The 72,089-nt window shown below is 40.6% G+C and overlaps 1 long non-coding RNA gene across 1 annotated transcript; it reads left to right on the forward strand.

The window, feature by feature from the left end:
• Positions 1 to 10,778: 10,778 nt before the first annotated feature.
• Positions 10,779 to 30,511, forward strand: LOC128476842 (uncharacterized). Its single transcript, XR_008347841.1, has 3 exons — positions 10,779 to 10,857; positions 15,969 to 16,085; positions 30,407 to 30,511. It is a non-coding gene; the product is annotated as an uncharacterized LOC128476842 (long non-coding RNA).
• The last annotated feature ends 41,578 nt before the right edge of the window (positions 30,512 to 72,089 follow it).

The raw sequence follows: 72,089 nt of genomic DNA on the forward strand, positions 1-72,089 counted from the left end.
ATATATATATATATATATATATTTATATATATCTCTCTCTATATATATATATATATGCACAATGTCTATCCCTTGCATGCTTAAACTCCTTCACTCTATTAACCTCTACCACTTCTGTTGCAAGGCTATTCCATGCATCCACAACCTTTGTAAAGTAATATTTCCTGATTTGCCCCTCTAATTTAAATCTATGTCCTTTGGTTTTGGTAGTTTCTCTTCTTTTAAATATACTCTCCTCCTTTATCTGGCTGATTCCCTTCATGTATTTCCATGTTTTTAATCACATACCACCCAAACCCCTTTCCTTTCATACAGTCCCAACCTCAACATCAACTATTTTATGCATTCCCCTTGGGTTTTTATGCCCCAGGGGCATTATCTTGCACTTATCCACATAAAACACCAGTTGCCACGGCTCCTGAGTGTTTTTATAGTTTACCTAAATCATTTGGCATTTGGCTTAGCCCTCCAGGAACATTAATATAGCAAAAATACACATATAATTAACTTTATATGCCTGTGTGTTTGATTCCATACACGTGTTAGCAAAGGTGTGCGGCTGAAACACCTAAACTCAATAATTAGGAGGGGTGTCCCAATACCTAGAAGGTAGAAGGTAAGCAGGCATTGCAAGAGTGAGAATCTGACTATACACGCCTAGAACCCTGGAGCTCAGACCCTGAGTGTTCCAGGTATCGGCGGGATAGGCAGTGGTATTAAGCTATGGGGTTTGCATATAACGACCAATACTAGTACAAAGGGTGATATCCATAATCGTTAGTATTAAAAACCATAAGTGTACCTACAGCATTAATATGTTCAGTGGAGCAAGCATGTAGGATCTGAAGACAATTTAGTTTCAAAGATGTATTTTTTTCTGAAACAACTTCAAAGGAACAGTGTGTCTTACAGCACTTTCTTTCTTTGCTTGGCGTTTAAAAAGAGGGTGTGGGTAACTGGGTGATATATTATTTGGGCAAGAGTGAGATCAAGGTTCTTTTTATGAGCTAAGAAATCCTAGTACAATAAAGTATGAAGAAAATGGAACTAATCCTCAAAAGAACCAAAGTAAGCAGATGTCTTGTCAAGTTTGTACATAACCATAGTTTATGAACCTCCTAAGAGACTGTAAGCTCACAAGACCAGGGATCTCTTTTCCTTCTTTACCAGATTCCTGAAATACATACGTCGCCTACATAGCCGTGGTGACTACTCTCACGAGAGTCACTAACAATGCATAGAGTCCGTCTCTAGCAAAGGTTTGCTCTTTAAAGACAAAATCTTTTAGTTTTGTTTTTTAAAATCCTCATGAAATGTTGACAACGCTTTATAGAATGTTACTTACATAAAAATATATGGTTTTTAGTAATTAGCTAAAAGCTTCCAATGTTAAGCTTAAGTGTCAAGTTAACCCTTTAAGGCTGAAGACTCGTGGGGTTATGTTTGAGTGTGGGAGTAGGGCACTTTTGGATTTCTGGGGAGACTCCTTACCTGCTTGCCCAGTCCCTTGTCTGGGGAGCACAGGGTGAACGGAAAACCCCGTCTGGTCTGTTGGAACCAGACTCCCATGCACTAGCCGGCCATGGGGGGTCTGCAAGCCAGGAAACACTCGATGCGCCTGACCGGGACCTAGCCACAAATTCATGGAACTGTGCGGCAGCTAGGGACCGCGACGATGCCTGCCGACAATTGGAACAGCGTCGTTACGGATGCTCTTTTGAGGGTACATTAAGCTTGTGGTGGGCAATACTTGGTGATGGTTACAGAGAGGGAGCTCGTTTGGGAACCGTGGTTTAATTACCAATTTCTAGGACTGGGGTCTACCCAGCAGCGGCTGTGGTACTCTGCCCGGCAACCGCATGGACTATTCCCTGGCGTGGTCCTCGCTTTGATATCAAGTTGGTTGCATTTTTGTTCCCGACCCTTGGCGTTCCTGACCTTCCTTTTGCTCAGCGATTCGAATTTGTTTCCGTCCTGTGTATGACCCGGTCCGCCTGACTACACGCTCTGGAATTTAACCCCTGTTTATCTGACTAGCCATCTAGTGTATGACCTTTGGCCCGCCTGACGTCCCGCTCTGGTTGTGATTCTGAGCTTGACTACATTTGTTTTTTTGGGGGGTTTCACTAATTTAGCGAATCGTGCCCCAGACACGATTTTCCCATTCTCTGTGGTATTCGCGCCGTTTCAGAAACTTCACCTGGCATACTCAAGAACTATCATTTAAACATATTTATCTACTTATTCTGGAGCCTCCTCACTGTTAGGATCATCGGTACCCTGGTGGACGTTACTTGGGGTTTTTCCACTTGTACTGTTTTGCTGGGAGAAGAACTTTTGCGGCGAGTTCTCCGGCAAACGGTAGACGAGACAAGAACAATAGTACGGGTGCCGGCATTGTAAATACCCGTCTGGATCTGTGTCACACAGAAAGTTGGTGACAAAGGTGTTCCTTTTGCTATTGTCATTGAACACATTCAGCTAACGACTGTGTTTGCTTTAGTTTTAATAGATGTGTTAAATGAGTTAGATGTGTTTTTACAATAAATAACTAAAACATTTGATGTCTATTTCACAGTAACACCAAATTTCAATGACATAAAATCAAATTGGTAGTCCAAAAATAAGTTTCATTAGCACAGCATTGTAGACTTTTTGGAATAATACCATTTTAACTAAAGGTGATAGTAATTTGAAAGAATTACTCATAGACAGCAACAATTATGAGAACAAACCTTTTTATTTAATAGTAAACATTGTATGGATAGTTTAAAGATGGAGCTGCCTCTGGACTCACGAAGAGTCATTCTTCAGCACGGAGGAAAGAAAAAAACTTGTTTTATTGAAGGAAATCTCTGGGAAGCCATGGCTCGAAGAACTGCCCCTCCCTCTGGGCACTAAGAGGCTAACTCTGACTAGTACTAAAATGTAGAGCATTTTTTTCTTAAAATGTCATAGCAACAAGAAATACATAGACATGTCGACAGTCTTCAAATCTGTTGATGGAAACCTGACGCTCTGCGGATCTCTTTGCCGGGGAGCCGACACTCCGCAGATCATTTTGCCAGGTAGCCAGCTGTCTTGAGATGGTCCTTCAAAAGTGTTTGCGCTCTGTGTGTGTGGAGAGCCAGCGTAACATATGAGACTTCTACTATGATGACACAATGATAGCTGGCAGGAGAGGTTCCATTGGTCACAAAGCACGTTGAAGCATATAACTAAATACTACAGCTTTATTTAAAAAAAAAAACAAAATTTGCAAATGTAAATCACAAAGATGCTAATCCATTAATTTTATTGAAAAGATTACATTTTACATTTCCTTTTAAGTGACATTTTAATGTGATATTTGAAACTATGAGGATTTACCTTTTTACTTTTAATTTGAGGCCCCCTGGTGTTGGAGATGTGAGAGGAGACCAAGTGAAATGTGGGAAGGGAGAGCTAAACAGATATGCTTGGTGGTTTGGAGATGTCTTTCCATGCATATATGTTTCTTTTTAGTAAACCCCATGGAATAACTTTATGAAGTGTACTAAACAGCATTCAATGGAGGGTGGACCCTAAAGGTCAGAAAGGAGTTGTTTTGCTTTTTTTCAAGAGTTATAGAGCATCCCATTCCTTTAGTTTGCTCCTTGTTGGTGTCCCTTCCTGAGCATAATCGCTTGACACAATGCAGTCTATTGAAGGTCAGATTGCACACTGTTCCTGCAACATTTCTACAGGTGGAGCGCTATGATACAATTGTAACAGAATATAACAAAATAGTATTATCACAAAAGTAAAACATGATACTTAAGTAAACTGTTAGATGGTCCTGAAGAGCTTCATTTGAGAATACAATTTATCTTCCTCTTCTTTTTCCTCAAATATCAGGGTATTATAAAATAGAAAAAAACAAACATCGTACACACTGTGTGATACGATTTTAAATACACAATCTCCCCCTCTGTAGTTCCACTCACAGATTAAAATACTGCTCAGTATATCGGCTTGTCTTTTTTTCTTTTCTTTTTTCAGATCCCAACCTCCAACATATAGTAGATGGCGCTGGTTCATACCGTAGAAAGCACAAGGGAAATACGATATAGTGTAACACGTTTTTAATCATATAAAATTGAAAAAGATTAAAAAAGGCCTACTCTTAGCTGTGGTGACTACTCTCACGAGAGTCACCACAGCTAAAATATGACTTTTTCTCACTTTTGCTAAAAATAATGAAAAAAAACCTGCTAAATAGATTATACTGTTTGTCTTGAGTTTTGTTTAGAAATACCCAATGTTTTTTTTTGTTGTTGTTGCCTTTTTGTGCACATTATTTCCCCCCCATGGTATGAGGGCATAAATTGAATTGACATAAATTGACAAAACATTTTGGAGGGCTTAATGGCATTATTGGGATTTTAAAAAGTGAATGGCAGCGGTGGGAATCGAACCCACGCTCTCATTGAGACTGGAGCCCGCCTCCTCCAGTGCCTTCTACCAGTAGGCCACGCTGCCTTACATCAACTGTCACTTGTGGTTGTCATTTAGTACCTTCCTGTGTCTTGTGAACGATGAGTGCAGACGTGTATATATATATATATATGTATAGACAGAGAGAGAGATATATATATATATATATATATTTATATATCTCTCTCTATATATATATATATATATATGCACAATGTCTATCCCTCGCATGCTTAAACTCCTTCACTCTATTAACCTCTACCACTTCTGTTGCAAGGCTATTCCATGCATCCACAACCTTTGTAAAGTAATATTTCCTGATTTGCCCCTCTAATTTAAATCTATGTCCTTTGGTTTTGGTAGTTTCTCTTCTTTTAAATATACTCTCCTCCTTTATCTGGCTGATTCCCTTTATGTATTTCCATGTTTTTAATCACATACCACCCAAACCCCTTTCCTTTCATACAGTCCCAACCTCAACATCAACTATTTTATGCATTCCCCTTGGGTTTTTATGCCCCAGGGGCATTATCTTGCACTTATCCACATAAAACACCAGTTGCCACGGCTCCTGAGTGTTTTTATAGTTTACCTAAATCATTTGGCATTTGGCTTAGCCCTCCAGGAACATTAATATAGCAAAAATACACATATAATTAACTTTATATGCCTGTGTGTTTGATTCCATACACGTGTTAGCAAAGGTGTGCGGCTGAAACACCTAAACTCAATAATTAGGAGGGGTGTCCCAATACCTAGAAGGTAGAAGGTAAGCAGGCATTGCAAGAGTGAGAATCTGACTATACACGCCTAGAACCCTGGAGCTCAGACCCTGAGTGTTCCAGGTATCGGCGGGATAGGCAGTGGTATTAAGCTATGGGGTTTGCATATAACGACCAATACTAGTACAAAGGGTGATATCCATAATCGTTAGTATTAAAAACCATAAGTGTACCTACAGCATTAATATGTTCAGTGGAGCAAGCATGTAGGATCTGAAGACAATTTAGTTTCAAAGATGTATTTTTTTCTGAAACAACTTCAAAGGAACAGTGTGTCTTACAGCACTTTCTTTCTTTGCTTGGCGTTTAAAAAGAGGGTGTGGGTAACTGGGTGATATATTATTTGGGCAAGAGTGAGATCAAGGTTCTTTTTATGAGCTAAGAAATCCTAGTACAATAAAGTATGAAGAAAATGGAACTAATCCTCAAAAGAACCAAAGTAAGCAGATGTCTTGTCAAGTTTGTACATAACCATAGTTTATGAACCTCCTAAGAGACTGTAAGCTCACAAGACCAGGGATCTCTTTTCCTTCTTTACCAGATTCCTGAAATACATACGTCGCCTACATAGCCGTGGTGACTACTCTCACGAGAGTCACTAACAATGCATAGAGTCCGTCTCTAGCAAAGGTTTGCTCTTTAAAGACAAAATCTTGTTTTTAATTTGTTTTGTTTTTTAAAATCCTCATGAAATGTTGACAACGCTTTATAGAATGTTACTTACATAAAAATATATGGTTTTTAGTAATTAGCTAAAAGCTTCCAATGTTAAGCTTAAGTGTCAAGTTAACCCTTTAAGGCTGAAGACTCGTGGGGTTATGTTTGAGTGTGGGAGTAGGGCACTTTTGGATTTCTGGGGAGACTCCTTACCTCCTTGCCCAGTCCCTTGTCTGGGGAGCACAGGGTGAACGGAAAACCCCGTCTGGTCTGTTGGAACCAGACTCCCATGCACTAGCCGGCCATGGGGGGTCTGCAAGCCAGGAAACACTCGATGCGCCTGACCGGGACCTAGCCACAAATTCATGGAACTGTGCGGCAGCTAGGGACCGCGACGATGCCTGCCGACAATTGGAACAGCGTCGTTACGGATGCTCTTTTGAGGGTACATTAAGCTTGTGGTGGGCAATACTTGGTGATGGTTACAGAGAGGGAGCTCGTTTGGGAACCGTGGTTTAATTACCAATTTCTAGGACTGGGGTCTACCCAGCAGCGGCTGTGGTACTCTGCCCGGCAACCGCATGGACTATTCCCTGGCGTGGTCCTCGCTTTGATATCAAGTTGGTTGCATTTTTGTTCCCGACCCTTGGCGTTCCTGACCTTCCTTTTGCTCAGCGATTCGAATTTGTTTCCGTCCTGTGTATGACCCGGTCCGCCTGACTACGCGCTCTGGAATTTAACCCCTGTTTATCTGACTAGCCATCTAGTGTATGACCTTTGGCCCGCCTGACGTCCCGCTCTGGTTGTGATTCTGAGCTTGACTACATTTGTTTTTTTGGGGGGTTTCACTAATTTAGCGAATCGTGCCCCAGACACGATTTTCCCATTCTCTGTGGTATTCGCGCCGTTTCAGAAACTTCACCTGGCATACTCAAGAACTATCATTTAAACATATTTATCTACTTATTCTGGAGCCTCCTCACTGTTAGGATCATCGGTACCCTGGTGGACGTTACTTGGGGTTTTTCCACTTGTACTGTTTTGCTGGGAGAAGAACTTTTGCGGCGAGTTCTCCGGCAAACGGTAGACGAGACAAGAACAATAGTACGGGTGCCGGCATTGTAAATACCCGTCTGGATCTGTGTCACACAGAAAGTTGGTGACAAAGGTGTTCCTTTTGCTATTGTCATTGAACACATTCAGCTAACGACTGTGTTTGCTTTAGTTTTAATAGATGTGTTAAATGAGTTAGATGTGTTTTTACAATAAATAACTAAAACATTTGATGTCTATTTCACAGTAACACCAAATTTCAATGACATAAAATCAAATTGGTAGTCCAAAAATAAGTTTCATTAGCACAGCATTGTAGACTTTTTGGAATAATACCATTTTAACTAAAGGTGATAGTAATTTGAAAGAATTACTCATAGACAGCAACAATTATGAGAACAAACCTTTTTATTTAATAGTAAACATTGTATGGATAGTTTAAAGATGGAGCTGCCTCTGGACTCACGAAGAGTCATTCTTCAGCACGGAGGAAAGAAAAAACCTTGTTTTATTGAAGGAAATCTCTGGGAAGCCATGGCTCGAAGAACTGCCCCTCCCTCTGGGCACTAAGAGGCTAACTCTGACTAGTACTAAAATGTAGAGCATTTTTTTCTTAAAATGTCATAGCAACAAGAAATACATAGACATGTTGACAGTCTTCAAATCTGTTGATGGAAACCTGACGCTCTGCGGATCTCTTTGCCGGGGAGCCGACACTCCGCAGATCATTTTGCCAGGTAGCCAGCTGTCTTGAGATGGTCCTTCAAAAGTGTTTGCGCTCTGTGTGTGTGGAGAGCCAGCGTAACATATGAGACTTCTACTATGATGACACAATGATAGCTGGCAGGAGAGGTTCCATTGGTCACAAAGCACGTTGAAGCATATAACTAAATACTACAGCTTTATTTAAAAAAAAACAAAATTTGCAAATGTAAATCACAAAGATGCTAATCCATTAATTTTATTGAAAAGATTACATTTTACATTTCCTTTTAAGTGACATTTTAATGTGATATTTGAAACTATGAGGATTTACCTTTTTACTTTTAATTTGAGGCCCCCTGGTGTTGGAGATGTGAGAGGAGACCAAGTGAAATGTGGGAAGGGAGAGCTAAACAGATATGCTTGGTGGTTTGGAGATGTCTTTCCATGCATATATGTTTCTTTTTAGTAAACCCCATGGAATAACTTTATGAAGTGTACTAAACAGCATTCAGTGGAGGGTGGACCCTAAAGGTCAGAAAGGAGTTGTTTTGCTTTTTTTCAAGAGTTATAGAGCATCCCATTCCTTTAGTTTGCTCCTTGTTGGTGTCCCTTCCTGAGCATAATCGCTTGACACAATGCAGTCTATTGAAGGTCAGATTGCACACTGTTCCTGCAACATTTCTACAGGTGGAGCGCTATGATACAACTGTAACAGAATATAACAAAATAGTATTATCACAAAAGTAAAACATGATACTTAAGTAAACTGTTAGATGGTCCTGAAGAGCTTCATTTGAGAATACAATTTATCTTCCTCTTCTTTTTCCTCAAATATCAGGGTATTATAAAATACAAAAAAACAAACATCGTACACACTGTGTGATACGATTTTAAATACACAATCTCCCCCTCTGTAGTTCCACTCACAGATTAAAATACTGCTCAGTATATCGGCTTGTCTTTTTTTCTTTTCTTTTTTCAGATCCCAACCTCCAACATATAGTAGATGGCGCTGGTTCATAACGTAGAAAGCACAAGGGAAATACGATATAGTGTAACACGTTTTTAATCATATAAAATTGAAAAAGATTAAAAATGGCCTACTCTTAGCTGTGGTGACTACTCTCACGAGAGTCACCACAGCTAAAATATGACTTTTTCTCACTTTTGCTAAAAATAATGAAAAAAACCTGCTAAATAGATTATACTGTTTGTCTTGAGTTTTGTTTAGAAATACCCAATGTTTTTTTTTGTTGTTGTTGCCTTTTTGTGCACATTATTTCCCCCCCATGGTATGAGGGCATAAATTGAATTGACATAAATTGACAAAATATTTTGGAGGGCTTAATGGCATTATTGGGATTTTAAAAAGTGAATGGCAGCGGTGGGAATCGAACCCACGCTCTCATTGAGACTGGAGCCCGCCTCCTCCAGTGCCTTCTACCAGTAGGCCACGCTGCCTTACATCAATTGTCACTTGTGGTTGTCATTTAGTACCTTCCTGTGTCTTGTGAACGATGAGTGCAGACGTGTATATATATATATATATATATATAGATATATATATATATATATTTATATATATCTCTCTCTATATATATATATATATGCACAATGTCTATCCCTCGCATGCTTAAACTCCTTCACTCTATTAACCTCTACCACTTCTGTTGCAAGGCTATTCCATGCATCCACAACCTTTGTAAAGTAATATTTCCTGATTTGCCCCTCTAATTTAAATCTATGTCCTTTGGTTTTGGTAGTTTCTCTTCTTTTAAATATACTCTCCTCCTTTATCTGGCTGATTCCCTTTATGTATTTCCATGTTTTTAATCACATACCACCCAAACCCCTTTCCTTTCATACAGTCCCAACCTCAACATCAACTATTTTATGCATTCCCCTTGGGTTTTTATGCCCCAGGGGCATTATCTTGCACTTATCCACATAAAACACCAGTTGCCACGGCTCCTGAGTGTTTTTATAGTTTACCTAAATCATTTGGCATTTGGCTTAGCCCTCCAGGAACATTAATATAGCAAAAATACACATATAATTAACTTTATATGCCTGTGTGTTTGATTCCATACACGTGTTAGCAAAGGTGTGCGGCTGAAACACCTAAACTCAATAATTAGGAGGGGTGTCCCAATACCTAGAAGGTAGAAGGTAAGCAGGCATTGCAAGAGTGAGAATCTGACTATACACGCCTAGAACCCTGGAGCTCAGACCCTGAGTGTTCCAGGTATCGGCGGGATAGGCAGTGGTATTAAGCTATGGGGTTTGCATATAACGACCAATACTAGTACAAAGGGTGATATCCATAATCGTTAGTATTAAAAACCATAAGTGTACCTACAGCATTAATATGTTCAGTGGAGCAAGCATGTAGGATCTGAAGACAATTTAGTTTCAAAGATGTATTTTTTTCTGAAACAACTTCAAAGGAACAGTGTGTCTTACAGCACTTTCTTTCTTTGCTTGGCGTTTAAAAAGAGGGTGTGGGTAACTGGGTGATATATTATTTGGGCAAGAGTGAGATCAAGGTTCTTTTTATGAGCTAAGAAATCCTAGTACAATAAAGTATGAAGAAAATGGAACTAATCCTCAAAAGAACCAAAGTAAGCAGATGTCTTGTCAAGTTTGTACATAACCATAGTTTATGAACCTCCTAAGAGACTGTAAGCTCACAAGACCAGGGATCTCTTTTCCTTCTTTACCAGATTCCTGAAATACATACGTCGCCTACATAGCCGTGGTGACTACTCTCACGAGAGTCACTAACAATGCATAGAGTCTGTCTCTAGCAAAGGTTTGCTCTTTAAAGACAAAATCTTTTTGTTTTGTTTTTTAAAATCCTCATGAAATGTTGACAACGCTTTATAGAATGTTACTTACATAAAAATATATGGTTTTTAGTAATTAGCTAAAAGCTTCCAATGTTAAGCTTACCTCTGCTGCCCACTTCTGTAATGTCCTTTGTCTCTGTTGTGGTTGGTCAAACTGGTGACCAACAGTGCAGGCACCGGCAGTGCATATACCTGTTTGGATTAACACAGAAAGTGGGTGACAAAGACGGTTTCCTTAGCTTTTGCAGAACTAATCCAGGAGTCCTGGTCAACGGAGCTGATACCAAGGAGAAATATAAGAAGAAGAGAAGAAGTGGAGCTGGCTGAAAGAAGACGCGTAGGGGCCAGCGGACAAGGTAGAGCAACTTTTTTATTATTTAGAAAGAAATATTCATTAACAATGATTATGAGAATAGTCAAAGCTTTTTTTTCTTTATCATTTTAAATATTGGCTGAATGGGTGAGCTGGTGGCCACGATGGGGTCCTGCTTGGTGCATAATGTCCCTCTTGTGTAGCAGATTTAGTCGTTTACAAGATAGAAATTATCAGGAAAGACTAAAGTATCTTAATATATATATATAGCTTGGAGTAAAGAAGATGATCGGAGATGCAATAGAAGCATTTAAATACTTAAAAGGGAATTAACAAAGTAGAAGAGGCAAGCTTATTTAAAAGGAAGAACAATGTTAGAACAACAGGCCATAGTCTAAACCTAGAGGGTCTGAGGCTTAGGTGCAATTTAAGTGTCAAGTTAACCCTTTAAGGCTGAAGACTCGTGGGGTTATGTTTGAGTGTGGGAGTAGGGCACTTTTGGATTTCTGGGGAGACTCCTTACCTGCTTGCCCAGTCCCTTGTCTGGGGAGCACAGGGTGAACGGAAAACCCCGTCTGGTCTGTTGGAACCAGACTCCCATGCACTAGCCGGCCATGGGGGGTCTGCAAGCCAGGAAACACTCGATGCGCCTGACCGGGACCTAGCCACAAATTCATGGAACTGTGCGGCAGCTAGGGACCGCGACGATGCCTGCCGACAATTGGAACAGCGTCGTTACGGATGCTCTTTTGAGGGTACATTAAGCTTGTGGTGGGCAATACTTGGTGATGGTTACAGAGAGGGAGCTCGTTTGGGAACCGTGGTTTAATTACCAATTTCTAGGACTGGGGTCTACCCAGCAGCGGCTGTGGTACTCTGCCCGGCAACCGCATGGACTATTCCCTGGCGTGGTCCTCGCTTTGATATCAAGTTGGTTGCATTTTTGTTCCCGACCCTTGGCGTTCCTGACCTTCCTTTTGCTCAGCGATTCGAATTTGTTTCCGTCCTGTGTATGACCCGGTCCGCCTGACTACACGCTCTGGAATTTAACCCCTGTTTATCTGACTAGCCATCTAGTGTATGACCTTTGGCCCGCCTGACGTCCCGCTCTGGTTGTGATTCTGAGCTTGACTACATTTGTTTTTTTGGGGGGTTTCACTAATTTAGCGAATCGTGCCCCAGACACGATTTTCCCATTCTCTGTGGTATTCGCGCCGTTTCAGAAACTTCACCTGGCATACTCAAGAACTATCATTTAAACATATTTATCTACTTATTCTGGAGCCTCCTCACTGTTAGGATCATCGGTACCCTGGTGGACGTTACTTGGGGTTTTTCCACTTGTACTGTTTTGCTGGGAGAAGAACTTTTGCGGCGAGTTCTCCGGCAAACGGTAGACGAGACAAGAACAATAGTACGGGTGCCGGCATTGTAAATACCCGTCTGGATCTGTGTCACACAGAAAGTTGGTGACAAAGGTGTTCCTTTTGCTATTGTCATTGAACACATTCAGCTAACGACTGTGTTTGCTTTAGTTTTAATAGATGTGTTAAATGAGTTAGATGTGTTTTTACAATAAATAACTAAAACATTTGATGTCTATTTCACAGTAACACCAAATTTCAATGACATAAAATCAAATTGGTAGTCCAAAAATAAGTTTCATTAGCACAGCATTGTAGACTTTTTGGAATAATACCATTTTAACTAAAGGTGATAGTAATTTGAAAGAATTACTCATAGACAGCAACAATTATGAGAACAAACCTTTTTATTTAATAGTAAACATTGTATGGATAGTTTAAAGATGGAGCTGCCTCTGGACTCACGAAGAGTCATTCTTCAGCACGGAGGAAAGAAAAAACCTTGTTTTATTGAAGGAAATCTCTGGGAAGCCATGGCTCGAAGAACTGCCCCTCCCTCTGGGCACTAAGAGGCTAACTCTGACTAGTACTAAAATGTAGAGCATTTTTTTCTTAAAATGTCATAGCAACAAGAAATACATAGACATGTTGACAGTCTTCAAATCTGTTGATGGAAACCTGACGCTCTGCGGATCTCTTTGCCGGGGAGCCGACACTCCGCAGATCATTTTGCCAGGTAGCCAGCTGTCTTGAGATGGTCCTTCAAAAGTGTTTGCGCTCTGTGTGTGTGGAGAGCCAGCGTAACATATGAGACTTCTACTATGATGACACAATGATAGCTGGCAGGAGAGGTTCCATTGGTCACAAAGCACGTTGAAGCATATAACTAAATACTACAGCTTTATTTTAAAAAAAAACAAAATTTGCAAATGTAAATCACAAAGATGCTAATCCATTAATTTTATTGAAAAGATTACATTTCCTTTTAAGTGACATTTTAATGTGATATTTGAAACTATGAGGATTTACCTTTTTACTTTTAATTTGAGGCCCCCTGGTGTTGGAGATGTGAGAGGAGACCAAGTGAAATGTGGGAAGGGAGAGCTAAACAGATATGCTTGGTGGTTTGGAGATGTCTTTCCATGCATATATGTTTCTTTTTAGTAAACCCCATGGAATAACTTTATGAAGTGTACTAAACAGCATTCAATGGAGGGTGGACCCTAAAGGTCAGAAAGGAGTTGTTTTGCTTTTTTTCAAGAGTTATAGAGCATCCCATTCCTTTAGTTTGCTCCTTGTTGGTGTCCCTTCCTGAGCATAATCGCTTGACACAATGCAGTCTATTGAAGGTCAGATTGCACACTGTTCCTGCAACATTTCTACAGGTGGAGCGCTATGATACAATTGTAACAGAATATAACAAAATAGTATTATCACAAAAGTAAAACATGATACTTAAGTAAACTGTTAGATGGTCCTGAAGAGCTTCATTTGAGAATACAATTTATCTTCCTCTTCTTTTTCCTCAAATATCAGGGTATTATAAAATAGAAAAAAACAAACATCGTACACACTGTGTGATACGATTTTAAATACACAATCTCCCCCTCTGTAGTTCCACTCACAGATTAAAATACTGCTCAGTATATCGGCTTGTCTTTTTTTCTTTTCTTTTTTCAGATCCCAACCTCCAACATATAGTAGATGGCGCTGGTTCATACCGTAGAAAGCACAAGGGAAATACGATATAGTGTAACACGTTTTTAATCATATAAAATTGAAAAAGATTAAAAAATGGCCTACTCTTAGCTGTGGTGACTACTCTCACGAGAGTCACCACAGCTAAAATATGACTTTTTCTCACTTTTGCTAAAAATAATGAAAAAAAACCTGCTAAATAGATTATACTGTTTGTCTTGAGTTTTGTTTAGAAATACCCAATGTTTTTTTTTGTTGTTGTTGCCTTTTTGTGCACATTATTTCCCCCCCATGGTATGAGGGCATAAATTGAATTGACATAAATTGACAAAATATTTTGGAGGGCTTAATGGCATTATTGGGATTTTAAAAAGTGAATGGCAGCGGTGGGAATCGAACCCACGCTCTCATTGAGACTGGAGCCCGCCTCCTCCAGTGCCTTCTACCAGTAGGCCACGCTGCCTTACATCAACTGTCACTTGTGGTTGTCATTTAGTACCTTCCTGTGTCTTGTGAACGATGAGTGCAGACGTGTATATATATATATATATATATAGAGATATATATATATATATATATTTATATATATCTCTCTCTCTATATATATATATATGCACAATGTCTATCCCTCGCATGCTTAAACTCCTTCACTCTATTAACCTCTACCACTTCTGTTGCAAGGCTATTCCATGCATCCACAACCTTTGTAAAGTAATATTTCCTGATTTGCCCCTCTAATTTAAATCTATGTCCTTTGGTTTTGGTAGTTTCTCTTCTTTTAAATATACTCTCCTCCTTTATCTGGCTGATTCCCTTTATGTATTTCCATGTTTTTAATCACATGCCACCCAAACCCCTTTCCTTTCATACAGTCCCAACCTCAACATCAACTATTTTATGCATTCCCCTTGGGTTTTTATGCCCCAGGGGCATTATCTTGCACTTATCCACATAAAACACCAGTTGCCACGGCTCCTGAGTGTTTTTATAGTTTACCTAAATCATTTGGCATTTGGCTTAGCCCTCCAGGAACATTAATATAGCAAAAATACACATATAATTAACTTTATATGCCTGTGTGTTTGATTCCATACACGTGTTAGCAAAGGTGTGCGGCTGAAACACCTAAACTCAATAATTAGGAGGGGTGTCCCAATACCTAGAAGGTAGAAGGTAAGCAGGCATTGCAAGAGTGAGAATCTGACTATACACGCCTAGAACCCTGGAGCTCAGACCCTGAGTGTTCCAGGTATCGGTGGGATACGCAGTGGTATTAAGCTATGGGGTTTGCATATAACGACCAATACTAGTACAAAGGGTGATATCCATAATCGTTAGTATTAAAAACCATAAGTGTACCTACAGCATTAATATGTTCAGTGGAGCAAGCATGTAGGATCTGAAGACAATTTAGTTTCAAAGATGTATTTTTTTCTGAAACAACTTCAAAGGAACAGTGTGTCTTACAGCACTTTCTTTCTTTGCTTGGCGTTTAAAAAGAGGGTGTGGGTAACTGGGTGATATATTATTTGGGCAAGAGTGAGATCAAGGTTCTTTTTATGAGCTAAGAAATCCTAGTACAATAAAGTATGACGAAAATGGAACTAATCCTCAAAAGAACCAAAGTAAGCAGATGTCTTGTCAAGTTTGTACATAACCATAGTTTATGAACCTCCTAAGAGACTGTAAGCTCACAAGACCAGGGATCTCTTTTCCTTCTTTACCAGATTCCTGAAATACATACGTCGCCTACATAGCCGTGGTGACTACTCTCACGAGAGTCACTAACAATGCATAGAGTCCGTCTCTAGCAAAGGTTTGCTCTTTAAAGACAAAATCTTTTTGTTTTGTTTTTTAAAATCCTCATGAAATGTTGACAACGCTTTATAGAATGTTACTTACATAAAAATATATGGTTTTTAGTAATTAGCTAAAAGCTTCCAATGTTAAGCTTACCTCTGCTGCCCACTTCTGTAATGTCCTTTGTCTCTGTTGTGGTTGGTCAAACTGGTGACCAACAGTGCAGGCACCGGCAGTGCATATACCTGTTTGGATTAACACAGAAAGTGGGTGACAAAGACGGTTTCCTTAGCTTTTGCAGAACTAATCCAGGAGTCCTGGTCAACGGAGCGGATACCAAGGAGAAATATAAGAAGAAGAGAAGAAGTGGAGCTGGCTGAAAGAAGACGCGTAGGGGCCAGCGGACAAGGTAGAGCAACTTTTTTATTATTTAGAAAGAAATATTCATTAACAATGATTATGAGAATAGTCAAAGCTTTTTTTTCTTTATCATTTTAAATATTGGCTGAATGGGTGAGGTGGTGGCCACGATGGGGTCCTGCTTGGTGCATAATGTCCCTCTTGTGTAGCAGATTTAGTCGTTTACAAGATAGAAATTATCAGGAAAGACTAAAGTATCTTAATATATATATATAGCTTGGAGTAAAGAAGATGATCGGAGATGCAATAGAAGCATTTAAATACTTAAAAGGGAATTAACAAAGTAGAAGAGGCAAGCTTATTTAAAAGGAAGAACAATGTTAGAACAACAGGCCATAGTCTAAACCTAGAGGGTCTGAGGCTTAGGTGCAATTTAAGTGTCAAGTTAACCCTTTAAGGCTGAAGACTCGTGGGGTTATGTTTGAGTGTGGGAGTAGGGCACTTTTGGATTTCTGGGGAGACTCCTTACCTGCTTGCCCAGTCCCTTGTCTGGGGAGCACAGGGTGAACGGAAAACCCCGTCTGGTCTGTTGGAACCAGACTCCCATGCACTAGCCGGCCATGGGGGGTCTGCAAGCCAGGAAACACTCGATGCGCCTGACCGGGACCTAGCCACAAATTCATGGAACTGTGCGGCAGCTAGGGACCGCGACGATGCCTGCCGACAATTGGAACAGCGTCGTTACGGATGCTCTTTTGAGGGTACATTAAGCTTGTGGTGGGCAATACTTGGTGATGGTTACAGAGAGGGAGCTCGTTTGGGAACCGTGGTTTAATTACCAATTTCTAGGACTGGGGTCTACCCAGCAGCGGCTGTGGTACTCTGCCCGGCAACCGCATGGACTATTCCCTGGCGTGGTCCTCGCTTTGATATCAAGTTGGTTGCATTTTTGTTCCCGACCCTTGGCGTTCCTGACCTTCCTTTTGCTCAGCGATTCGAATTTGTTTCCGTCCTGTGTATGACCCGGTCCGCCTGACTACACGCTCTGGAATTTAACCCCTGTTTATCTGACTAGCCATCTAGTGTATGACCTTTGGCCCGCCTGACGTCCCGCTCTGGTTGTGATTCTGAGCTTGACTACATTTGTTTTTTTGGGGGGTTTCACTAATTTAGCGAATCGTGCCCCAGACACGATTTTCCCATTCTCTGTGGTATTCGCGCCGTTTCAGAAACTTCACCTGGCATACTCAAGAACTATCATTTAAACATATTTATCTACTTATTCTGGAGCCTCCTCACTGTTAGGATCATCGGTACCCTGGTGGACGTTACTTGGGGTTTTTCCACTTGTACTGTTTTGCTGGGAGAAGAACTTTTGCGGCGAGTTCTCCGGCAAACGGTAGACGAGACAAGAACAATAGTACGGGTGCCGGCATTGTAAATACCCGTCTGGATCTGTGTCACACAGAAAGTTGGTGACAAAGGTGTTCCTTTTGCTATTGTCATTGAACACATGCAGCTAACGACTGTGTTTGCTTTAGTTTTAATAGATGTGTTAAATGAGTTAGATGTGTTTTTACAATAAATAACTAAAACATTTGATGTCTATTTCACAGTAACACCAAATTTCAATGACATAAAATCAAATTGGTAGTCCAAAAATAAGTTTCATTAGCACAGCATTGTAGACTTTTTGGAATAATACCATTTTAACTAAAGGTGATAGTAATTTGAAAGAATTACTCATAGACAGCAACAATTATGAGAACAAACCTTTTTATTTAATAGTAAACATTGTATGGATAGTTTAAAGATGGAGCTGCCTCTGGACTCACGAAGAGTCATTCTTCAGCACGGAGGAAAGAAAAAACCTTGTTTTATTGAAGGAAATCTCTGGGAAGCCATGGCTCGAAGAACTGCCCCTCCCTCTGGGCACTAAGAGGCTAACTCTGACTAGTACTAAAATGTAGAGCATTTTTTTCTTAAAATGTCATAGCAACAAGAAATACATAGACATGTTGACAGTCTTCAAATCTGTTGATGGAAACCTGACGCTCTGCGGATCTCTTTGCCGGGGAGCCGACACTCCGCAGATCATTTTGCCAGGTAGCCAGCTGTCTTGAGATGGTCCTTCAAAAGTGTTTGCGCTCTGTGTGTGTGGAGAGCCAGCGTAACATATGAGACTTCTACTATGATGACACAATGATAGCTGGCAGGAGAGGTTCCATTGGTCACAAAGCACGTTGAAGCATATAACTAAATACTACAGCTTTATTTAAAAAAAAACAAAATTTGCAAATGTAAATCACAAAGATGCTAATCCATTAATTTTATTGAAAAGATTACATTTTACATTTCCTTTTAAGTGACATTTTAATGTGATATTTGAAACTATGAGGATTTACCTTTTTACTTTTAATTTGAGGCCCCCTGGTGTTGGAGATGTGAGAGGAGACCAAGTGAAATGTGGGAAGGGAGAGCTAAACAGATATGCTTGGTGGTTTGGAGATGTCTTTCCATGCATATATGTTTCTTTTTAGTAAACCCCATGGAATAACTTTATGAAGTGTACTAAACAGCATTCAATGGAGGGTGGACCCTAGAGGTCAGAAATGAGTTGTTTTGCTTTTTTTCAAGAGTTATAGAGCATCCCATTCCTTTAGTTTGCTCCTTGTTGGTGTCCCTTCCTGAGCATAATCGCTTGACACAATGCAGTCTATTGAAGGTCAGATTGCACACTGTTCCTGCAACATTTCTACAGGTGGAGCGCTATGATACAATTGTAACAGAATATAACAAAATAGTATTATCACAAAAGTAAAACATGATACTTAAGTAAACTGTTAGATGGTCCTGAAGAGCTTCATTTGAGAATACAATTTATCTTCCTCTTCTTTTTCCTCAAATATCAGGGTATTATAAAATAGAAAAAAACAAACATCGTACACACTGTGTGATACGATTTTAAATACACAATCTCCCCCTCTGTAGTTCCACTCACAGATTAAAATACTGCTCAGTATATCGGCTTGTCTTTTTTTCTTTTCTTTTTTCAGATCCCAACCTCCAACATATAGTAGATGGCGCTGGTTCATACCGTAGAAAGCACAAGGGAAATACGATATAGTGTAACACGTTTTTAATCATATAAAATTGAAAAAGATTAAAAAACTGGCCTACTCTTAGCTGTGGTGACTACTCTCACGAGAGTCACCACAGCTAAAATATGACTTTTTCTCACTTTTGCTAAAAATAATGAAAAAAAACCTGCTAAATAGATTATACTGTTTGTCTTGAGTTTTGTTTAGAAATACCCAATGTTTTTTTTTGTTGTTGTTGCCTTTTTGTGCACATTATTTCCCCCCCATGGTATGAGGGCATCAATTGAATTGACATAAATTGACAAAATATTTTGGAGGGCTTAATGGCATTATTGGGATTTTAAAAAGTGAATGGCAGCGGTGGGAATCGAACCCACGCTCTCATTGAGACTGGAGCCCGCCTCCTCCAGTGCCTTCTACCAGTAGGCCACGCTGCCTTACATCAACTGTCACTTGTGGTTGTCATTTAGTACCTTCCTGTGTCTTGTGAACGATGAGTGCAGACGTGTATATATATATATATATATATATATATATATATACAGAGATATATATATATATATAGAGATATATATCTCTCTCTATATATATATATATATATGCACAATGTCTATCCCTCGCATGCTTAAACTCCTTCACTCTATTAACCTCTACCACTTCTGTTGCAAGGCTATTCCATGCATCCACAACCTTTGTAAAGTAATATTTCCTGATTTGCCCCTCTAATTTAAATCTATGTCCTTTGGTTTTGGTAGTTTCTCTTCTTTTAAATATACTCTCCTCCTTTATCTGGCTGATTCCCTTTATGTATTTCCATGTTTTTAATCACATACCACCCAAACCCCTTTCCTTTCATACAGTCCCAACCTCAACATCAACTATTTTATGCATTCCCCTTGGGTTTTTATGCCCCAGGGGCATTATCTTGCACTTATCCACATAAAACACCAGTTGCCACGGCTCCTGAGTGTTTTTATAGTTTACCTAAATCATTTGGCATTTGGCTTAGCCCTCCAGGAACATTAATATAGCAAAAATACACATATAATTAACTTTATATGCCTGTGTGTTTGATTCCATACACGTGTTAGCAAAGGTGTGCGGCTGAAACACCTAAACTCAATAATTAGGAGGGGTGTCCCAATACCTAGAAGGTAGAAGGTAAGCAGGCATTGCAAGAGTGAGAATCTGACTATACACGCCTAGAACCCTGGAGCTCAGACCCTGAGTGTTCCAGGTATCGGCGGGATAGGCAGTGGTATTAAGCTATGGGGTTTGCATATAACGACCAATACTAGTACAAAGGGTGATATCCATAATCGTTAGTATTAAAAACCATAAGTGTACCTACAGCATTAATATGTTCAGTGGAGCAAGCATGTAGGATCTGAAGACAATTTAGTTTCAAAGATGTATTTTTTTCTGAAACAACTTCAAAGGAACAGTGTGTCTTACAGCACTTTCTTTCTTTGCTTGGCGTTTAAAAAGAGGGTGTGGGTAACTGGGTGATATATTATTTGGGCAAGAGTGAGATCAAGGTTCTTTTTATGAGCTAAGAAATCCTAGTACAATAAAGTATGAAGAAAATGGAACTAATCCTCAAAAGAACCAAAGTAAGCAGATGTCTTGTCAAGTTTGTACATAACCATAGTTTATGAACCTCCTAAGAGACTGTAAGCTCACAAGACCAGGGATCTCTTTTCCTTCTTTACCAGATTCCTGAAATACATACGTCGCCTACATAGCCGTGGTGACTACTCTCACGAGAGTCACTAACAATGCATAGAGTCCGTCTCTAGCAAAGGTTTGCTCTTTAAAGACAAAATCTTTTTGTTTTGTTTTTTAAAATCCTCATGAAATGTTGACAACGCTTTATAGAATGTTACTTACATAAAAATATATGGTTTTTAGTAATTAGCTAAAAGCTTCCAATGTTAAGCTTAAGTGTCAAGTTAACCCTTTAAGGCTGAAGACTCGTGGGGTTATGTTTGAGTGTGGGAGTAGGGCACTTTTGGATTTCTGGGGAGACTCCTTACCTGCTTGCCCAGTCCCTTGTCTGGGGAGCACAGGGTGAACGGAAAACCCCGTCTGGTCTGTTGGAACCAGACTCCCATGCACTAGCCGGCCATGGGGGGTCTGCAAGCCAGGAAACACTCGATGCGCCTGACCGGGACCTAGCCACAAATTCATGGAACTGTGCGTCAGCTAGGGACCGCGACGATGCCTGCCGACAATTGGAACAGCGTCGTTACGGATGCTCTTTTGAGGGTACATTAAGCTTGTGGTGGGCAATACTTGGTGATGGTTACAGAGAGGGAGCTCGTTTGGGAACCGTGGTTTAATTACCAATTTCTAGGACTGGGGTCTACCCAGCAGCGGCTGTGGTACTCTGCCCGGCAACCGCATGGACTATTCCCTGGCGTGGTCCTCGCTTTGATATTAAGTTGGTTGCATTTTTGTTCCCGACCCTTGGCGTTCCTGACCTTCCTTTTGCTCAGCGATTCGAATTTGTTTCCGTCCTGTGTATGACCCGGTCCGCCTGACTACGCGCTCTGGAATTTAACCCCTGTTTATCTGACTAGCCATCTAGTGTATGACCTTTGGCCCGCCTGACGTCCCGCTCTGGTTGTGATTCTGAGCTTGACTACATTTGTTTTTTTGGGGGGTTTCACTAATTTAGCGAATCGTGCCCCAGACACGATTTTCCCATTCTCTGTGGTATTCGCGCCGTTTCAGAAACTTCACCTGGCATACTCAAGAACTATCATTTAAACATATTTATCTACTTGTTCTGGAGCCTCCTCACTGTTAGGATCATCGGTACCCTGGTGGACGTTACTTGGGGTTTTTCCACTTGTACTGTTTTGCTGGGAGAAGAACTTTTGCGGCGAGTTCTCCGGCAAACGGTAGACGAGACAAGAACAATAGTACGGGTGCCGGCATTGTAAATACCCGTCTGGATCTGTGTCACACAGAAAGTTGGTGACAAAGGTGTTCCTTTTGCTATTGTCATTGAACACATTCAGCTAACGACTGTGTTTGCTTTAGTTTTAATAGATGTGTTAAATGAGTTAGATGTGTTTTTACAATAAATAACTAAAACATTTGATGTCTATTTCACAGTAACACCAAATTTCAATGACATAAAATCAAATTGGTAGTCCAAAAATAAGTTTCATTAGCACAGCATTGTAGACTTTTTGGAATAATACCATTTTAACTAAAGGTGATAGTAATTTGAAAGAATTACTCATAGACAGCAACAATTATGAGAACAAACCTTTTTATTTAATAGTAAACATTGTATGGATAGTTTAAAGATGGAGCTGCCTCTGGACTCACAAAGAGTCATTCTTCAGCACGGAGGAAAGAAAAAACCTTGTTTTATTGAAGGAAATCTCTGGGAAGCCATGGCTCGAAGAACTGCCCCTCCCTCTGGGCACTAAGAGGCTAACTCTGACTAGTACTAAAATGTAGAGCATTTTTTTCTTAAAATGTCATAGCAACAAGAAATACATAGACATGTTGACAGTCTTCAAATCTGTTGATGGAAACCTGACGCTCTGCGGATCTCTTTGCCGGGGAGCCGACACTCCGCAGATCATTTTGCCAGGTAGCCAGCTGTCTTGAGATGGTCCTTCAAAAGTGTTTGCGCTCTGTGTGTGTGGAGAGCCAGCGTAACATATGAGACTTCTACTATGATGACACAATGATAGCTGGCAGGAGAGGTTCCATTGGTCACAAAGCACGTTGAAGCATATAACTAAATACTACAGCTTTATTTAAAAAAAAACAAAATTTGCAAATGTAAATCACAAAGATGCTAATCCATTAATTTTATTGAAAAGATTACATTTTACATTTCCTTTTAAGTGACATTTTAATGTGATATTTGAAACTATGAGGATTTACCTTTTTACTTTTAATTTGAGGCCCCCTGGTGTTGGAGATGTGAGAGGAGACCAAGTGAAATGTGGGAAGGGAGAGCTAAACAGATATGCTTGGTGGTTTGGAGATGTCTTTCCATGCATATATGTTTCTTTTTAGTAAACCCCATGGAATAACTTTATGAAGTGTACTAAACAGCATTCAATGGAGGGTGGACCCTAAAGGTCAGAAAGGAGTTGTTTTGTTTTTTTTCAAGAGTTATAGAGCATCCCATTCCTTTAGTTTGCTCCTTGTTGGTGTCCCTTCCTGAGCATAATCGCTTGACACAATGCAGTCTATTGAAGGTCAGATTGCACACTGTTCCTGCAACATTTCTACAGGTGGAGCGCTATGATACAATTGTAACAGAATATAACAAAATAGTATTATCACAAAAGTAAAACATGATACTTAAGTAAACTGTTAGATGGTCCTGAAGAGCTTCATTTGAGAATACAATTTATCTTCCTCTTCTTTTTCCTCAAATATCAGGGTATTATAAAATAGAAAAAAACAAACATCGTACACACTGTGTGATACGATTTTAAATACACAATCTCCCCCTCTGTAGTTCCACTCACAGATTAAAATACTGCTCAGTATATCGGCTTGTCTTTTTTTCTTTTCTTTTTTCAGATCCCAACCTCCAACATATAGTAGATGGCGCTGGTTCATACCGTAGAAAGCACAAGGGAAATACGATATAGTGTAACACGTTTTTAATCATATAAAATTGAAAAAGATTAAAAAATGGCCTACTCTTAGCTGTGGTGACTACTCTCACGAGAGTCACCACAGCTAAAATATGACTTTTTCTCACTTTTGCTAAAAATAATGAAAAAAAACCTGCTAAATAGATTATACTGTTTGTCTTGAGTTTTGTTTAGAAATACCCAATGTTTTTTTTTGTTGTTGTTGCCTTTTTGTGCACATTATTTCCCCCCCATGGTATGAGGGCATAAATTGAATTGACATAAATTGACAAAATATTTTGGAGGGCTTAATGGCATTATTGGGATTTTAAAAAGTGAATGGCAGCGGTGGGAATCGAACCCACGCTCTCATTGAGACTGGAGCCCGCCTCCTCCAGTGCCTTCTACCAGTAGGCCACGCTGCCTTACATCAACTGTCACTTGTGGTTGTCATTTAGTACCTTCCTGTGTCTTGTGAACGATGAGTGCAGACGTGTATATATATATATATATATATATATATATATATATTTATATATATCTCTCTCTATATATATATATATATATGCACAATGTCTATCCCTCGCATGCTTAAACTCCTTCACTCAATTAACCTCTACCACTTCTGTTGCAAGGCTATTCCATGCATCCACAACCTTTGTAAAGTAATATTTCCTGATTTGCCCCTCTAATTTAAATCTATGTCCTTTGGTTTTGGTAGTTTCTCTTCTTTTAAATATACTCTCCTCCTTTATCTGGCTGATTCCCTTTATGTATTTCCATGTTTTTAATCACATACCACCCAAACCCCTTTCCTTTCATACAGTCCCAACCTCAACATCAACTATTTTATGCATTCCCCTTGGGTTTTTATGCCCCAGGGGCATTATCTTGCACTTATCCACATAAAACACCAGTTGCCACGGCTCCTGAGTGTTTTTATAGTTTACCTAAATCATTTGGCATTTGGCTGTGCCCTCCAGGAACATTAATATAGCAAAAATACACATATAATTAACTTTATATGCCTGTGTGTTTGATTCCATACACGTGTTAGCAAAGGTGTGCGGCTGAAACACCTAAACTCAATAATTAGGAGGGGTGTCCCAATACCTAGAAGGTAGAAGGTAAGCAGGCATTGCAAGAGTGAGAATCTGACTATACACGCCTAGAACCCTGGAGCTCAGACCCTGAGTGTTCCAGGTATCGGCGGGATAGGCAGTGGTATTAAGCTATGGGGTTTGCATATAACGACCAATACTAGTACAAAGGGTGATATCCATAATCGTTAGTATTAAAAACCATAAGTGTACCTACAGCATTAATATGTTCAGTGGAGCAAACATGTAGGATCTGAAGACAATTTAGTTTCAAAGATGTATTTTTTTCTGAAACAACTTCAAAGGAACAGTGTGTCTTACAGCACTTTCTTTCTTTGCTTGGCGTTTAAAAAGAGGGTGTGGGTAACTGGGTGATATATTATTTGGGCAAGAGTGAGATCAAGGTTCTTTTTATGAGCTAAGAAATCCTAGTACAATAAAGTATGAAGAAAATGGAACTAATCCTCAAAAGAACCAAAGTAAGCAGATGTCTTGTCAAGTTTGTACATAACCATAGTTTATGAACCTCCTAAGAGACTGTAAGCTCACAAGACCAGGGATCTCTTTTCCTTCTTTACCAGATTCCTGAAATACATACGTCGCCTACATAGCCGTGGTGACTACTCTCACGAGAGTCACTAACAATGCATAGAGTCCGTCTCTAGCAAAGGTTTGCTCTTTAAAGACAAAATCTTTTTGTTTTGTTTTTTAAAATCCTCATGAAATGTTGACAACGCTTTATAGAATGTTACTTACATAAAAATATATGGTTTTTAGTAATTAGCTAAAAGCTTCCAATGTTAAGCTTAAGTGTCAAGTTAACCCTTTAAGGCTGAAGACTCGTGGGGTTATGTTTGAGTGTGGGAGTAGGGCACTTTTGGATTTCTGGGGAGACTCCTTACCTCCTTGCCCAGTCCCTTGTCTGGGGAGCACAGGGTGAACGGAAAACCCCGTCTGGTCTGTTGGAACCAGACTCCCATGCACTAGCCGGCCATGGGGGGTCTGCAAGCCAGGAAACACTCGATGCGCCTGACCGGGACCTAGCCACAAATTCATGGAACTGTGCGGCAGCTAGGGACCGCGACGATGCCTGCCGACAATTGGAACAGCGTTGTTACGGATGCTCTTTTGAGGGTACATTAAGCTTGTGGTGGGCAATACTTGGTGATGGTTACAGAGAGGGAGCTCGTTTGGGAACCGTGGTTTAATTACCAATTTCTAGGACTGGGGTCTACCCAGCAGCGGCTGTGGTACTCTGCCCGGCAACCGCATGGACTATTCCCTGGCGTGGTCCTCGCTTTGATATCAAATTGGTTGCATTTTTGTTCCCGACCCTTGGCGTTCCTGACCTTCCTTTTGCTCAGCGATTCGAATTTGTTTCCGTCCTGTGTATGACCCGGTCCGCCTGACTACACGCTCTGGAATTTAACCCCTGTTTATCTGACTAGCCATCTAGTGTATGACCTTTGGCCCGCCTGACGTCCCGCTCTGCTTGTGATTCTGAGCTTGACTACATTTGTTTTTTGGGGGGTTTCACTAATTTAGCGAATCGTGCCCCAGACACGATTTTCCCATTCTCTGTGGTATTCGCGCCGTTTCAGAAACTTCACCTGGCATACTCAAGAACTATCATTTAAACATATTTATCTACTTATTCTGGAGCCTCCTCACTGTTAGGATCATCGGTACCCTGGTGGACGTTACTTGGGGTTTTTCCACTTGTACTGTTTTGCTGGGAGAAGAACTTTTGCGGCGAGTTCTCCGGCAAACGGTAGACGAGACAAGAACAATAGTACGGGTGCCGGCATTGTAAATACCCGTCTGGATCTGTGTCACACAGAAAGTTGGTGACAAAGGTGTTCCTTTTGCTATTGTCATTGAACACATTCAGCTAACGACTGTGTTTGCTTTAGTTTTAATAGATGTGTTAAATGAGTTAGGTGTGTTTTTACAATAAATAACTAAAACATTTGATGTCTATTTCACAGTAACACCAAATTTCAATGACATAAAATCAAATTGGTAGTCCAAAAATAAGTTTCATTAGCACAGCATTGTAGACTTTTTGGAATAATACCATTTTAACTAAAGGTGATAGTAATTTGAAAGAATTACTCATAGACAGCAACAATTATGAGAACAAACCTTTTTATTTAATAGTAAACATTGTATGGATAGTTTAAAGATGGAGCTGCCTCTGGACTCACGAAGAGTCATTCTTCAGCACGGAGGAAAGAAAAAACCTTGTTTTATTGAAGGAAATCTCTGGGAAGCCATGGCTCGAAGAACTGCCCCTCCCTCTGGGCACTAAGAGGCTAACTCTGACTAGTACTAAAATGTAGAGCATTTTTTTCTTAAAATGTCATAGCAACAAGAAATACATAGACATGTTGACAGTCTTCAAATCTGTTGATGGAAACCTGACGCTCTGCGGATCTCTTTGCCGGGGAGCCGACACTCCGCAGATCATTTTGCCAGGTAGCCAGCTGTCTTGAGATGGTCCTTCAAAAGTGTTTGCGCTCTGTGTGTGTGGAGAGCCAGCGTAACATATGAGACTTCTACTATGATGACACAATGATAGCTGGCAGGAGAGGTTCCATTGGTCACAAAGCACGTTGAAGCATATAACTAAATACTACAGCTTTATTTAAAAAAAAACAAAATTTGCAAATGTAAATCACAAAGATGCTAATCCATTAATTTTATTGAAAAGATTACATTTTACATTTCCTTTTAAGTGACATTTTAATGTGATATTTGAAACTATGAGGATTTACCTTTTTACTTTTAATTTGAGGCCCCCTGGCGTTGGAGATGTGAGAGGAGACCAAGTGAAATGTGGGAAGGGAGAGCTAAACAGATATGCTTGGTGGTTTGGAGATGTCTTTCCATGCATATATGTTTCTTTTTAGTAAACCCCATGGAATAACTTTATGAAGTGTACTAAACAGCATTCAATGGAGGGTGGACCCTAAAGGTCAGAAAGGAGTTGTTTTGCTTTTTTTCAAGAGTTATAGAGCATCCCATTCCTTTAGTTTGCTCCTTGTTGGTGTCCCTTCCTGAGCATAATCGCTTGACACAATGCAGTCTATTGAAGGTCAGATTGCACACTGTTCCTGCAACATTTCTACAGGTGGAGCGCTATGATACAATTGTAACAGAATATAACAAAATAGTATTATCACAAAAGTAAAACATGATACTTAAGTAAACTGTTAGATGGTCCTGAAGAGCTTCATTTGAGAATACAATTTATCTTCCTCTTCTTTTTCCTCAAATATCAGGGTATTATAAAATAGAAAAAAACAAACATCGTACACACTGTGTGATACGATTTTAAATACACAATCTCCCCCTCTGTAGTTCCACTCACAGATTAAAATACTGCTCAGTATATCGGCTTGTCTTTTTTTCTTTTCTTTTTTCAGATCCCAACCTCCAACATATAGTAGATGGCGCTGGTTCATACCGTAGAAAGCACAAGGGAAATACGATATAGTGTAACACGTTTTTAATCATATAAAATTGAAAAAGATTAAAAAATGGCCTACTCTTAGCTGTGGTGACTACTCTCACGAGAGCCACCACAGCTAAAATATGACTTTTTCTCACTTTTGCTAAAAATAATGAAAAAAAACCTGCTAAATAGATTATACTGTTTGTCTTGAGTTTTGTTTAGAAATACCCAATGGTTTTTTTTGTTGTTGTTGCCTTTTTGTGCACATTATTTCCCCCCCATGGTATGAGGGCATAAATTGAATTGACATAAATTGACAAAATATTTTGGAGGGCTTAATGGCATTATTGGGATTTTAAAAAGTGAATGGCAGCGGTGGGAATCGAACCCACGCTCTCATTGAGACTGGAGCCCGCCTCCTCCAGTGCCTTCTACCAGTAGGCCACGCTGCCTTACATCAACTGTCACTTGTGGTTGTCATTTAGTACCTTCCTGTGTCTTGTGAACGATGAGTGCAGACGTGTATATATATATATAGAGATATATATATATATATATATATATTTATAGATATCTCTATCTATATAGATATATATATATATATATATATATATGCACAATGTCTATCCCTCGCATGCTTAAACTCCTTCACTCTATTAACCTCTACCACTTCTGTTGCAAGGCTATTCCATGCATCCACAACCTTTGTAAAGTAATATTTCCTGATTTGCCCCTCTAACTTAAATCTATGTCCTTTGGTTTTGGTAGTTTCTCTTCTTTTAAATATACTCTCCTCCTTTATCTGGCTGATTCCCTTTATGTATTTCCGTGTTTTTAATCACATACCGCCCAAACCCCTTTCCTTTCATACAGTCCCAACCTCAACATCAACTATTTTATGCATTCCCCTTGGGTTTTTATGCCCCAGGGGCATTATCTTGAACTTATCCACATAAAACACCAGTTGCCACGGCTCCTGAGTGTTTTTATAGTTTACCTAAATCATTTGGCATTTGGCTTAGCCCTCCAGGAACATTAATATAGCAAAAATACACATATAATTAACTTTATATGCCTGTGTGTTTGATTCCATGCACGTGTTAGCAAAGGTGTGCGGCTGAAACACCTAAACTCAATAATTAGGAGGGGTGTCCCAATACCTAGAAGGTAGAAGGTAAGCAGGCATTGCAAGAGTGAGAATCTGACTATACACGCCTAGAACCCTGGAGCTCAGACCCTGAGTGTTCCAGGTATCGGCGGGATAGGTAGTGGTATTAAGCTATGGGGTTTGCATATAACGACCAATACTAGTACAAAGGGTGATATCCATAATCGTTAGTATTAAAAACCATAAGTGTACCTACAGCATTAATATGTTCAGTGGAGCAAGCATGTAGGATCTGAAGACAATCTAGTTTCAAAGATGTATTTTGTTCTGAAACAACTTCAAAGGAACAGTGTGTCTTACAGCACTTTCTTTCTTCGCTTGGCGTTTAAAAAGAGGGTGTGGGTAACTGGGTGATATATTATTTGGGCAAGAGTGAGATCAAGGTTCTTTTTATGAGCTAAGAAATCCTAGTACAATAAAGTATGAAGAAAATGGAACTAATCCTCAAAAGAACCAAAGTAAGCAGATGTCTTGTCAAGTTTGTACATAACCATAGTTTATGAACCTCCTAAGAGACTGTAAGCTCACAAGACCAGGGATCTCTTTTCCTTCTTTACCAGATTCCTGAAATACATACGTCGCCTACATAGCCGTGGTGACTACTCTCACGAGAGTCACTAACAATGCATAGAGTCCGTCTCTAGCAAAGGTTTGCTCTTTAAAGACAAAATCTTTTTGTTTTGTTTTTTAAAATCCTCATGAAATGTTGACAACGCTTTATAGAATGTTACTTACATAAAAATATATGGTTTTTAGTAATTAGCTAAAAGCTTCCAATGTTAAGCTTACCTCTGCTGCCCACTTCTGTAATGTCCTTTGTCTCTGTTGTGGTTGGTCAAACTAGTGACCAACAGTGCAGGCACCGGCAGTGCATATACCTGTTTGGATTAACACAGAAAGTGGGTGACAAAGACGGTTTCCTTAGCTTTTGCAGAACTAATCCAGGAGTCCTGGTCAACGGAGCGGATACCAAGGAGAAATATAAGAAGAAGAGAAGAAGTGGAGCTGGCTGAAAGAAGACGCGTAGGGGCCAGCGGACAAGGTAGAGCAACTTTTTTATTATTTAGAAAGAAATATTCATTAACAATGATTATGAGAATAGTCAAAGCTTTTTTTTCTTTATCATTTTAAATATTGGCTGAATGGGTGAGGTGGTGGCCACGATGGGGTCCTGCTTGGTGCATAATGTCCCTCTTGTGTAGCAGATCTAGTCTTTTACAAGATAGAAATTATCAGGAAAGACTAAAGTATCTTAATATATATATATATATATATATATATAGCTTGGAGTAAAGAAGATGATCGGAGATGCAATAGAAGCATTTAAATACTTAAAAGGGAATTAACAAAGTAGAAGAGGCAAGCTTATTTAAAAGGAAGAACAATGTTAGAACAACAGGCCCTAGTCTAAACCTAGAGGGTCTGAGGCTTAGGTGCAATTTAAGTGTCAAGTTAACCCTTTAAGGCTGAAGACTCGTGGGGTTATGTTTGAGTGTGGGAGTAGGGCACTTTTGGATTTCTGGGGAGACTCCTTACCTGCTTGCCCAGTCCCTTGTCTGGGAAGCACAGGGTGAACGGAAAACCCCGTCTGGTCTGTTGGAACCAGACTCCCATGCACTAGCCGGCCATGGGGGGTCTGCAAGCCAGGAAACACTCGATGCGCCTGACCGGGACCTAGCCACAAATTCATGGAACTGTGCGGCAGCTAGGGACCGCGGCGATGCCTGCCAACAATTGGAACAGCGTCGTTACGGATGCTCTTTTGAGGGTACATTAAGCTTGTGGTGGGCAATACTTGATGATGGTTACAGAGAGGGAGCTCGTTTGGGAACCGTGGTTTAATTACCAATTTCTAGGACTGGGGTCTACCCAGCAGCGGCTGTGGTACTCTGCCCGGCTACCACATGGACTATTCCCTGGCGTGGTCCTCGCTTTGATATCAAGTTGGTTGGATTTTTTGTCCCGACCAGGGCCGGACTGGGACTGAAAAGCAGCCCTGGAAAAATTTGGAGACCAGCCCCATATAGTTTATCTCACGGTGAAGCTCTTATACCCACACGCACCCCTTATACATACCCGAGTCACACTATGTGCCATTCTTTTTATCTCATTATTTGTATTAAAATGCCAGAAAGCAAAAAGCGTTAAAAGGCCCTAATAAATGAAATACATTACACATAGTGGGATCAAAACATTTACTACTGCGAACATTTTTAGATGAAAGAGTTCCATTTTATTCAGTGGAACAAAACACTGATCACATTATTCTTCACGATATTCTGGTAAGAAACTTTTATTTCTTTATTAATTCATGTAGACTATTTTTTTCCATATTTAATAAAAGCTATGATTGAGACATGTTTGGTTTTTATTTCCTTTCATTTGACAACCTACCCCCGAGTTATGCACCTCTGCCCCCAGGCTTTCCACTCTGCCCCCTGATATGCCTTCTAACCCCCTATATGCCACTCTGCCTCCAGAAATGCCTTATACCCCCTATATGCCACTCTGTCCCATGATATGCCTTCTAACCCCCTATATGCCACTCTGCCATATAGGGGGTTAAAAGGCATATCATGGGACAGAGTGGCATATAGGGGGTATAAGGCATTCCTGGAGGCAGAGTGGCATGAAGGGGGTTAAAAGGCATATCATGGGGCACTCTGCCTCCAGAAAAGCCTTATGCCCCCTATATGCCACTCTGCCTCCCTGATATGCTTTATACCCTCCTATATGCCACTCTGCCCCATAATATGCCTTTTAATCCCCTATTTGCCACTCTGCCTCTAGAAATGCCTTTTACTCCCTATGTCACTCTGCCTCCAGAAATGCCTTATACCCCCCATATGCCACTCTGCCTCCCTGACATGCCCCAACTCTCCTATATGCCCCTCTGCCCCGTGATATGCCTTTTAACCCCCTTTTTGCCACTCCACCTCCAGATATGCCTTTTGACCCCCTATATGTCACTCTGCATCCAGAAATGCCTTATACCCCTATATGCCACTCTGTCCCATGATATGCCTTCTAACCCCCTATATGCCACTCTGCCATATAGGGGGTTAAAAGGCATATCATGGGACAGAGTGGCATATGGGGGTATAAGGCATTTCTGGAGGCAGAGTGGCATAAAGGGGGTTTAAAAGGCATATCATGGGGCACTCTGCCTACAGAAAAGCCTTATGCCCCCTATATGCCACTCTGCCTCCCCAATATGCTTTATACCCTCCTATATGCCCCTCTGCCCCATGACATCCCTTTTAACTCCCGTTATGCCACTCTGCCTCCAGATATGCTGTTGACCCCCTATATGTCACTCTGCATCCAGAAATGCATTTATACCCCTATATGCCACTCTGGCATATAGGGGGTTAAAAGGCATATCATGGGACAGAGTGGCATATAGGGGGTATAAGGCATTTCTGGAGGCAGAGTGGCATGAAGGGGGTTAAAAGGCATATCATGGGGCACTCTGCCTCCAGAAAAGCCTTATGCCCCCTATATGCCACTCTGCCTCCCCGATATGCTTTATACCCTCCTATATGCTCCTCTGCCCCATGATATACCTTTTAACCCCCTTTATGCCACTCTGCCTCCAGATATGCCTTTTGACCCCCTATATGTCACTCTGCATCCAGAAATGCCTTATACCCCTATATGCAACTCTGGCATATAGGGGGTTAAAAGGCATATCATGGGACAGAGTGGCATATAGGGGGATATAAGGCATTTCTGGAGGCAGAGTGGCATATAGGGGGACACACTTACATACACACACATGCCGATTTTTTTTGTTTTTAACAAATACAAAAAACATTATACAGTACAAAAAATACATTATTTTACTCACCTTCTACTTCTCTTGACTTCCTGGTAGCTGCACACTGTTCTCCTCTATGCTGACAGGATGCCACTGATCTGACATCCGGTGCTGCAGCAGTGCGAGGGGGCGGAGCTTCCACCTCACGCGGCTCCCATCACTATGCAGCCATCAGACTGCCGAGAATGTAATCTGAACGGCCGATGCGTGCTGATGCCGCCGGCCGGAGCTACTTTAACACATTTTTTATTTTTATTTATATGGTAAGCTGGATCGGCTTGCCATATAAAGAAAAAAAAAAAGTATTAAAGCAGAGGCGGCCGGCGGCATCAGCACGCATCGGCCGTTCAGATTACATTCCCAGCAATCTGATGGCCGCATAGTGATGGGAGCAGCGTGAGGGGTGAAAGGTCAGTGCGAGGGGGCGGAGCTTTCACCCCTCACACTGCTCCCATCACTAGACGGCCATCGCACACGGCTGCTGGGTGCTGATGCCGGCCGGGTGGCCGGCCGCATTAGCACCCAGCGGCTGCTTTGATTAGTTTTCGGGCAGCCTGGGGGGCAGCTCAGCGGCTGTCTTCATGGCCGCCCAGCCCACGGACCTTCCGGCCCACCGGGAAATTTCCCGGTATCCCGGTGGGCCAGTCCGGCCCTGGTCCCGACCCTTGGCGTTCCTGACCTTCCTTTTGCTCAGTGATTCGAATTTGTTTCCGTCCTGTGTATGACCCGGTCCGCCTGACTACGCGCTCTGGAATTTAACCCCTGTTCATCTGACTAGCCATCTAGTGTATGACCTTTGGCCCGCCTGACGTCCCGCTCTGGTTGTGATTCTGAGCTTGACTACATTTGTTTTTTTTGGGGTTTCACTAATTTAGCGAATCGTGCCCCAGACACGATTTTCCCATTCTCTGTGGTATTCGCGCCGTTTCAGAAACTTCACCTGGCATACTCAAGAACTATCATTTTAACACATTTATCTACTTATTCTGGAGCCTCCTCACTGTTAGGATCATCGGTACCCTGGTGGACGTTACTTGGGGTTTTTCCACTTGTACTGTTTTGCTGGGAGAAGAACTTTTGCGGCGAGTTCTCCGGCAAAGGGTAGACGAGACAAGAACAATAGTACGGGTGCCGGCATTGTAAATACCCGTCTGGATCTGTGTCACACAGAAAGTTGGTGACAAAGGTGTTCCTTTTGCTATTGTCATTGAATACATTCAGCTAACGACTGTGTGCTTTAGTTTTAATAGATGTGTTAAATGAGTTAGATGTGTTTTTACAATAAATAACTAAAACATTTGATGTCTATTTCACAGTAACACCAAATTTCAATGACATAAAATCAAATTGGTAGTCCAAAAATAAGTTTCATTAGCACAGCATTGTAGACTTTTTGGAATAATACCATTTTAACTAAAGGTGATAGTAATTTGAAAGAATTACTCATAGACAGCAACAATTATGAGAAAAAACCTTTTTATTTAATAGTAAACATTGTATGGATAGTTTAAAGATGGAGCTGCCTCTGGACTCACGAAGAGTCATTCTTCAGCACGGAGGAAAGAAAAAATCTTGTTTTATTGAAGGAAATCTCTGGGAAGCCATGGCTCGAAGAACTGCCCCTCCCTCTGGGCACTAAGAGGCTAACTCTGACTAGTACTAAAATGTAAAGCATTTTTTTCTTAAAATGTCATAGCAACAAGAAATACATAGACATGTTGACAGTCTTTGCCTTATACCCCCCTATATGCCACTCTGTCCCATGATATGCCTTTTAACCCCCTATATGCCAGAGTTGCATATAGGGGTATAAGGCATTTCTGGATGCAGAGTGACATATAGGGGGTCAAAAGGCATATCTGGAGGCAGAGTGGCATATAGGGGGACTCACTTACATACACACACATGCCGATTTTTTTTGTTTTTAACAAATACAAAAAACATTATACAGTACAAAAAATACATTATTTTACTCACCTTCTACTTCTCTTGACTTCCTGGTAGCTGCACACTGTTCTCCTCTATGCTGACAGGATGCCACTGACATGACATCCGGTGCTGCAGCAGTCTGAGTGCGAGGGGGCGGAGCTTCCACCTCACGCTGCTCCTATCACTATGCAGCCATCAGACTGCTGGGAATGTAATCTAAACGGCCGATGCATGCTGATAAAGTGGCATAAAGGGGGTTAAAAGGTGTATCATGGGGCAAAGGAGCATATAGGAGGGTATAAAGCATATCGGGGAGGCAGAGCGGCATATAAGGGGCATAAGGCTTTTCTGGAGGCAGAGTGCCCCATGATATGCCTTTTAACCCCCTTCATGCCACTCTGCCTCCAGAAATGCTTTAGACCCACTAAATGCCACTCTGTCCCATGATATGCCTTTTAACCCCCTATATGGCAGAGTGGCATATAGGGGGTTAGAAGGCATATCATGGGACAGAGTGGCATATAGAAGGGTTGAGGCATATCAGGGAGGCAGAGTGGCATATAGGGGGGGTATAAGGCTTTTCTGGAGGCAGAGTGCCCCATGATATGCCTTTTAACCCCCTTTATGCCACTCTGCCTCCAGAAATGCCTTATACCCCACTATATGCCACTCTGTCCCATGATATGCCTTTTTACCCCCTATATGGCAGAGTGGCATATAGGGGGTTAGAAGGCATATCATGGGACAGAGTGGCATATAGGGGTATAAGGCATTTCTGGATGCAGAGTGACATATAGGGGGTCAATGGCATATCTGGAGGTGGAGTGGCAAAAAGGGGGTTAAAAGGCATATCACGGGGCAGAGGGGCATATAGGAGGGTATAAAGCATATTGGGGAGGCAGAGTGGCATATAGGGGGGCATAAGGCTTTTCTGTATGCAGAGTGCCCCATGATATGCCTTTTAACCCCCTTTATGCCACTCTGCCTCCAGAAATGCCTTATACCCCCCTATATGCCACTCTGTCCCATTATATGCCTTTTAAGCCCCTATATGGCAGAGTGGCATATAGGGGGTTAGAAGGCATATCATGGGACAGAGTGGCATATAGGGGTATAAGGCATTTCTGGGTGCAGAGTGACATATAGGGGGTCAAAAGGCATATCTGGAGGTGGAGTGGCAAAAAGGGGGTTAAAAGGCATATCACGGGGCAGAGGGGCATATAGGAGGGTTGAGGCATATCAGGGAGGCAGAGTGGCATATGGGGGGTATAAGGCATTTCTGGAGGCAGAGTGACATAGGGAGTAAAAGGCATTTCTGGAGGCAGAGTGGCATATAGGGGATTAAAAGGCATATTATGGGGCAGAGTGGCATATAGGAGGGTATAAAGCATATTAGGGAGGCAGAGTGGCATATGGGGGGCATAAGGCTTTTCTGGAGGCAGAGTGCCCCATGATATGCCTTTTAACCCCCTTCATGCCACTCTGCCTCCAGGAATGCCTTATACCCACTATATGCCACTCTGTCCCATGATATGCCTTTTAACCCCCTATATTGCAGAGTGGCATATAGGGGGTTAGAAGGCATATCATGGGACAGAGTGGCATATAGGGGGTATAAGGCGTTTCTGGAGGCAGAGTGGCATATAGGGGGTTAGAAGGCATATCAGGGGGGCAGAGTGGCAAGCAGAGGTGCATAACTCGGGGGTAGGTTGTCAAATGAAAGGAAATAAAAACCAAACATGTCTCAATCATAGCTTTTATTAAATATGGAAAAAAATAGTCTACATGAATTAATAAAGAAATAAAAGTTTCTTACCAGAATATCGTGAAGAATAATGTGATCAGTGTTTTGTTCCACTGAATAAAATGGAACTCTTTCATCTAAAAATGTTCGCAGTAGTAAATGTTTTGATCCCATTATGTGTAATGTATTTCATTTATTAGGGCCTTTTAACACTTTTGCTTTCTGGCATTTTAATACAAATAATGAGATAAAAAGAATGGCACATAGTGTGACTCGGGTGTGTATAAGGTGTGTGCGTGGGTATAAGAGCTTCACCGTGAGATAAACTATATGGGGCTGGTCTCCAAATTTTTCCAGGGCTGCTTTTCCGTCCCAGTCCGGCCCTGAAGGTGAGAGGCTTACATTACTGCTGAATTTCAATTGTTCTTGATAATTCATAGTTAATTGTGATGCTACTATTTATTATTATGGAGTCTTATATATGATTAGAACAGTGTAGAACAAGGAGTCAGTTCCAGACTGTGCGACTCTGAGAATCTACCCTTTCACCCTCATGGAGCTCCAGGCTCAATGCTGCAGGGTCATGCAGCACCACGTAACTTTCATCTACTTTAGGCTCCCCTTTCTGTGCCTGGATACCTGGAGCAAAAGTTGTCAAGTATGACCAGGGTCATTGGAAAAGTTCCTGAAAATCGGAAAACTGGGACTGTTGGGAGATATTCTATGAAACAGTTATGTACCCATTCTCAAGATACCTTGACTTGTTATCATGGGTGAGGTGAAGAGAATTACTGAATGTTGCCTCAAAATGGTTTACTTAGATATCAGGAGACATATTAAACCATACACAAAATACTAAAATAACTATCACTTGTTTCAGAGGAGATGATGTTTTATTTAACACATATTCCTTTTTTATTTTAGGTTTTGCAGTTAGATACACTTGTGGACAATCTGTTTGTTGACCCAAACACAGGAGACATTTGGACAGGAGCACATCCAAATGGAAAGAAACTGAAGATCCCCCTGGATCAGAGGTTAGTGTTTAAATTTTCGTGAAGCATTTTCTTTTCAACATAGAAAAAGTCACATAAACTTTTGTGATCTTAGAGGTTTATGAAAAACTAAATGAATCATTGCAGGAATAATTCTCACATGAGGTTGGTTAGTGCCCTTAATGCCGCTCCAGGTGAAGAGCCAGTTCAACAGTGTCTGACTGCACTACCACCATCTCTAGCTTCATAAACTGTAAAAAAGGAAACATTGAGTTATTAGTTTATAATAGAAAATGTACAGCACACTGTAAAAACAGGAGGTGGTCCTGGTTTTTTTTATACAATAAAAATAAACCTCGGATAATCTGGAGTAAGGAATGAATGCTAATAATAAAATATCCATGTGGCACTCACATGGTGGTTTTGAGATTGGTTGATCCCTACACTGATCCCCTTCTGTATGCTTTCTCTTTATCTGCTTTCTTTCCTCCTTCTGGCAACATTTATGGACATCTGTCCATGCATAGGCACTGGGGGCACGCTGGGTTGTACTTATATTTCTATGGAAAGAAAGAAGTCAAATAAAAATTCATGGCTCTTAAGGTAGAGCAATAACTTTGTTAGGAACACTTGAATAAATTACTTTTAAAGAACCTTCACTCTCCAAAATGTATTTTTTTTTTCTTTAGGTTGTCTGCGTGCAGAACATACATTCTGACCATCCTATAGTGACCCAAATGTATGTCAACAATGGTTCTTTGATCCAAGGCTCTTCTTGTGCTGCATTCTATGACGGGAGGCTTTTTGTAGGCACGATATTTCACAAAGGATTGTACTGTAACCTGGAGTAATCACACACATTGTGTGAAACATTTGAAAGCGTCCCAGAGACATCAGAAACTCACCTGAACCCTTGGAAATGCATATTAGGGATTCTTGCATTTGCAAGGGTGGCACCACATACATTTAAAGGGAGCTCTCAGCTGTGAAATTCACTAAAGTGCATATGATGGCAGGAGTATGCTGTCTTCTAATCGTGTACTTTATAGTTCTGTATACTAAATAAACATATTGTATTTGGTGCACAATAAGGTAACCAAACAAATTTGGTTTAAAATAATAAAAATGCCTTCGTAAAAAAGATTCTTTATGCCTGTATAGATTTAGATTTTATAATTGAATAATACAATCCTTAATTATCATGTATGACTGCCTAGGCCAACTTCTCTAGCAACTGGTTTGACAGCCATGGTCTATTGATGGTGGGTGCTGGGCAAATGCCAATTTTATACATTGAAGTAGCAATGTTTCTGATTGCGAATGATTATCAGAATCATGCAAAAGTATAATTTATTGTTTTGCCAAGGTTCATTGTCACAATATTCATTCCCATGTTTTATCTCATCCTATGGAAGAATTAACAGTTTTCCTGTATTTTGCAGCACCTGCGTTGAATACTGCAGCTATAGTATTGCAAACAACAAATGCTGCATTAATTTGTACCAATGAGTACCCTCTATTTGTGAACTATGATCTCAGTGATGTACAATAGCAACAACAATGCTAATGGGTGCAAATCCCTGGATAATTTACGATCACAAAAATAAACTGTGAGAATAACGCATAATAGACTTGGTTATTCAGATTGGTACAAATTTTTTAGTTTTTATGAAATTTTTATGAAATTTACCAATTTCATTAATTCATACGAATGTCCAATGAAACAATCAAACAAAATCTCACAATTCTCTTTTGAATCTCATTTTCTGCACTCGCTCTCTGTAACTCTCTGTTACCCTTTGTCACACTCTCTCTTAATGTCTCCCTACCCTCTTCTTTTCCCCTCCTCACTTTTTCTCCTTTTTTTTTCTTCCTGATTTCCATGTCTTCCGTCTTCTTTATTCTTCAGTGATCTGCTTCTCCCAATGATTCCTTGCGTAACCATGGCCTCCAGGAGCACTTGTGCATCAAGGTGGAGCCTTGGCACGCAGCAGTGGGACAACCTCTCCCCTGTGATGCGGAAGTGCTCCAGGAGGTTCAGAATAACACATATGGATCAGTGGAGAAAGAGAAAGGTTTCAGCTTTTATTTTAGTAACATTTGTAATTTCAACTTGTATTTCTGTCCTCGAATATGAATGGTTGCATGTTTATCTATTAGAGTTGAAATGTTTCTTCATGAAATTAATAAAAACATGGCTTCTATGTGAAATGTTGATGGCATTTTAAGGCTGTGTCAGTTTCACTGTTGTGTCAGAAAGTACACATCTGTGTTGGTATGTAAGTTTTCTTCATCAATGTAATAATGAAAACATGAAGGGTGGTATGTAGTTAATGGGTTTGACTTAATAAAATGAATAAAATGATTCATAGTTTGTGATTTATGGAACAGTTAGAACTGTCCATTTAGGGGGGCCTGGGGAGAGAAGAAACTTTTGCCATTGCTGACTTCTGTTCGTACAAATCTTTTTAATACAAATCTTTTTAATATTCAAATACTCATTTTTCATTATTAATCATGAGAAATGGTGATGTTTTCTAGTCAGAGCCAGCCTTAGGCGTTGTGGCGCCCTGTGCGGACTACTCCTCTGGCGCCCCCCTCAAACTGCCCCTTCAAACTGCCCCCCCTGCTCCTTCAAACTACACCCCCCTCTGCCCCTTCAAACTACACCCCCCCACACACTTACCTTGTTGCCGGAGTCGTGCGGTCAAAGCGCGGAGGCATCCGTCTTCTCACTCTGCCGTGGTGCCGGCATTTCATGTTGCCGCGACGGAGTCACGGAGAGTAAGGGGTGCCGAGCGGTTGCTGAGAACTTCAAGAGCAACCGCTCGGCGCCCCTGCCCGGGACTTAGATTAAAGCATCGGGTTTTTTTTGGTTTTTTTTAAACTTTATTTAACATGACAAAACAAAAAAAAACGATGTTTTAAGTTAAGTCCCGGGCAGGTGCCCCTGCTACCATGGCGCCCTGTGCGGTCGCACAGGTCGCACACCCCTAAGGCCGGCCCTGTTTCTAGTGCCCTAACAAAAAATGCTGAAGCCCTCTGTGAGACCTATGGTTTGGGCCCTCCTACACATATATGCAGTTATATACCTATACACACTCTAACATACTTACAAACACACTAACAACATACATACACTAACATACTAATACACTAACCAGGAGAGTTCTGGCACCTACTGGCCCATGGGCAGGAAAAGCCATGAGGCCTTTCAGACCCTTAACCCCCCAATAACTAATATATGCACTAGAACACACACCTTTACCATAACTGACACTCACTAAAACATCCTCTACATATCACATATCAAACCTCACCCCCCTCACGCCTATTACATATAACAATTCACAATGATCACACATAACACCATACTCTGCTACACCTATCACATATAACAACCTAATCCCTCGCACCTATCAAACATCACACGTCGCTACCTCACTCATAACACCTCATTCACTCACAACTACATAGAAAACCTCCCACCCATCACATATAACACCTTGCAGACATCACAAGTCATACATGACTCCCTCATAACTATCACATATCATACATAACTCTGTTACACCTATCCATATCACATCTCACACATAACATTTACTTACACGCACACACACTAACATACTTACACACAATAGCATACTAACACACATATAGTAGTATGCTTACACGCATATTAATTTATTACATAAACAAGAACTAACTTTGTTGGCTTAGGAGGGGGCAGGCCATTGACAGCTCATTTTCAGACATTGGTACGAATTAACAAAATTCACACATTTTATTAAAATATAATTTCTTACGAATCCAAATGCATGTATATTTGTCTATTATCTATTTCAGACAAGTCCATAAAAGTTAAGTTTATACTTTTCTTGTTTCAAATTGGTTTTACTTGTATATAGCTTTGGTTTATAGGGATTTAATACCCCAATCTTGCTCTTCCTTTTCTTTAAGATGTGCATGCTTGTTATGTCCTGTCTACCCATTGTCCAGCGCTACGGAATTTGATGGTGCTATATAAAACAATTAACAATAATAATTATATATATATTAGACTTGGGCACTGGCAAAAGAAGGTTCGTTTCCGTGTTTGTTTTCGGGGGAAACATTTCTTCATAGTCGACGAAATTTGTCTGTCTCTGTTTTAAGATTGGACGAAATCCGTCCAAAATGTTTGTTTTCAGAATCCCAGTCACCTGTCCGGTTGCCATGGAAACAAGAAATAAACACGTAGAGGAAGTTGAATTAAAGGACAACTGGAGTGAGGAAAAAAATGTTTCTTGAAAATCCTTTAAACTCTAATAATATCCGTTATTCACATGTAACAAAGTAACTTTGAGAAAATTAGCATAAAGCGACAGCCAGGGAATATTTCTGTTTGCATAACGTGTCTAACAGAGAAAATATTCCTGCACATATTTATAATACTAAATAAATAAAACAAGTCCTTTAGGTGCAACACGGGTGCAGGTGCAACTTAAGTCCATCATTTTTGCAATATGGGTACAATAGAAGATTCTGTCGGTGCAAAGAGATATTCCCCGGCTGATGCTGCTTTATGCTAATTTGTTACATGTGAATAGTTGAGCAGATGAGTTTTACAGCAGCTCTGATGTTATTAGAGTTTAAATGAGTTTAAGTTATATGACCAAAAGTACAACATCAACATCTGACCATCACATCCAGAGCCGGCCTTAAGTGTTCTGGCGCCCTGTGCGGACTACTCCTCTGGCGCCCCCCATCCCAAAAAAAAAGAAAGGAAAAAAATCTCCCCCTCTGCCCCCTCTCCCTATCCATACTTACCTTGTTGCCGGAGTCCTGCGATGGGAGCCGTCTTCCCGCTCTGCCGCGGTGTGGCATAATTCCAGCACTCAGCATGAAACGCCAGCACCGCAACGGAGTCTCGGAGAGTGAGGGGCGCCAAATGGTTGCTGAAAACTTCACGAGCGACCGCCCAGGACATAAGTTAAAACACAGTTTTTTTTTGTTTTAACTTTATTTAACATCCTTTTAAAAAAACACTTTATTTAACATGGAGGATGTTAAATAAAGTTAACCCCCCCCAATGTTTTAATTTAAGTCCCGGGCAGGCGCCCCTGTTGCCATGGTGCCCTGTGCGCCGCACAGGTTGCATTCCCCTAAGGCCGGCCCTGCACAGAGATAGCATTACACTTGGACATAGCATTGAACATGGACATAGCATGATACATGGATGTAGCATTAAACATTGACACGGCATATATAGGGGGTATAAGGCATACCAGGGAGGCAGAGTGGCATATAGGGGTAAAATGCAAATCTGGGGGACAGAGTGGCAAATATAGGGTATAAGCATATCCGGGAGCGGAGTGGCTTATAGGGGGTGTAAGGCATATCTGTGGGGCAGAGTGGCATTTAGGGGGTATAAGGCATTTCTACAGATGAAATGGCATCAAAATATTTATTTATTTATTTTTGGACATTGTGTTTTTTTTGCTAAAAAATATATTTTTTAGTCAGACCTATTTGAGGTCTCATTATAAGACGGCCCCGATTATAATACGAGGGGTATTTTTCAGAGCGTTTGCTCTGAAGAAAACCTCGTCTTATAATCGAGCAAATACGGTAGGTCATCCAATCCATCTTTCCATGTTACCAAGCGTCCAGCCACGGGAGAGTGACATCAGACAGTTTCTCTGTTAAAGATCAAGGGGAAGAAGACACAGAACTTCCTTAGGAAACCTGACAATTCAAAGGAGTGTTTCCGAAAAAATACAAATGCATATTTATGTATCTACATTATAGTAAAGAATACCTAATCAATTAATGTATTGTATAGTGATAATTTATATGTTAATTTAGAATAGAAAACGAATGTACAATAAAATATCCGAAATGCTTTCATACAAAGAGTGTCCCTAGACATTATGTATTATTTATGAATTTTATAATGATATTTACGTATATATATATCAATTTTTATATACATATAGGGAAAATCTAAATATATAGAAAAACATAAATAGAATGAATATGGCTAATGTATGTATATTTACATTTTGTATGTGTGTTTATATGGAAAATCAATGAAAGGAATATAATGGAAAAGAAATATCTAAAATATCTTAGGGAGAAAGAGAGATATAGTGCAATGAAGGTAAATGTGACAATGCCTACTTTAAATTGAAACATAGGCCAAGAGAAAGTATTATGTGTAATAATAAATGTATTTATAGTGTCTCACATATGGATATATATTGGCATATATTAGAACTAAATCACTACAAATAATGTTGCGATTTAAATGTTACAGTTAAAATTAAATGCTGTAATAGTCTAAATAAAGGATATTATATTTAAATCGGTGTTGAGCCCTCCTTTTTGATAGGTCCTAAGTTTAAAAATCCATTCAGTTTCTTTTTTGGAGATATTCTCTACATAATTGCCCCCCTCCAATTTGGTGGCACTACATCTATCCCCACAATATTAACCCCTTCGCGACCTTTGCCGGTTCAGGACCGTCATGACAAGAAGGTCACTAAATGACCTTTGACGGTCCTGAACCGTCAAAAAGTTAAATAAGCTTAGAAAGTGATCAAGGATCACTTTCTTCGCTTAAACGGCCTTGCTGCAATGCCTCGATGTCGAGGCATTCAGCAAGGCCGAGGTCGGCATCGGGGGCCATATCTGGCCCCTCCCCGGGGCGTCAACAGCCGCCATACATTGTATGGCGGCGGACGCCCGTTTTAAAAGCGTTTAGGAGGCGATCAACGATCGCCTCCTAAACTTAAATGGTGTCGCTGGAATGCCTCGATCAGGAGGCATCCAGCGACACCAAACACTTACCTTTTGGTGGGCTGTGACCGCTCCGGAGAGCGGTCACAGCCGCAGCTGCCGGTGATCTTCGCCATCAAGTAAGATGGCAGCCGCTCTGTAAAAACAAACAAACAAGAAAAAGTTTGCTAGATGGTCTCCAGACCCTCTAGAGAACTGGCTCCACTTGCTGGTTGAATACAGGTACTGCATTCAACCATGCAAGTCAATGGAGCCCAGCTTTCTAATCACTATGTGATTAGTAAAATATTAAAAAAAAAATGTGCTAACATTTAAAAATAATTATGCAGTGATGTCACTAGATGAACCATCCAGTACCAGCAAAATGTGTAAAAAAATATATAAAAAAAGTATTAAAAAAAATAAAAAAAATAAAAAAATAAAGTTTATTATTTTGAGCAAGTGCTAAAATTTCTCAAAAATCTCAAAGAGTTAAAATAAAAGCACTTCAAATACCCAAGGGGTGTCTAATATATAAAAAAAATGGCTGATGGGGTAAATTGGAGTGGCCTAGCTCACAGATAGGGCATAGGTACAGACTGACCAAAATGGAGAAAAAAAGCGCACTTCCCAAATGTGGCATTTTAAATCTGAAACAACCCGACAAACCCATGCATGTCGGGTATCACTGCACTCAGGAGATGTTCCTGAACACAGATTGGGGGGGTGTTTGACAGTGACATATACCAGAACCTGTATATCTATAACTAAAGTACAATTTGTGTGAAAAAAATTACTATTACAAAGTTTGACAAAGTGTAGTTCTATAATTGGTGCATGGAAAGGGTTAAAATAACAGCATTCGGAATACCCTGGGGTGTCTAGTTTTCCAAAATATATGGTTTGAATGGGTTAAATTGAGTTAACCAGCTTCAAAGATATTCCAAAGAGGAGATGGAGGCAGAATGACCAAATGACCACCTGAATTACGCATGCCCCAAAAGTAGCCTTTTACCAGCCAAACAATCTGACAAACCCATGCATATGGGGTATCGCTGTACTCAGGAGATGTTCCTGAACACACATTGGGGTGTTGTTTGATAGTGACATATACCAGAACCTGTATATCTATAACTAAAGTACAATTTGTGTGGAAAAAAAAATAAAAAAAATTACTATTACAAAGTTTGACAAAGTGTAGTTGTATAATTGGTGCATGGAAAGGGTTAAAATAACAGCATTTGGAATACCCTGGGGTGTCTAGTTTTCAAAAATATATGGTTTGAATGGGTTAAATTGAGTTAACCGGCTTCAAAGATGTTCCAAGGAGGAGATGTAGGCAGACTGACCAGATTTGTAAAAAAAGATTTGGAAATCATAAAACGCTGCTTGTACTTATTGCCCTATAACGTACAAAAAACAGCAAAAAAACATAAAAACATTGGGTATCTCTAAACTCAGGACAAGTAGTAGAATCTATTTAGCTAGTTTTTTTACTTGCTTTTTTAGGTGAGTAAAAGATTTTTCAAATAAAAGTCATAAAATGTCTTTTTTTTCAATTTTTCACCATGTTTTTTTTATTTTTTTTATAGTAAATAAGATGATACGATCAAAATAATGGTATCTGAAGAAAGCCCATCTTGTCCTGAAAAAAACAATATATAACTTATGTGGGTACACTAAATGGGTGAGGAGAAAATTACACCTGAACGCAAGCACCACAAAAGTGTCAAAACAGCCTCGGTCCCACAGGGTAGAAAACGAAAAATGAGCCCGGTCCTTAAGGGGTTAAAGGTTTCCATGGAGAATTTTGTACATGAATTGCAGTGTCTTGGTACACTGTGCTTCACACTTGTATTTCTAATATTTCCAAGTGTTCCCAGGTATTGCAGTTAATGCTTTTTTATTTCATATGTTGTTCCTGTTTGTGTGCAAGTGAAACTGGTGGGTTTTTTTTCGGTAAGTTGACACACATCTTACACCTTCCACATGTATGAAAATCTTTTGGTTTTTTGCTAAGGAGGGAATTAGCCCCAACCGATTTTTTATTTCTGGGAGTACACTAGGTAAAAATGATGTTTTAATGTGTTTTTATATATATACTTTGTGGATTTACTGGTAAAGAAGAGCCCAAAATTGCCGTATTTGCCTGATTATAAGATGACCCCCCAGAATCTGATTATTAATTTAGGAAAAAAAGAAAAGGCCTGAATATAAGATGGCCCTATAGGAAAAAAAGTTTTACCAGTAAATGTTAATTCATGTAAACTAAGTAAACTATTTTTTTTTTTTTAAATAAAAGCTATGATTGAGAAAAATATTTTGTTTTAATTTCCTTTTATTTTCCAACCTTCCCCCCGTTATGCACATCTGCCCCCTGGCTTGCCACTGGATGACGCAGAGGCCTTGCTTCTCTCTGAACTGAAGAAGGTGAACTGTATGGAATAAGATTTGTGAACGATCCGAATGTACCCGTACACGAGGTACCACTCGCTGCAGATTAAGCGGTGTAGCGACTTTGGTCCTTTCTACGGAGAAGAAGAGTGCTGAGTTGCGGAAGTCCTGGTTGTTTATTTGATTATTTGATTATAGAACTAGTAGATGCCCCCTTGTGTATCACCCCCAGCCTACCCCTTCCTTTAGTATTGATTTATGTAATGGCCTCAGCTGCCCCCCCATGTATTGATGCCGCCAGCACAGATAAGATGCTGCCATGCAGTATGGGGGATGCATATCTGACTAGTTGGTTCCTTCCCTTCTCCATACTGCAGGACAGCATGTTATCTGGGCTGGTCAGCAATATGTAAAAGTTATATCTGTCCTGGAAAAAAAGGCTGATGTGGTTGTTATAGGCTTATGATAAAATATTTGCTTTTTAATTTCTTCATGATTAATGTAATGGCTTATGATAAGATTAATGCAATATATAATTATCTATTAAGATTTAATGTACTCACACTTTCATTTATAATATTGTAAGTATACTAGTAGATATCAGGCAGTCATAACGTACGATGGTCAACTGTCTCCGTTTGAGCTTTGTGCTTTGTTTTTGTAAAACTTCCATATTATGTGTCATGATTTTATAGGTGGGTTTCGTGGTAAACAACTTTGAGTGACATGTTCAAGGTTTGCAGGTGTCCGTTCGTGGTAAACAACTTTGAGTGACATAGTCAACGTCATCCCATGGGACAATGCCAACTTTAGGCTAAGACAAAAGTATATATAAGTGAGATCGCAAGTTTGGGGGGGCGGAGTACGGCGCTTACTGAGAGACTGTATCCCACGGGTATTTTGCAAATTATTATCTCTATTGGTGTCAGGAAACTGGGTCCATACAGGCAACTGTAACGACCCAGCGCGCCCAAAGATGGAGTTCAGGAGGTATTGCGCAGGAGTGGAGTTGGACAGGGCCTGGTGCAGGGTCGACCGCACTCACCCAGGTGTTGAGCACCTAGGGTTGTGCAGCCACATACCAGCGCCCTGACATAGCAGCAGGTGTAGTCAAGAACAGAGCAGAACTAAACTTGGCTGGATGTGGAAATCCGGATTAAACTTGGAGATATTCTGCAGGCACCCTGGAGCTGGCATGAGACATAGCACTAGAATCATGTCAGGATGCTGCAGGCTGGGAGAATGGAAGCTAAAGCAGTGTATCAACAGAAATTATACCCCCAATTATTCATTACGAATAGAGGGACCTTACCATTTATATAAAATTATTTCTTTGGTACCTGTATGATAAGCTCTGCTAAATCCTGAGAAATAAGACGTTAAAAATGGGAATAAAGGTATGGACCACATTATAATAGTAGGACTGTTAATGTTTGTCTGTTCGTAATTGAAAATCAATTAAAAAAAAAAATGGGAATAAAGGTATGGACCACATTATAATAGTAGAACTGTTAATGTCTCGCTCAGTATATAGTTATAGGCGTTATGCTGTACCACCATCAGTGTCTGGCTCAGTATATAGTTATGAGTTATGCTGTACCACCAATAATTAGATTGCAAGCTTGCAAGAGCAGAGCCCTCTTCTCCTTTTTTGTCTGTTTGTTATGTTATTATGTATTAAAAGACCTCCCTCTCCCTGCAAAGTGAAAGGAGCAGTGCTGTTGAGGAGACTTACACACAGCAAAAGAATGATGGGAACATCTGATTGTTCCTATAGGAGCAACAAAACTGGCTTATCTTGTTCTAGACTGGGCCAGCCTCCACATAACAATCCAGCTGTCCTTGAAATAGAATTGGGGTGATAACTACCCAGGTGTTAGCAGGAATTTAGTTTTTACTAATAAGTGTTAGAAAATGAACACATAATATATAATTATAACCAGGGCTGTTTTATAATAGGTCACCAGATTTTGGCTGCCATTCAGCTTGATCCCAGTGCAATCTGATGCACTCTGAGCAACCTGCTTAGTGTACAGGAAATTAACTAAAGAACCAAAGTCACTAAAAAGAAACATTTCTTAAACATATCATACAACACATTACCTCTCATTAAGAAGACTTTTTATCAAAAGCTAAGAACAAACAGACTGAACACTATATATTATCAAAGAAAAGATTTTGTAGTGTAACAGATTTATTTGTCGTAACTCTTTTGTGTATCTAATAAAAGAGTAACAAATATCTGGAGAACAGATTGATTGGAATGAAAAACGTATAAATGTGTCTTCATTCTCTGTCATTTTTAGAGATTAAAATGGAAGAACAGATACAGAGGTGAGCATTTGGAGAGTAAATCTTATTCTTTAACCTCGAAAACAAGGAGGAATTTTATTAGTTCACAAGCATGCTAATTAAAACTCTTTGTAAAGCAACTTTTTTTCTTTGCATTGCATCAGAGAAGAGGAAGTCAAGATAGCAGAAGTAGCAGTGGTGGTAGAGGAAGCAGAGGAAGAAGATAGACAGAAGTAAGCCAAGTTTAAGGACTGAAAATAGAGCATTAGTAAAAGTACAAGAATAAAGGAAAGGAAAGAGGGCAATAGAGGTTGTTGGCTAATACTGAAGGTAAATACGTAAATAAGGTAGGAGAAATTAGACTGAAACACGCCCATTTAAAGGGCAAATGGGCAGGGAGCGGGGTGCATCAAGACCCCGCTCCTGAGACCCGGAGGAACCGGTAGGTACTTCAACTGGAGATCTCCGGGTCAAACACAGAGAGTTCCCAGGTATGCCTATTTGATATATATATATCATAATCTCCTCACAAAGATGGACTTCAGGTTGACCTCTGTTGTGCCATTATAACCATTAATATTAAGACTTTTGTTTCTATTGCAGAATCTGCTGCCACAAGTAAAGAAGAAAAACACTTTTATTATCTCTGCTTGTTAAATATTTTATTTGAATTGTATGAACGAGTATACCAATAATAAAGTTTAATCTAATTTTTATTGAACTTCTCTTTTTGCTTAACAATTTGTTACGTGTAACCTGGTCCAGGATCTTGTGCAGCAAGGGACTTGTATTAAACGGCTACCAGGATTCTGTTGCCCAGGCATGGGGTTTTTCATGTCATCTTAAGGTAGTCGTCCACCACACTCATGGGGCAACAGAAGAGGTCTAAATGACAGATAATAGATAACAGACAGATAATAGAGAGGTAAAGAGAAAGAAGAGGGTTACAGAGGAAGAGAGATAAAGGGGAGAAGAGAGAGCAGGAGAGATAAACTGAAAGGGGGAGAGAGATGTGGACAAAGGGTGAGGTATACAGAAAGAGGAAGTGGAGAAAGAGGAAGAGATGTATATAGATGAGGGATGTAGGGTGAAAACGGAGAGAAAGAGAAGGAGAGATAGGGAGAAAAGCAAGAGATAAACAAATGGGAGAGATAATGAGAAAGGGGAGGATCAAAGAGGTGCCTGTCTTCTTGAATATAATTTCTGTAATATTTTGAATCAAAATGTAGTCTTACATAGAAATATGGTAACATGTAAACCGCTTCTTAAAGGCAGAAAAAAGTCCAGTGCAATTATAAAATATAGTATTTTTATTATATACACTTCTTCACAAACCTATTTACAAACAAAAAAACACAAGTGTTTGATATAGTTAATATATACATTTGTAGGTTGGTTCTGTATATTAAACTTCATCATACGCTACTTGACAACAGTGGCGTCGGCGGGGGGGGCCAGAGGGGGCCATGGCCCCCCCTACATCATGCTGTGCCCCCCGGTGTGCCCCCCCAATTGAAACGCCGTTTTTTTTTTTTTTTTTTTAATAGATCCGGAGGAGAGAGAGAGGCGCCGAGCGGTCGCTGAGGAATAAGTTCTCATCGACCGTTCGGCGCCTCTCACTCTTCTCCGCGACCGCGAGGCCTCTGCCTTGGTCGCAGTGCCGGCATTTCAAGCCGAGCGCCGGTATATGATGTCATATCCGGCGCTCAGCAATGAAGCCGCGCACTGTGGCAGAACCAGGAAGACAGAGACCTCGCGATCCCGCCGCTGGACTTCTACAAGCCCAAGGTAAGTGAACTTCAAAGGGGGGGGGAGAGGATAGAAAGTTAGGAGGGGGTTAGAGAGTGAAAAGAGGTAGATAGGAAATGAGAAGAGGTAGACAGGGATAGATTGGGGGGGAGAGAGGTTGTAGTTAGGATAGATTGGGAGGGAGAGGGGGTAGATAGGATAGATTGGGAGGGAGAGGGGATAGATAGGATAGATTGGGATGGAGAGGGGATAGATAGGATAGATTGGGAGGGAGAGGGGTAGATAGGATAGATTGGGAGGGAGAGGGGGTAGATAGGATAGATTGGGAGGGAGAGGGGGTAGATAGGATAGATTGGGAGGGAGAGGGGATAGATTGGGAGGGAGAGGGGATAGACAGGATAGATTGGGAGGGAGAGGGGATAGATAGGATAGATAGGGAGGGAGATGGAGATATTAACATATATTGGCAGCAGGGGCTAATATTAATATTTATTGGCAGCAGGGTCTAGTATTTATATTCATATTGGCAGCAGGGTCTAGTATTTATATATATATCGGCAACAGGGGCTAATATTAATATATATTGGCTGCAGGGAATAATAATATATATTGGCAGTAGGGGCTAATATTAATATAAACTGGTAGCAGGGTCAAATATTAATATATATCGGCAGCAGGGTATAATTTTTATGTATATCGGCAGCAGGGTATAATATAATTATATATCCGCAGCAGGGGCTAATATCAATATATATCCGCAGCAGGGGTTAATATTAATATATATCAGAAGCAGGGTGTAATATTTCTATATATCGGCAGCAGGGTCTAATATTTATATATATTGTCAGCAGGGGCTAATATTAAAGAATGAGAAATAACTGCCTAACGTGTGTGTGTATATGTGTATATATATATATATATATATATATATATATATATAGTGTATATGTACTGTTTTATAATTGGCCCCCCTACTTTGGTCCCTGGCCCCCCATGTGCCCCCCTAAATATGAAAGCTGGAGACGCCACTGCTTGACAAGCAAACGCAGCTTGTGAGTTTATCGACCTAATGTATACAATTGAAACATAAATGCCTCGGTTTTCTTTCAGGTTAATATTCTCCTGTATCTTATGCTTTGTGATAAGCCAGAAAGGATAGACCATGGACGAGAGGTATTGTGTAAGGAAGCAATATTGATAAATACAAAGCGAAATGTCTGTGTAAAGGCAGGATGATTTGAGAGGCTTGAAGACTATGATTACATAACAGGAGTCCTATAAAGAGACACTCTACTCGATAAAGAGTCCTCTAAAACAACAATACATGCAATATGGTGTCCCTATTCAGAGAGACATCTATTCAAAATGTTTTATCCCTAAAGGTGATATTCCACATATGGTGCTGAGTACAGGCAACACCTTGGAAGCTTCCAAGAAAAAAAGTAATGTAACGTGAAATCATGTAAGCGGTGTATAACTTTTCCATAGTAACAAATTATATCAATGAGGTTACATTCTAGGCTACATATGCAGGTTTCTGCAGCAGCCATGATGTTACTTTAGATTAAGTCTAAACGAGAGGCATTACCCGTGAATAAATCTCTCTCTCTCTCTCTCTCTCTCTCTCTCTCTCTATATATATATATATATATATGTATAATATGTGTGTGCCTGTATGAGCATTCCTGTGCACGTGTGTGTGTGATCATGGATGTTAACTTGTGGGTGTGTGTGATCATGGATGTGTACTTGTGTGTGAAAGCATGGATGTGTTCTTGTGTGTGTGCGTGTATGTGAGCATAGATGTATACTTGTGTGTGTGAGCATGGATGAGTAATTGCGTAAGTGGGGTGAGATGGAGTGTGTGTCAGTGAGTGTATGTAATTTGTGTAAGTGTGTTTACATATGTTGGAAGGGAGGGTAAGGGGCAAAGAAGGCACAGACCAGTTGTTGCAGTTGGGGGGAATGCACCAGTGCCCGGTGGTTTCTAGTTATGCCCCTGGGAAGGCCCTTTCCTATCCCAGTTTGGCTGTGCCCAGTGCACAAAGCAAGGTCCATAAAAATGGGTTTAGTGTGGAAGAAGTTGACTGACCCGCACAGCAAATTTTAAAATCTATTTAGCAGGTATTTTCATTAGTTCTTGTAGTAAAAAGCATCTTCAATTTTTACTATATATATTTTTTTTAATACATTATATGATATGATCAAAATAATGGACTCTTATATTTTCTTGTCCTGAACCCCCCCAATATATAATGTGAGTGGTTACAGTACATGAGAAAAACAAAAATCATAGCTAAGCACAAACACAGCAAAAATGTTAAAACAGCCATTGTCGCGAAGGTTACTTTAATATGCATTCATCAAAACTAAAATGCAATAGAGCACTTATATGACCTAGAAGTTGTAGCCCTGTTGCTGCAGCTTTCCTCCTTGTCTGTGGTCACTGTTTGCCACTGATTCACTCAAATCAATGGGAATGCTTGTCGTGCTTGTGCATGGGGGTCTGAATAGACCCTCTCCTGCAGTGTTCACCGATCCAGCGCTAGAGCTGACTTGCTGTAAGTATATCACATTTTCCCCCTACATCTCTCATCTATATACATCTCTTCCTCTTTCTCCACTTCCTCTTTCTGTATACCTCACCCTTTGTCCACATCTCTCTCCCCCTTTCAGTTTCTCTCCTGCTCTCTCTTCTCCCTTTTATCTCTCTTCCTCTTTAACCCTCTTCTTTCTCTTTACCTCTCTATTATCTGTCTATCTATTATCTGTCTTAATTCATTATCTCCTTTTTTTATTATTTCTATAACTTTTCTCCATCTCATATCTTTCACATTATCTCTCCCCTTTCTTCTCTCTTCTTTCTCATTATCTCTCCCTTCTCTCCCCTTTCTTTCTTCTCCTCATTATCCATATCTTTATTCCTATCTCTACATGTTCCTACTACCCCTTTCTTACTCACTTACCTTGCAGAAATCCTGTGTGTGATCCTGAGGCGACTGTCCCACTGCTTCACACAAAGATATGACATCATAATATGTATATACATAATATATATATACATATATAATCATTATATGTATCTATGTCCCAAGCAAATTATAAAAAAAATAAAAGGTATAGGCCTTGGGATAAAAATAGATATAGTGGTTTTGACAAAATATGTTACTCAATTATATCCTTAATAAAACCACATAAAATCAATGTATAAGTAGGTCCAGTGGCTATTAATCATTCACTACACTCAGCCTATTGTGGTTTCTATTTTATTGCTTCAAACATAGTAATGTGTAACTAACCAAAACAAATGGCAGGACCCATAAATCTGTTTGAAACTGAACGTTCTTCCTCGATTCCTTTAGTAATGCACATGCCAGGCCTGACACAGGGCAGCACATTACCCACATCCTGCACCGATGCAGCTGCCATCCTCTCTGCAGGGCACTGTGATATAATAGTGTTGGTCTCTTAAGGACCTGTAGTGTTGTGGAAGCTTGCCATAGGGGGTTATTCCATCCAGATGTAATTGGGCTGGTTACAATCGGGATCATTGATTTCCCCAATCAACCCATAATGCTGTAGTGCATAGGGGATCTGGATTGCTCAGTAGGGTAATCTACTCCCGGTTGTGTTAAAAGGTCTAATGCCTCATGACCTGCTGCCTTGGGCATATTCAGCCAAGGCTAGAACAAGTCACTGGTATGTGTTGTGGAAGAATACCATATTATTTTGTGACCTTTGTATTCATACTTTGTATTCATATTTTATTTACTGCACTGTGTCATGCATTATTTACCGTATGTTGTGTTGCTTAGGTGCTACATCAAATGGTCTGTAAACCATGTGTTGTGTGTTTGACACCCCAGTGGGGTCATGTAATGCATGTTATGCGACCCTGCTGTGCGCCTCATGGCACCTGCTTCACTACAAACCCCCCCCCCCGAAAAGCATATGTTGCCAGATTCACAATGGACAGCAGCATTGCCGTTCTCTACGAGGCGTATGTGTGTGTGCGGGTTTGGGTAATGCATGAATGTGTATACTGTAGTGTCAGTCAGTGTGTATCTGTATAGTTACTGGGGTCAGTCTGAGTGTGTGTTTACATTGTTATGTCAGAGTCAGTGTGTATGTGTGTGTATATGTATAGTGCCAGTCAGTATGTCCACCATGTTGGCATTATGTCAGCATATGATGTGTGTATTAGTGTATAGTGTTAGCATGTGTGTACATGAGTGTAGCACACGCGTCAGTTACTGTATGTGTTAGTGTGTGTAAGTGTAAGAATAATGGTTAAACATACAAGCTTGAGTTTTTATGGTGTAAAATAACCCTTTGTCATAATGGGGTTAACTGCAGTACTGTACAAAGTGATACAGCAGACCAGGAGGTAATAAATGAAAAGAAAAACATGTTTGGGGAAGAAAAAAACGTTGGCTCCTAAATTTTTGGTTGGCTCCTAGATTCAAACCAAATTTGTCAACTCCTGCTTTAGGTAATTCACTGAAGCTTTTTTGTGTTCGTTTTGCAATCCCCCACACATCCATTGTGATGCCTAGTGTAAAAAGGACTAAACGCAGCAGTTCCATCACAACTGGATCCTTTCTATGTGACTTGTATTAGTTTTCTATGTACCCCCCTTCTGTAAATGTGTTCCAGCTCCCTTTAAGAAATAGACCTAGGCCTGGACTGGTCATCTGGCATACGAGGCAAATTCCCAGAGGGCCACTGGTTTACAAAGCCACACACTCACCATCCTGTGCAATAGGACGTTTTTATGGGTGTTTTTTTTGATCCAGTTAATTTGGGGAGATATAGTCAGTAAGGTCTGTGACCTTAGCAAAGGCAAGATGGCCAAAATCCTGACTAAAGCCCCAAATGTCCTTTTAGCATCACTTTAACAATACAAATCCCTGATTTGTGACACCAATAGAATGAGATTAGGATACCCCCGGGGCATACATTTCTCTGACACTTTACACTTACACACAGGAAGAACACATGCATTGCAGGGGAGTTGTTATGTAGGGTAATCGTAGCTGCGAGTTTGGGAGTTGCCCTCAGACCTCCCATATACGTGCCAGCCTTCCTACCGCCTGACATTGACCAATCATATGGTGCCATACAAAAATAACTCCAGAGCTGAACAGTGCAGCCAATGGCAGCTAACATTTTATTTGTACCTAGGAAGAGAACCTCGTATGTGCGCTGTGCTTGTCATTGTTCAGCCCGTGCTGCGAAGAAGGAGAGAGATGCGATGTGTCAGGCGGTAGGAAGGCTGGCACGTATATGGGAGGTCTGAGGGCAACTCCCAAACTCGCAGCTACGAGGAGCCCTTCCCGGGGCACCCGGCCTTTCTGCCCGCTTTGGAAATAGTTGTGTGGATATGTGGAAATCTATAACCCTTTACTGGGCGGTCTGGACTCCTCTTGCAGGTAACGCTTGAGGGCAGAAGGGTATTTACATACAATTTTAGCAAGCTTTATTGCCTATATATATATATATATATATATATATATATATATATATATATATATATATATATATATATATATATATATATCCGGACAACATACATAGAGCATACATATCACACAGCAAAGAGTTCTAATGCTGTCCCTAAGCTGTGCAATAAGTTTAATGTAGTCATTTTACTCATGGAGTTGGATTATGACATCAGATTTGCGATTCAGTTTATGAATATCACTTGTTTAAATGGTTCTTTGTCCTTCGCACAGGCGTTGGGGTGGCTGCGACTCCTCTTACAAAGAGTACGCAGAAGTACTCAAGTGTCAACATGAATCGGAACACACATGACAACATCTCCACAACTGACTTCAAAGGCCCCGTGCATGTAACTTATGTTACAGAGAAGGAGAAACCACGCTCAGAGATTCCTATTAGTAGGGTGAAGCTATCCAGAGATGCTCTTCTCTATATTTCTCTGATAACCTGTATGAACCTTCCCGATGACATTGATTCAGAAGAAACTCTTTAAAGATGACAATGCATAAACATGATTCTAAGAATCGTTCCTAGAGTCCTGACTTGGTATGGCCACTTTCACGTTCCCATTTTCTGACATGATCACAGTATGTTGATCTCCTCTCCGTATCTGGTGTTGTTCACTCTCCACTGTTCATTCTAGAGTCTTTCGGACCCTGGTATGCTTACCGATTTGTTTTAGCGGACCGTTGTTTTACTGTGCAAACGCGGGAGGTGTCTCTCATTCCTCTAATGTACACACTATAACTTGTCTTTACGCATACCTTGAATAAACGGAGATTTGAATTGAGATAAAAAAAAAAAAACAGACCGTAGGATTGCTGCAACTTAGTAAAACAAGATGAAAATGTAGGGTATTTTGATGGCACATGACCTATATAAAAACTCTGCGCAGCTATCAAAAAGTTTGTTCCAGGCAAATTAAAAATAATAATGTAAAAAACCTATGCATGTAGGGCATTTCCATAATCTAAAAAACATATACTGGATTTCTCTGCCATAACTTATAACCTGTGCCAAAAAATTTTAAAAAAATAAAAAAAAAAACAAAACAAAAAAAAAACACAGAAGCGTTGGTGGAAAAAAAGTTCAACAAAGTATTTCTATAGCTAATCTATGGCCAAATGTCTGCTTGGAATGTGTCCTGAAGCCACTAGTGACATATCCTAGATTGGGTGGTGTTCATGGCTTCTTTGTTTAAAGATTCCATTTACAAACCCAACATACTAAATGTAAAAAAAAAGTTCCAAAAACAGCAATATACACCTTATAAGCCCAATTAAAATGCTCGAAATGCATATACAATCTGGACACCTGAATTGTTGTTGGGGGGGTATGTTCTGTCAACTGATTTAGTGAGGGTTTAGATATATATGAAAAATATGGGGTTTTAGTATTTTGTATAACATTACTTATTCTAAATGTTTAACTATGATGTGTGTGAAGATGTAAGTGACGTCTAAACATGAGACGCACCGATGCAAATTTGTAACCTTTTAAATTCATACATTGTCCTTTTTGTACACCTGTGCATTGATGTTTTTTAATAAAGCATGAAATGCCTGGCAAAGGGCCCTGAGGAAGCCAGGCCTGCAGCTCTTTAGCGTACACACTGGTTGGGCCCGATCCATTGGTCTGGATAAACTCATTCATTTTAAACATTCATTTTTGTTATTACATATGGTTACAGCTACTTTTAGTCAATAGTATAAAAAAACACAACAGAAACTGATGGTCATTTAATTTATTTATTATTAATTACAAAATTAATTAATAGTTCAATTAATTAGGCCGGAAAGCAATGATCATGGTGACAGCTACCTCGAGACTCACGAAGAGTCACCTTTCAGGTCACCAGTCACCAGTCACGCAGGAGAGGAAAAACCACCCCTAAGGAGGGGGGAAACCTCTGGGGAACCATGGCTTGAAAGATTGTCCTTCCCTCTGGACACTAAGAGGTTAACTGTGTATTTATACCTGTAGAGAAGAAAAGGCAAAACGTAATTGACAACACAGAAGCACAAAGCTTCTGCGGATGATTATGTCTCCACCGCAAGCTCTTTGCCTTTATTGACTGCCTTAACATCATCTGTTCAATATAAATGGACATAGCATTAAAGAGAGAAATGGCTTTACACATGGACATAGCATTAAACATGGACAGAGCATTTCACAAGAAGATAGCATTAAACATGGATGTAGACCTACTCACGGACATAGCATTAAGCATGGATATGGCATTTGACACTGAGCCGGCTAGTCCAGATCCTGGCTGTCTGCTGGAGATAATCCCCTCAGCCAGTGATGAGATGATACTGCTGGGGGTAACCACAGAAGTCTTTACAAACCCAGGGCCCATAGTCAATAGGGAGGAGGCTGGCAGTTAGGCCTCTCTGGTGGTCCCAGTGATGGAGGGTTCCGTCACAGCATTACACATAGAGATGACATTAAACATGGACATAGCATTAAACATGGACATAACATTACAAGTAGATATGCAAACAAAGACACCACAAACAGAAATCCAGGTAATGCAGTATATTTTATGTATAACAGGACCAGCAAATAAGGGTAATACAGGCTAAGCAAGAAACCGGACGTATGGCAAAATAAAATACCGGTGATAAGTCTTTTGGCAGGGAGCCCGCTTGGAAGGACACAAAAGGCACACCGCTCACTTGGAAGGACACAAAGCAGGGAGTCCACTTGATAAGGACACAAAGCAGGGAACCAGGAACAGTACAGGTGCAGAGCCACAGCAGGAAGATCCATAGACTTCAATACAAAGGCAGGGTAATCCCACGTAACAAGGCCCAGCTGGATGTATTGGCTAGGGCTCAACCCAGGTAACAAGGCACACCTGAGTTCTGAGTGCTCCAGAGGGCGGCCACTAGTGGTAGCAGATTTAAACAACACAGGTATAAAAAAAAAAAAAAAAGCCATGGTTCAGGCAGCGAAAAAGTGGTTCCTCCCCAAGGAGCGGTCACTGAACACGAACAGTCTGAACAAAATCTGTACACCTTTAATAAACTGAGCAGAAGGATGTACTTAACGTGATTTCTTCTTCATTTTCGGTAAAGCTTGTTTACAGATCTCCAGGTCTTCATTTCTGATTACATTGCCATTAGAGGTAATAACACAATCAAAGGAAAGGTTATCTGTGGTGCAATCATAGGTCAAATTAGGACTGGATGCTGAAGAAGTTGATGAGAAGGTATGATTCAGTGTTTTCTCTTTCCATGTACCAGGGGTCACATAGCTGTCCTGTACCCAGGGCACTACTGGGGGCAGGGGGATAGTACCAGAACTGCACTGGTTCAAAACAGGAGAAGCAGACTTGGTATGGGAAGCACTGATGGAAGGCCCCTTCCTCCTCAGAGATGGAATAGGGTCATGTATCTTTGCCATCAGTCCAGAGGAGATATTAGGGGCTATGGTAGTCTCTGGTGTATCACACTTTGCTGAGGTAAGAGTGATAGGACTTGCAATCATGGCTGAACAGAAAGCAATAGGAAGTTCATCCATATGGGAGAAACCCACACTGCCACAGACTGTAGAATCACAGAAGCTGCATTCCATCACAGAACAGTCATCAGCTGGACATCCACTACAGTTTGAGAAGCATTAGGAATCACCAGGGGTGGTATATACTCCATGGGTTCACTGTCCTGGGGAATAAAGCTACTTCCCCTTTTAGGAGAGCTCTGTGCTTGTGACGTAGACTGTTCAATCGGTACAGAGGGTTTGGGAGGTTTCAGAGGACATTGGGTGATCCAGTGTCCCTTTTTGCCACAGTAAAAGCAAGCCTGATCATCACGCCTTTGTTGCAATTTGGTTGTGGTAAGGGGTTCACGTTTCCTAGAAGATTCCTTTTTCATACTGGTAACAGGCTTGTTGGATTTCTCAGGTGACGGAACAGGTGTAGGTGAATGGTCTTCATGAGAGTGATTGGAGTTGGAGTCCCAGATTTGCACAGTTCAAGTAAACATTCTCCTATCACTTTGATGACTGAAAGTAACCCCGCGGGCTCCTTGTAATGGCCTTTGTATTCTGTCCGGACTCTGGTGATCGGGTCGGGTAGGAGCCCATGCGCAGGGGATACTTGGGGTTCAGTCTGTAACCCACGGTAAATGATTATGCAAACAAAGACACCACAAGCAGAAATCCAGGTAATGCAGTGTATTTTATGTATAACAGGACCAGCAAATAAGGGTAATACAGTCTAAGCAAGAAACCAGACGTATGGCAAAATAAAACACCGGTAATGAGTCTTTTGGCAGGGAGCCCGCTTGGAAGGGCACGAAAGGCACACAGCCCACTTGGAAGGGTCCGAAAGGCACACCGCCCGCTTGGAAGGGTCCGAAAGGCACACCGCCCGCTTGGAAGGGTCCGAAAGGCACACCGCCCGCTTGGAAGGGTCCGAAAGGCACACCGCCCGCTTGGAAGGGTCCGAAAGGCACACCGCCCGCTTGGAAGGGTCCGAAAGGCACACCGCCCGCTTGGAAGGGTCCGAAAGGCACACCGCCCGCTTGGAAGGGTCCGAAAGGCACACCGCCCGCTTGGAAGGGTCCGAAAGGCACACCGCCCGCTTGGAAGGACACAAAGCAGGGAGTCCACTTGGAAGGACACAAAGCAGGGAGTCCACTTGGAAGGACTCAAAGCAGGGAGTCCACTTGGAAGGACACAAAGCAGGGAGTCCACTTGGAAGGACACAAAGCAGGGAGTCCACTTGGAAGGACACAAAGCAGGGAGTCCACTTGGAAGGACACAAAGCAGGGAGTCCACTTGGAAGGACACAAAGCAGGGAGTCCACTTGGAAGGACACAAAGCAGGGAGTCCACTTGGAAGGACACAAAGCAGGGAACCAGGAACAGTACAAGTGCAGAGCCACAGTAGGAAGATCCATAGACTTCAATACAAAGGCCCTGACTGAAAGGCAGGGTAATCCCAGGTAACAAGGCCCAGCTGGATGTATTGGCTAGGGCTCAACCCAGGTAAAAAGGCACACCTGAGTTCTGAGTGCTCCAGAGGGTGGCCACTAGTGGTAGCAGATTTAAACACCACAGGTATAAAAAAAAAATCCATGGTTCAGGCAGCGAAAAATGGTTCCTGACAATAGCATTAAACATGGACATAGCATTGCACATAGAGATAACATTAAACATGGAGATAGCATTAAACATTGACACAGCCTTACACATGGATAAAGCATTAAACATGGACATAGCATTTCTGACAGTGTAAACCCCAGGGAGATGCTTAGTGTGGCATTTGGGTACAGGTGCTATCCAGATCGTAAATATGGGTCCCTGGGGTGGAGCAATTGGAGAGCAGAGTGGGCCAATGCTCCGTTTCCCCATGCTGTGGAAATTCCATGCCGGGTTTTCCAGGAGGCAAGAAATCTGCAGGATCCGGTCCGGGATTCCTATGGGGCACAGGTGCTGGACATTAAAAACCCCTGGAGCTTGATACTCAGAGAGACTGTTGGGGGAAGAGGAAGTTCCCTGTGCTCCCAGGGCAAGGAGAGGCCCTGCAGAAGACAATCCCTGAGCCAAGTGAGGCAATACCTGCCTGGACGTTTTGTGTGTTGTCTGGGGGAGGTTTTCCAGAGCCTGGCGTAGCTGGGTCTGGCTGGGAGGTTGAGGTAGTGGGTGATTAGGCTGGTCAGTCTGGACCAGTATAGTTCAGTTAGAGAGGGCTCCAATTGGGAGCTAGGTTTTCTTTTGCAGGTTTCACATATATGCAATACTTTTATCCAGCAAAAAGAAACTTCACGTCCGGATCATCAATAATTCGTCACAAACACATCAAGGCCATCCTCCATAAGCATATGTATTTCAGCCAGCAATACACAAGGGTACATACCATGCAACAGTCAAACAGTGTTTTGGGGGGTTTAAGAGGTTAAAATAAAGCGAAATTCTTTTTTTTTGTTTCTTTTTTTTTTTTTTGGTTCCTGCTTTCTGCCCACAGACCGTAGCAGTGCTTTGCCTGCATTCTCCACCATATGTGACAAACCCTATAGCATGAGGGCCATACATGTCACTTTTAGGGGTCCTAAGCACCTAAGTCCTCTAGGGCAATCAGAGCCAGGAACAGCAGCTTTGAACAAAACAGCGCTTTATTTATTTTTTTTTTTTTTTTATTTTTTTCGGTTCCTGCTTTCTGCCCACAGACCGTAGCAGTGCTTTGCCCGCATCCTCCACCATATGTGACAAACCCTATAGCATGAGGGCCATACATGTCACTTTTAGGGGTCCTAAGCACCTAAGTCCTCTAGGGCAATCAGAGCCAGGAACAGCAGCTTTGAACAAAACAGCGCTTTATTTTCTTTTTCTTTTTTTTTTTTTTCGCTTTATTTTAACCGCTTAAACCCCAAAAACCACTCTTTGACTGTTGCATGGTATGTGCCCTTGTGTATTGCTGGCTGAAATACATATGCTTATGGAGGATGGCCTTGATGTGTTTGTGACAACTTATTGATGATCCGGACGTGAAGTTCCTTTTTGCTGGATAAAAGTATTACGTATCTGTGAAACCTTAAAAAAAAAACCTAGTTCCAATTGGAGCCCTCTCTAACTGAACTATGCTGGTCCAGACCGACCAGCCTAATCACCCACTACCTCAACCTCCCAGCCAGACCCAGCTATGCCAGGCTCTGGAAAACCTCCCCCAGACAACACACAAAACGTCCAGGCAGGTATTGCCTCACTTGGCTCAGGGATTGTCCTCTTCAGGGCCTCTCCTTGCCCTGGGACCATAGGGAACTTCTTCTTCCCCCAACAGTCTCTCTGAGTATCAGGCTCCAGGGGTTTTTAATGTCCAGCACCTGTGCCTGACGCCGGCCCCATAGGAAGCCCGGACCGGATCCTGCAGATTTCTTGCCTCCTGGAAAACCCGGCATGGAATTTCCACAGCATGGGAAAACGGAGCATTGGCCCACCCTGCTCTCCAATTGCTCCACCCCAGGGACCCATATTTACGATCTGGATAGCGCCTGTACCCAAATGCCACACTAAGCATCTCCCTGGGGTTTACACTGTCACACATTTCACATAGAGATAACATTAAACATGGCATATAAGGGGGTATAAGGTATATCAGGAGTAAGAGTGGCATATCAGTGGCATATAGGGGGCTATAAGGCATATCAGGGGGGAACAGTGGCATATAAGGGGCTATAAGGCATATCAGGGAGGGCACAGTGGCATATAGGGGGCTATAAGGCATATCAGGGGGTCACAGTGGCATATCGGGGTAAAAGGCATATCGGGGTAAAAGGCATATCAGGGGACAGAGTAGCATATAGGAGGTGTAAGGGATATCAGGGAGGCAGAGTGGCATATAGGAGGGTATAAGGCATTTCTGGGACAGAGTGGCAAGCTGGGGGTGAGATGTGCATATCTGGGGGCAGGTTGGCAAATAAAAGAAAATATAAACAAGAGGCATTTTTCTCAGACATAGTTTTTATTAAATATGAAAAAATAGTTTACATGAATGAATATTTACTAGTAAAACTTTTTTTGGTATTTTGGTAAAACTTTGTTTGAGAAAAAATGTGTTTTGGGTTCCTGTACCTTTAGAATATAGCTTTCATTATTATATCAGTAAAATAAGAAGGCAAATAGAGAAATGCCATTGTGATAAAGAGAAAAAAAAAGTGTTAATGACACATCTTAAAGTAAATTATAAGTTTTTATTTTAAATACACGAAAAATTTGCATATTGATTTTTTTTATCCGATTAATCAATTAATCGAAAAAATAATCAGCCAACTAATCGATTATGAAAATAATCATTAGTTGCAGCCATGGGCGTAGGAGCCCCTAAAAATCTGGGGGGGATAGCATTTTTACTGGTAGGGTACATGTAGGGTACTTGTTCAGTAAACTGGGAATTGTTCATGGCAAATTTTATATAAATGTATGTGTGTGTGTATGTACAATTTCCTCACAAAAAAAGTATCATGTTCAGTTTTCATAGTGAAGCTCTTTATTAAACAAACAGGTCAAAGAAAATTAACCAAAAGTTTGGCATATATTTCAGTTATTTCACTTAAAACAACTGGTAATAATACTTTAAGTAATGCACAATTGCCAAAATGTAAACAAAAAATCCTACAGTAATGCAATGATGCAATTAACCCTTTCCGCATTTGTGGTCTGGGAGCAGACAACACTTAAATACTCTTATAGAAACATTTTATTAACTGCAGGCAGAGTAAGACCCTACAACCAACGTGCTGTAGTGGTTATGGTGCAAAGTAGCTGTTCCTGTAAATGTGTGCATGCCACCTCACACTCAAGTCAGTATCCTAAAGTTACTGGAGCTGTGCGGTAAGTATGCACACATGCACACAATGCTGTTCCCTATCCGGCTCAGTGCACAGTACGCCTGGGAACTTCTTCGCTCCAGCTACCCAGAGCCTTCCCTTGCGGGACACGGCCAGGGCTGCCCACTGATTTCAGCGTCAGTGGTCTGGGTGCCAACAGAGTTCCTTTAAACCAAATCTAAAGATCGCATGTTTTTAAAATCCAAAAACCTTTTTGCGGCGATCACAGCGCATTGCAAATTCCTTTGCTATGGCTTCGAGTTCTAGTTCATCCATTATGTCTCTATGGATGTTGCATATAGCAACATGGTTTAATCTTTTCTGTGTCATTGTGGACCTCAACCAGGTTTTTAATCTACGCAACGCGCTAAAACTTCTCTCAGCTTCACAGGAGGAAGCAGGAACAGTTAGTAGGATTCTGACCATTTTTTCAACTTCAGAAAAAAAGCATCTCTCTCTGGCAGGCATCTTTCGTAAAATTTCTACAACCTCTGAGACAGAAGTGTACTTGTGAACACTAGATAAGGTGGTTATCTGGGCAGAGAGAAGATGACGTTAAATCTCTGGATACTGGAGAAGACCTTCACTAGCTTGTCCTGTCAAGAGACATTGTTCCGGTTTTTCATATATCAGTAAGCCTTCTTGGTCAAAGCGCTGCATTAACTGAGTTAATATAGCATCAATTAGTTGGAAATACTGAGGGCAATAGTATTCCTTCACAGTTTTTGCATGGAATTGTTCAGTTGGCCCATGTTGAAGACGTTTAGGAACTTTGGGTTGCCTTGGTACATTAACCTCTTTTAGCTGGTATTTTTCAACTAAATGCATATTGGCAGTAAGAAGCCTTTCAAACGACGTGTCACAGCGTAACTTTTGTATAGCATCATGGGTATGCTGAACAGATGCTAAAAGTCCTGATATGGTTTGTTCATTGCCTTGCAAGGCTTTATTCAGACATTCTAAGATCTCCATGATGGTAAGAGAGATTTGAAGCCCTAACAGGATTTTACCTTGCCTAAATTGTTGAAGTAGGCCGCGTGCACGTGAATGTACGTCTCCACTACCTCTGGAATTTGCAAATTCTTCAAGTGTTTGTAAAATCAGCTCATAATTATCCAGGACTTTTTTCACTGACTTTACTCTAACGGTCCAGCGTGTTGGGCACAATGGTTTAATATGTATGACTTTAAGAGGTCCTTCAGCTTCACGTTGCACAATTTCTGAAAATGTGGTCCTGCATTTCACAGATTGCCCAAAGAGATTGCCAAGGTCTTGCACACACATAAGTGCATCTTCCATTATTGGACATTGATGTGCTGCAGCCTGAATAACTAAATTTGTGCAATGTGCACCGCAATGGACATAAATGGCAATTGATGCAATTGAAGAATTAAAGTGTTTTTCATGGCAAGTCATCCCCCAGAGATGTAACCCTGTTTGAATAAAAAAAGTTGCAATAATGTTGGGTCACAAGTACTGGGACACCTGACCATTTCACCAACAGGGGCTTTTATGACATCGCATTATAAACACATAGACATTAATATGTAGTTGGTCCCCCTTTGCAGCTATAACGGCTTCCACTCTTCTGGGAACGATTTCCACAAGATTTTGGCGTGTTTCTGTGGGGAATTGTTGCAACCATGCCTTTATGGACCTTGTTTTGTACACTGGGGCACAGTCATGATGGAATAGAAAAGGACCTTCCCCAAAACTGTTCCCACAAAGTTAGAAGCATAGTGTTGTCCAAAATGTCTTGGTATATCACCTTCAGCTCATAAAACGTTCTACTAGATGAATGGGAGAAAATTCCCACAGAAACTCACAAAAAAAAAGAAAAATCTTACAACCACAGATGGACCCCACTGGACACGGCCACAGAGACTACTATGATGTACTGAAGGAACCATCTAAGACTCCTAACACGTCATGCACAGAGGAACATATCCACACGCTTAAACACTTGAATAACATACACACGCATGCACACACTAACATACACACACACAATGGGTTAAACATGTGTTACAGGGAATCATTATCTTCCCTTTAAGTACGACATGCCTGCTCATACACACATATGCACTGCTCTTACGCATGCCTGCCCACAAAAACACACATATACGCTGCAATTGCCTGCAGATACACACTTGCCAGTACTCACACAAATGCACTACCCTTATACACGCCTGCCCAAACATACATAAACTGCTCACACACACACACACACGCCTCCCCATAAATACACACTGCCCTTGCACATACTTACACAGACGTATACACTAGACAAATACACTCCTTATATACACACATATACACTGCCCATACAGACGTACACATATACACTGCCCATACAGACGTACACATATACACTGCCCATACAGACGTACACATATACACTGCCTATACAGACGTACACATATACACAGCCCATACACACGTATGCACATACACGCACATATACACAGCTGCCCTATACACACACACATATGCCTGCCCAAGTGCCCATACACATGCCTCACCATATGTATATGCACACACAAATCTACCATCAGACCCCCCACCTTCGTTCTCCACATCAGACCCCCCCCTCTACCTCCTTTCTCTTCTTCCTTTCTGCTTTCTCTTCCTCCTTTCTGATTTCTGTTCCAACTTTCCTTCTGGTTTGCCGCTCGCAGGCTGCGCACAGCTGTTTATGCTGAGCGCCGGGGCTGGACATAAACGTCATATCCCGTCGCCCGGCGCTCAGTTACAGAAAGCACGCTGGTGAGTGTGACCTTAATGCAGCTGCAGCCTGCAGGACTGGTTGGGGAGATCACGGATTTCCCTAACCAGTCCTGCAGGCTGCAGCTGCTGATCGGGCAGCTGTGAGCACCCTCACAGCTGCACCCGAGTGCACTCGCCTCATGTACAGCCCTGGGGGGGATTTCTATATTATCGCCCCCCCACCACATGATTACCCTGTGGGTATTTCAAGTGCTAGTTTTTAAACTCTTTCCATGTCGGGATTATTGGCTTTTAGAATTTGCACATAAAAACAAACTTTTAAAAACAAACTTTTTTATATTTTTGGACTATTTTTTACATTTTGTTGGAACTATATTGTTTACAAGTTGGAACTACATTGTTTACAGGTACAAGTTACCACATCTTAATTTTTTAACCATTCTTTAAAATATATTTTACACATTGTGATTAGTAAACTGGGCTTCACTGACTGGCATGGTTCAATGCATTAATTGTATTCAACCTGCAGGGGACTTGTTCATTTTTGAGTGGGTGCCACCTTCTTGCGAGAGGCTGTAGAGCTTGTGGTCGCTCTCCCTGGAGAGATCAGTGAATCCTCGGGTGGGTTTTTGGTGTTTGCTGAATGCCTCGATAAAGTATATTGTAGCTGGGAATGGCTGATTTTTAATTAAATATATTCATAAGCACACAGAGGCCCTTTAAAAGCAACCATTATTGTTGTGTTCCAATGGCATGTTAAACTAAAGCAAATTTAAATTAAATTTGGACCTCTTGGACCAAAGTACATACATCCCCAGGAGTTAATGTGTGCCTCTTTCCTGAATGATGCAGTGTCTGTGTGGTCCCTTGCTTTTTATATTTGCAAACAACTGTTTGTGCAGTTGATTGTGATACCTACACTACTCCACTGTTCTGAGAAGTCTTTTGGAGCGTGTATGTGGGAATTTGTACCCATTCAGCAAAAAAGTACTTGTGAGGTCAGGTACTGAAGGTTAGACAAGAAGGCCTGTCTTATAATCATCAGGCCAAATCATCTCAAAGGTGTTCTTATGGAACTTGCTTTGTGCACTGGGGCACAGTCATACTGGAACAGAAAAGGTCCTTCCCCAAAATATTCCCACAAATTTGGGGCATAGCATTGTCCAAAATGTCCTGGTATTATGAAGGGGACGATTGGTCAGTACTTGACCTCACAAACGCTCTACTGGATGAATGGGCAAAAATTCATACAGAAACATTCCAAAATCTTATTGGAAGCTTTTATAGCTGCAAAGGGGGACCAACTTCATATTAATGTTGCATGTATGTAGAATGCAATGTTATCAAAGTCTCTGTTGGTGTAATTGTTGGATGTCCCAATATTTTGTCCATATAGTGTACAGTATATACAGGGTTAATAAACATTGATCCCATGTTAACATCCCCCTCCAGATAAACCATCCATTTTCTCCAACCGGTCCATTTACATTGACAATGGTTCTCTTTTCCCTTTTTGTCCTTCATATCTACTGTGCCTGTTTAAAGAAGCAGTGTTTAGCATGAACTGGGAACCGTTCCTTGTTAGATCCTATATATATTCCTTGGTAAATTGAGCTGAAGTTGATTCATAGATGAAGCTGTTGATAGTTTGGCCTGTGACAAGCTGTTCTAGTAGAATCCAGGTAAGCAGGTTAATGACATACTTACCATCTCATTACAATGGCAAAATCTGTAAGGGATCAATCAAAAGCATCAGTTCCTAACAGGTAACTCTGTATCTAGGGCACAAGCACCCTTATGGCCTACATGGATGGATGTCTAGGATTACATGGGGCCACCCCCGATTTTTGTAAACTCCCTTCTCAGAGTTTGAGGTGTGGAATATTTTTACAATCTGTTGGGGCCATATTGGAGGCAGTAAAGAGAACAATGAGTTCAATTGCTCCTGAACTTGGGAGAGCTACTGGTCTTTAGACATAGGTGAAAGTTGTGTTTCACCTGACAGCCTAATGCCATCTGTCTCACTGTCATGAGCTCATATGAAGAACACTTAGTAACACTATGGGGTGTGGCCCCCATAGCCCCAGTCGATGACAAAAGAATAAACTCCACTAGAGAATTTAGAACACCATCAGACAGACAAAAGGAAGAAAATAAGTATCAGACAAATATAGCCGGATTTAAGAGAGGAGACAGAGAGTTCATAGATCCCTACAAATTTGCATATAGACAAAAAAACTGACTATAGAACACTATCCCCAACAAAACAAGACAATAGAAAACAGAGTCCCCAAAATATGATTTTTTAGACAAGGAGCAGTACCGAAGAAAAGGATCAATATACACGCATCAAACCCAGTTCAATTTCATGTCGGGTCAAAACATCTCACCCCCTCCCTCACCTCAGAAAATAAGGAAATTAATAAGAAATATAGAGGAAGCAGAGGACGAGGGAAGAAAATAGTAACAAAAAACAATTCTCCTAATAATGAAATTGTAAATTTATCAAACTATGAATTGAATGTTGTAGAGATTGCCCTTTTAAATAAGGGTTTAAAATTTGCCCAGAATACGGGTCCAAACAACTTTGAGTTGTTTCTAGATACCCAGAAATTCATTAGAAACTTAACAGTGAAACTTTTTTTTTCTGAAAAAAGAACCGAAAAATAAGATAGAAAATGAAACAACAGAAAAAGATCTCTTCTCACATACTAATGTCAAACTAAAGTCCACCTTCTACCCGCAACAGGATTAAAGCGATCATCTGGAAGTTTATAAGGATATGCTTCTCCAAGAATTAGAAAATATAGAAATAAAATAATAAAAGATTGCATAAAATTTATAACAGATTGTATTCGGTTTATACTAACCCATAATTCTTTTTCATTTAATGACAATTTTTATTTACAAATCTGTGACACGGGGAACCAAATTTGCACCAAGCTACGCCAACCTTTATGTAACAGATTGGGAGGCCAATTATATCTGGTCTAATAATCCGTTTGGTGCAAATTTGGTCGATTTTAATAATCAGTATCATTTATCATTTACTTAGTCTATTAATGCATCTCAAATAGATTTTTTAGATCTTACCCTTTACTTACCCTTTACTTACCCTTTTACATATCTGATATGTTATTTTAAAACGAGTCATTCAAATTAAAATAAGTTATTTAAATTAAATGAAAATAATTTATAGAGATATTAATGGTATTTATTAAAATAAATTATGGAAATATTAATGGCATTCATGGTATTTATGATATTTATTAAAATAAATTATGGAGATATTAATGGCATTTATGAATTTATAAAATATTAAATTATGGTTACTGGGTGTTTTTAATCAACAAAAATTATTTAATAAATGATTCAATAAATTAAGTTAAAATATACAATATGTCATTTTATGAATTTAAACATTTCATTTTAATAAACCATTTCATTGGTTTTTAATATTAATACAATATTTATGATACTTTTAATTATTTAATTAATTTATCAATACATTAATTCATCAGCTCATTGATTGAATATATTGATACACTATATTGCACAGTAAAAAATATTTGAATACACTCAGGATGTATATAAAATATTAGAACATATCTTAGTTGTACCCCTTCGTTACAATCTTCTTATAATGGAAATAAAATGAGAGACTCTCTCTTGCTATAATAATTAAACACAAACATGTTTTGTATAGAATTAGAATTTTTATTTCTTTCTTTATTTATTGTAATCACTATTCTGGTGGCTCAGGCACATAGTTACATAGTTCATAAGGTTGAAAAAAGACCTAAGTCCATCAAGTTCAACCCTTCTACCTAACCTTCCTATTCTTGATCCAAAAGAAGGCAAAATACCCCTAATTAAGCTACTTCGAATTCTGCCATCAGGGGAAAAAGTTCCTTCTTGACTCCAAGAGGCAATCGGATTTCTCCTTGGATCAAGAAGCTCTAAAATATTAATGCTATTCTATTTATATCCCTGTATGTCATGCCTTTCTAAGAAAATATCGAGGCCCCTTTTGAAGGTATCTAATATATTGGATAACACCACCTCCCTTGGAAGTGAATTCCATACCTCTATTGTCATCACTGTAAAGAATCCCTTCGTTTGTCGTCTATGAAACCTGCGCTCTTCCAGTCTCAGAGGGTGACCTCTTGTTCTTTGTACATTTTTGCAGATGAACAGGTCACTGAATAGCTCGTTATATTGGCCCTTCATATATTTATATAATGTGATCATATCCCCTCTGAGACGCCGCTTTTCTAGCATACATAATTTCAACTTTTTTAGTCTCTTCATAACTAGTATCACCCAATCCCCTTATTAATTTCGTAGCCCTCCTTTGCACTT

Source organism: Spea bombifrons, chromosome 1, assembly GCF_027358695.1.
Source record: "Spea bombifrons isolate aSpeBom1 chromosome 1, aSpeBom1.2.pri, whole genome shotgun sequence".
Classification (NCBI taxonomy): Eukaryota; Metazoa; Chordata; class Amphibia; order Anura; family Pelobatidae; genus Spea; species Spea bombifrons.